The sequence below is a fragment of the Triticum urartu genome, chromosome 1, assembly GCF_003073215.2.
Source record: "Triticum urartu cultivar G1812 chromosome 1, Tu2.1, whole genome shotgun sequence".
Classification (NCBI taxonomy): Eukaryota; Viridiplantae; Streptophyta; class Magnoliopsida; order Poales; family Poaceae; genus Triticum; species Triticum urartu.
This window is the reverse complement of record NC_053022.1, coordinates 479,411,040-479,483,128: the sequence shown is the minus strand read 5'-3', so window position 1 is coordinate 479,483,128 and position 72,089 is coordinate 479,411,040. Positions and strand designations below refer to the sequence as shown.

Below are 72,089 nucleotides of genomic sequence, written 5' to 3'. Positions count from 1 at the left end.
GATCCAATCGCCCTGGATCCAGCCCGGTGGCAGGCCAAACCTTGACGAGGATCCACCCCGGCTGGTCCTCTTTCCTTTCGCCTTCGCGGTCGCCTTCTTCGCGCGCTCCAACGCCACCGTCTTCCCTTTCCCATGGCGGCGGACCGAGTTCGAGCGAGGCTACGACGCCGAGAGCGGAAGCGGGCACAGCGGAGAAATCTGAGGAAGAAGAAAGAGAATGAGGGTGCACTGTTCAAAAGCCCGGTCCGGTGCCTTTTATAATGTCGTTTCCGAGTGACTGACTTGTAGGCCCGGACAATCTTATCAAATCCCGCAACAGTCACACGCGCGATACGTGGCGAAAAAGGTGGCCTGGGAATCAAGACGACCTGCCTAATCCGTCCCGATTACCACGGCCTCGCCCGTTCGGCGCGCTTCCCAAAATTCAAATCCCGTGAAATCCGCGGACAGCAGAACAACTTGTCAGATGGAAGACATCCTCTGCATCATCATTCAGAACTCTTCCGTAAAAGTTCACTCGACAAAGACTAAGAATGGACCAAGGTGACTGAAAAAGAAGTTGGTGTCATCCCCTCAGTTCATTGATCCAGAGCAAGATATACTCATAGCATGAAAAATGAGTCGGAAATGTTCTCAACTCCTTCACTCAAACCCTGATCCATTCGGGGGCTAATGATGAAGCTATGTACCTAGGGTAGGATCATGGATCTGTTCAAGATACCCTCCCCAAGGACATTCCTAAAGGTACCAGGAGCATTCGAAGAAATATCATCATCCACTCGACCATGAAGTTCTGCTCCACTCGACAATCCTGAAGACACTCGACCGTATAGATAATCACTCGACTATCAGAAGATCTAGAGCCTCTCCACTCTGCAACGGTTGGGAATTAAGTCATAGCTTTAATGGTCATTATGTATCTTTATTGCAGGCGCTACCAGTAACGTCTCCATCTTTATGTACCTTAAACCCTTTGTAACTGAGGGCGGGAGGGGTCTGGCGAACTCTATATAAGCCACCCCCCCTCTTCAGGGATAGGGGTTCGCACTTTCTGTAACACACGCATATAATCTAGTCGACCGCCTCCGGACTCCGAGACGTACGGCTGTTACTTCCTCCGAGAAGGGCCTGAACTCGTAAAACTCCCGAGTACAACTCCTCCATAGCTAAGATCTTGCCTCCACATTCCTACCCCCCATTCTACTGTCAGACTTAGAACCATGACACATATGGTAAACAAAGAGGCGACAGACATTCCAGTTGCTGAACAAGGTGAAGCGGAATGGCCCTATTGTGCTCTCCTGGATGCAGAAGGCATGCAGGACTCTAGTCCAACCCCTTGTGATGGTCGGTCGCCAACCATGTAGTTTGAGAGGTAATCTTGAGTAAACTGGTTCAGGACCCACTACAAAAGAAAAAAGATTCAGATATTGTCACCTAACACAACTCATTACGGGTAGTAAAAAGAAGGCTGCGGGGTTCTTATTGCAATTCACTGTTGTCTTGTATAAAGTGTAAACAAATAGTTCGATTGACATCTTTTGACCCATTTTAGTAACAGGCAGAGGTTGAGGATGGAGGCGCCGGCGATGGCACGACCTACCAATGGTTTCGAGGGTTGTGTGTGTCTGTGTGAGCGGAGGTTGTGTTTGAGGAAATACTGCGACAACTGAAAATTTTACTAGGCGGGAGTAACAAGGCGGGGCTACTGAAAATTTGGATCAAGGGAGAGCAGATATTTTTGAGATTGCGAGGGATGCAGAGGTAGGAGTAAAATGCCGGGGCTACTGAAAATTTGAATCAAGGGACTGAAGCAGAGAGGGATGCAGAGGCGGGAGCTTTGGGGGAGCGAGCTAGTGTGATTGACAGACCGGCTGTGGACTGTAGCCGACGCACCTTCTCGCGTAAGCCATAGGCGTACTATACACTGACGGTGCTCCAAGATATTTTTTACTACATCTCACACGGTTGGTGAGAATAAACTGTGTGGGATCTACTTGATTTGAATTACAAAATGGGGTCACAGTGGCAATGGACAGTGTTTGAATTGCTAGACCTTTTATCTGCAGTGAACATGCAACTATATGTGTGTCGTAAAAGAATTGGAATTATTCAGGGTTCCTTTGGACATTTCATACATTAAACTGGTTTCTAGCCATTTCAGGTGCACAATTCAAAATTAAACTACATGCACATGCTCCGGTGCATACAAATTGGTTCAAAATCAAATCTGTGTCCTTCAGTGCATGCTTAGGTCCCATGAAAGAAATGAGAATGAATTTTTCGGGGTTCGTTTGGCCTTTTTTATACATTAACTGGGTTTTCTAGGCATTTTATGTGCATAATTCAAATTTGAACTACAAGCATATGCTCCAATGCACTAAAGTTGGTTGAAAAATCACATGTGTGTCCTTGGGTGAATTTCTAGGTCCCATGCAAGAGATGGGAATGAATTTCAAATACCAGGGCACTGTTGATTTCCTGCAAAACGTTGAGATACCTGGTTTTTAAATTCTAGTAGATCCAAAACTCTTTTGAAATTCATGAAACTTGGCATGCTATCATGGAGTGGCATCAACATGTCGTGGTGAAAATTTTGTCCCATTTGGTGCAGGCTTGGGTATAACCTTCTCACAAACCAGAGCTTCTCACAACAAGATGATGGTTTCGATAGGGAACGCACCACCTTTGGGGACGAGACGATATCCGTTGCCTCTTATTGTTTTCAAAAAATTTCTAGTGTCAACATAGAACAATAGGAGTGTTGTGTTCAATCTTGGATTTTTTTTCGGGGTTTGTTTGGCCTTTTTTATACATTAACTGGGTTTTCTAGGTATTTTATGTGCATAATTCAAATTTGAACTACAAGCACATGCTCCAATGCACCAAAGTTGGTTGAAAAATCACATATGTGTCCTTGGGTGAATTTCTAGGTCTCATGCAAGAGATGGCAATGAATTTCAAACACCAATGCACTGTTGATTGCCGGCAAAACGTTGAGATGCCTGGTTTTCAAATTTTAGTAAATCCAAAACTCGTCTGAAATTCATAAAACTTGGCATGCTATCATGGAGCGGCATCAACATGCCGTGGTGAAAATTTTGTCCCATTTTGGGAAGGTTTGGGTATAAGCTTCTTACAAACCAGAGCTTCTCACAACAAGCATGATGGTTTTTATAGGGAACGTACCACCTTTGGGGACGAGACGATATCTGTTGCCTCTTATTGCTTTCAAAAAATTTCTAGTGTCAACATAGAACAATAGGAGTGTTGTGTTTAATCTTGGATTTTTCTGGGGTTCGTTTGGCCTTTTTTATACATCAACTGGGTTTTCTAGGCATTTTATGTGCATAATTCAAATTTGAACTACAAGAACATGATCCAATGCACCAAAGTTGATTGAAAATGACATGTGTGTCCTTGGGTGAATTTCTAGGTCCCATGCAAGAGATGGGAATGAAATTCAAACACCATGGCATTGTTGATTGCCGGCAAAACGTTGAGATGCCTAGTTTTTAAATTCCAGTAAATCCAAAACTCGTGTGAAATTCATGAAACTTGGCATGCTATCATGGAGCGGCATCAACATGTCGTGGTGAAAATTTTGTCCCATTTGGGACAGGTTCGGGTATAAGCTTCTCAAAAACCAGAGCTTCTCATAACAAGCATGATGGTTTCGATAGGGAACGTACCACCTTTGGTGACGGGACGATATTCGTTGCCTCTTATTGCTTTCAAATTTTTTCTAGTGTCAACATAGAACAACAGGAGTGTTGTGTTCAATCTTGGAATTTTTCGGGGTTTGTTTGGCCTTTTTATACATTAACTGGGTTTTCTAGACATTTTATGTCCATAATTCAAATTTGAACTACAAGCACATGCTCCAATGCACTAAAGTTGGTTGAAAAATCACATGTGTGTCCTCGGGTGAATTTCTTGGTCCCATGCAAGAGATGGGAATGAAATTCAAACACCAGCGCACTATTGATTGCCGGCGAAACATTGAGATTCCTGGTTTTTAAATACTAGTAAATCCAAAACTCGTCTGAAATTCATGAAACTTGGCATGCTATCATGAAACGGTATCAACATGCCATGGTAAAAAAATTGTCGCATTTGGGGCAGGTTCGGGTATAAGCTTCTCACAAACACTACAAGAAATATGTCAACTTGTGACCCTCACTATTGGCCGCTGAAAGGTCATAGTTTTTCATTTGCGACCTTTTTGTGACAAAAACAGAAGGTCAAAAGCTGGCGGTCGTAAACTGAAATTAGCGACCTTTAACAGAAGGTCGTTGAACCCATGACCTTTTGTTTTGGTCACTGGCGGTCTGCCCAGGCCACGTCGGATCCGACGTGGCAATCTGACGTGGCAAAATTACGACCAATTGAGAAGGTCGTTGGTAAGATTCAGCCCGGTCCAATTCAACGCTTTACATGGGCCGAGCCCAACAATTCAGCCCATTTAATACATTTATTTCTGTTATTTTTTGTCAGCTACATGGGCCAAGCCCAACTGGTCAGCCCATCAATTTTTATGCACGTTTGGCTTTCAAGAATATAGGTCAATTTTGTGCAGCCCATTTCTGGTTTACATTCGGCCTTTTTATACATTCAAATAATAATTCAATCCTGATGTTGGTCCAGTACTCTTTTCAGCCCATTCACATATTCGTACAAATGATCCTCCTTTTCGACAAATTTTGCAAATCATTTCATATTTCAGCACTAAATATGTTTACATCACGGGCCATAAAGCCGTACAAAATAGAATCACTTGTTCCTATACAAAACTATCAAATGATACGTACAACAAAACAGAATACAGAAAATTTAGTTCAACAAAAATAAGTTTTCTTCCTCTTCCATCTTCCAGAACACAAAACACCTGTGAAAGTAAAGATGCCACAACAAAAATGGAAGGATCAGCCAATAGAAGCATATTGAGTACAAGGGAAACACGCACTGTGAAAATTTTGAAAGCACGAATATTTTTTATATTACCATAACAAACAGAAATGTAATCTGATTGCATAAGGCATATGGCATTATCAACAAGACAAAGCAAAATTTATAGTGCCAGCTCGGGAATAAGATAAATCAAAATTTATAAATCTATAGCATCACACACAAGGTCTAAATTTATACTATGTTCCTTTAGAAGCAAGAGTTGGTTCATGTCTAGCTTTTATTGCAGATAACTAGTACATTTTCACACAAAAAATAGGAGCGACATATGTTTTAATGATCAACTCTGGTGTTTGCAGTATATATTCACAGCATGTAAGAATACTTTGATTAACAGACTAACCAACCATCAACTAACACTTCACAGTACCAACTAACACTTCATAGTACCAAAAAATGGGGTGGCGCTCACCACTTCAGATGTGCAGCAGCCATGAGGGCTTCTTCCTGTTCCACCTACAGCAGCGGCAGCTTCTACAAATCTGAGACACAAAACAAACGCAGGCAGAAGGAATCAGAGGGAGGGGAGATGAAGAACATGGCAGGCATTTATATGATGGCAGTACATATGAAACAAACAGCAGCCCACACTTACATCATCATGTGTATAACAAAATCACGGTCGCCTCTACAGACAGCACTACTAGAGTAGAGAGCCAAGCATAATAACTCTACCAGGAGACAATGTAAACACAGAGTCACACCATTGACAGATTAAGCCTTACAACATGTTTGGTGGCTCAGTGGGCAGATGTATGCATGCACAAAAAGGGGGACAATTTTTCAATCAAACTGAAGAAAAACACACATCATTTAGTAACCAGTACAAATCCCGGTAGTTGTAGGTGCATGCATTGTGTAACAATGAGTAATCAATAGCATTTCAGAGTTGTGCAGTTACTAGTGTGTCGTCCTCTGTTTACCACACCACACATGGGCATGAGAAAATTGCTAAAAACCACTGATCGTGTGCTAATCTACTTAGAAAATATGGCACATGATGGCAGGCAGTAGATATGAAACAAACAGGACTCCACACATGCATGTGCTATTATAATGTACAGAACAAAATCAGTCACCTCTACGACAGTAGTAGATACACAGCCATTATTTAGTCATTACAATTACAAGAAGCTCTTGACTCAAGGCTCCATACTTAAGAGTGCTAACACTAGATGTCCAAAGCAAGAAAGTTTCAGCTAGGTTTTGTCTTTTTTTTTCACTTTTTACACTACAGCCGTCAGGGTAAGAAAGTTCAACAACAGGCTGTACGTATAGTATGAGCAACACAGGACAGTAAAAACAGTGAGCAAAAGCCAAATGAATTGATTTATCTCTAACTAGTTGGTAACGAAGCATGGCACAAGAGATACATGTCATAATGCCTATATAAGATGCAAAAAATATATGTGCATCTCATATCAGACTAAGAGCCAACTCTGCATAACAGTTCTGAACTTCTGCCAAAACTGAACACAACATGTACCAAGGAAAATCAACACTTGTAGATTCATATCACAGTAACAGCCAACACTGCATAACAGTTCTGAACTTCTGCCAGAACTGAACACAACATATACCAAGGAAAATCAACGCTTCTGAATTAATATCAGACTAACAGCCAGCCAACACCGTGTAACAATTCTAAACTTCTGTCAAACTGAACAAAACATACACTGAAGGAAACAATCAGCAAACAAGATGAAAAGTGTAACAACCTGAGGTTCTGTCAATAGGATTTCCTCCGACACAAGTGCTCACTCCTCTTCCATGCTTTGGAGCCATCGCTTGAACTGTATCGGTGCCCGATTCACCACCGGAAGCACCAACCCCATCACCACGACGATTCATAGCGGAATCACGCGGCTTGAAACACCTCGCCCATGGATCCTCAGGCAGGCCTCGTGGACCAACATCACGCGGGCGAGGCACGTTCTTCTTAGACCCGAGGTTATCAGAGGCTCCCTCTTGGAGCACCTTGAGCCCATGGCCACTACCCACATGGATCATGCTCCTGTCGGGAGTGGCGTGGTGGTGGTGCTGCTGCTGCCCACGGAGCTGCTGCATGAAGGACGCCTCCATGGAGCTGATGTACATGTTGTGGGTGTCGTTGGTCCATCCGGCCGACACCAGCCCCCCAACCTGATCACCCTGCTGAAGAAGGAGGTAGAAATCAGTTTAAGTTTTACAGGTGCAAAATCACATCAAACAGCTGTCCGACAGTAATACTGGACATCCAGATGTCCAAATGGTTATTATATACAGCATACACGATCTGTTTGCTTGGCTTTGTACTACTATATAGCACTATGTAGCACTAGGACATCTTGAGATCATCGCAGATCAATCAAGTGCAGCACATGATCCTAGTTTCGGCATCACATCAAGTCCTAACTAACAATCGAATCAACAGATTAAAGCGCACAACACCTAGTGGACAAACCTGAAACACTGAATGAGTTTACAGTTAAGACTGAACTTTCGTACTCGACATAACCTGGTGCTGGTGGTGCCCTGGTCGATCGACGCCACGTACACCTCCTCCGCCTTCCCCTTCCCCGCCATACTCCTTCCCCTTCCCCTTCCACCACACGCCCCAGAGCAACCTCGCCGAAAAAACAAGCGCCGAACCCTCCGCCGGCGAGCGGACAGAGGGGGGCGGCCGGAGCAGCGGACTGAGCCGGTGGAACAAGCGAGGATGCGGTCGGCGTTGAAGTGGGAGGCAGTGGGACGCAGATCCTGGTTGTCCTCCTCCTCATTGTCGATGTCGTCCATGGAGGTCACCTGCCAGTTCAAATCCAACCCAAAAAAGGGGATCAGACAAGGAAGTAGAGAGAGGATCGGGGCTGGGGAAGGGGAAGTAGAGACAAGGAAGTCGGCGTCAAGCTCGGCGTACTTGCCGGCCTTGAGGTAGCGCACGATGCGGCCGACGGGGAACTGGAGCCCGGCCTTGGACGGCCGCGACACCGACTTGGTCGCCTTCGCCTTGCCGCGGCCAGCGACGCCTCCGGTGGAACTCATCGCCGATTCGCCTTTGGGGGAGGTCCGGACGCGGTTGGTGACGACGAAGGAGAAGACGATGAAGACGCGGCAGGAGCAGTGCCTCCAGTGCGATGACCGGCCGCTCTAGGAACCGCTCGCAGTCGGCGGCGGCGGCCCGGTGGCTCACCCAGATGCCGCCGCCGAGGACGACGAGAGGGACGAGGGGGATCTGGATCGGGGGAGAGGAGGGAGGGAGAGAAAGAAAGAAAGAAAGGAGGCGGGGGTGGATGGAAAACGGAGGACAACAGAGTTAGGGCTTCTTTGATTCAAAGGATTCTCAAAAGAATTTTGAAGGATTCTAATCCTTAGGATTTTTTCCTATGTGAGTTGTTTAATTTGTACTCCCTCCGTTCCTAAATATTTGTCTTTCTAGATATTTCAAATGACTACTGTATACGAATGTATGTAGACATATTTTAAAGTGTAGATTCACTCAGTTTGCTCCGTATATAGTCACTTGTTGAAATGCCTAGAAAGACAAGTATTTAGGAACGGAGGGAGTAGGATTGTAAACCGTAAATTTTTTTCCATAGGATTCATTTGCACTAGATTTCATAGGAAATTTTCCATCCACTTAAACCTCTTTGAAAAAATCCTACGTTTTTCTTGTGCACAATCAAACACTCATACAATCATGTAGGATTCAAGATGACATGCCAATCCAATCCCACGTTTTTTTATTCCTGCATTTGGGAAATCCTACGAATCAAAAAGTTCCTTAGGGTTTCGCCTCACGTGGGGTTGGTGGGGGAGGCGAGGGGTGAGGGCTGCCCTTGGATCCAACGACGTTTCGTGCATGATCCGTGTGTCTGGTCCATGGTCCAATCAGAACGCAATACAACATTATGATCAACTAAATTGGTCGTGATAGATTTAAAAATAAGATGTTAAAATCATATAAGCTATTTTATGATCATAGAAATTCAAAAAAATAAAAAATCTTCTCATTGTGTGACCAATTGTGAACTAGCCTTCAGGAAAATAACAAACATGGAATGTCAAACAATGTTGCCAAAAGGAGTTTTATTTTCTTTGGACGAAAAAAATATTTTTCATTTTTCAAGTGCCCAAAATGAGTTTTTTGTGAAGAACCTATCAAATAATTGTTGCAAAATTAGACCAAATCAAATTTCAAAATACTTGGCCATATTTAATGCATGATTGACCAAATGATTGGGTGTCAAAAGTTTTGATCCACCTTTCGTGAAAAAAATAAATTTCTGTCGATTCAGCTGAAAAGCAGGTCAAATTTGAACTGCAGCTGCCTCATAGTTTGCTCTTTATTTCTTCTAAAAAGCATTTCTAAGTACATAAGTATCTATTTAATCAGAGAAATACCAAAAAATTCTAAGATTCAACCACTAGCTAGGAACGGTCATGCCCGCCGTTTTGACCGCATTTTGAAACGGGCATGAAAAATAAAAAAATAAAAAATTAGAAAACCTTCGCATTGTATCATTATATGTGGCCAAGTTATCAGGAAAAATAATAAACTTGTAATATGACAATTGTTTTAAAAAAATGCTCTCAGAAATGAGCTATCATGTGTGAAGATTCATGAGTTTCAAGCGAGATGATCAATCTTATGGCCACATTCATGGCATAGTTTGTTCAAATGATCTGATATTATGCACAAGGATGCATATTGGAATGACAAACAATGTTGCCTAAGAAAGTTTTCATTTTCTTTGGACGAAAAAATCATTTTCCATTTTTCGAGTGCCTAAAAGGAGGTTTTTTGTGAAGGACCATCCAAATAATTGTTGCAAAATTGGACCAAATCATTTTTATAAAATACTAGGCCATATTTAATGCACAATTGACCAAATGGTTGGGTGTAAAAAGTTTTGATCCACCTCTGGTGAAAAAGACAAATTTCCGCCGATTCAGCTCGAAGCGGGTCAAATTTAAACTGCGGCTGCCTCACGGCGATGGACGCGCCGCACTGAGCCGGCACGCCCGCGGCTTGGGTGCCGAGTTTGGAGTAGAAGAACTCCCCCCAGAGCTCAATGGTGGGGAGAACGCCGAGGAAGCCTTCGCACAAGGTGACGAAGGCGGATAGCAGCACCACCGTGTTGGGGGTGAGGTGGTGCGGCTGGAGTCCGTAGAACTCAAGAAAAGAGCGGAAGAAGCTCCTTGTCGGCAAGCCCAGGGCGCGTAGGCAGTGCGAGCGGAAGACGACCCGCTCGCCGTCCTGCGGCGCCGGCGAGATTTCCCCCCTCCGCGCGAGGCGGACCCACACGAGGTCCTCGCCGGGCAGCCGACGCGTCTTGCGGAGGAAATCGACGTGATCGTCGTGGACCTTCGAACCGTCCCAGGTGCCGGAGTGCGCCGTAGGGGGCATGACGGCGGAGGAAGAGCTCATTGTGAGCGGACCACCGCAGCGCTCGACGTAGCTTGAGGTGCAGCGGCGAGAGAAAAGAAGAAGAAGAAGCAATGAGGAGGAGGGACGCGCGTGCTCCGCCGCTTCCCCTCCTCCACCTACTTATAGCCTCATGGTTGCGAAGCCGAGGGGGCGGTTGTGGGATCTACTGCGCCCACTACCCCACGCCCCCACGTTTATCACGCAAAATTACTGCGCGCAGTAACTCCGCGGGAACCTCAAACGTCCACTCCGGCCGCAACGGATCCGCTCGCGCGCCGAGGCGCGGTAGTGGGGGGGCCCACCCGTAGGCATGTCCCGTCGCACATGTGGATGGTAAGACTGGCACGGCCGCTTGTTGCCATGTGACGAGCCCGAAACGGGCGGCGGCCTGGAAGCTTAGCAAGCACGCCACTGGGATCCCGCCAGGGCATTCGAATTTTTTTTGGACAAGTCAAATTGGGTGAGTCCGACGCTTGCCAGTCGGCCCGGCAGAAATCGAACGAGGTTTTCACCTCAAATACTCGGAGAAAGAAACTGCTGAGGCTCCTCGGCTGGTTGTCCGCGGCGCCTCATCGGCTTCGGGGACTACTGTCGGAGTAATGGGCCACGGGTAGGCTAACCCGAGGCCAAAACCTTTCAAGACATCGGGGCTGACTGCGCCCCTCGAGACGACAAATGAAGAGCCGCCTTCTGGAGGACGGCTGAAGGAACAGTCGGCTGCCCGCATGCGTCCGAGTCCTAGAGGCGAGGTCAAGACCGACCGACTCCCACCTGGCGGCTTTCAGAGAAGCCGACCACGGGGAGTCGGCCCACGGCACCAACAAAGCCCATGCCCTCATCAGGGGGGATGGGATAGGGAGTGGCAACAGTGAAGCCCACTTCCTCCCCTTTTTCAGGAGATGGCTAGGCCACAATGCACTGTACCAACGGAGATCTCCGTCTGGCGCGGCACTGTTGCCATGCCATCCCTGACATCAGCAACAATGGGCGGAGTCCTGTGCCCATGACGGCCTGTCAGTACGGTCCACGGATGACGGGCCCTACCAGTCAGCGAGAGTCCAGAAGACGGCAAGAGCGCCACTAGTTGGACCCGTGGGGAGCCGACCCCAGAAAGTCGGCCTGCCCCTCCCGCGGGTTCCCCGCGCCATTAACCAGACAAGACGGGGAGTGGCTACAGTGATCACCCGCCAGACGACGGGGCTGTAGCCACGACCCCATGACCGAGTCTGCATCATTAGAGGCACGGCTACAGTAATCAGCAGCCGGCAAGACCCGCAAGCGGCGGGTACAGCCTGTCGGCTCCGTACCAGACCGGTCGGCGGGGCCCACCAGTCGGTGGGCCCCAGTAGTCAGCGGAAGGGCCGGCAGGCGAAGAGACTGACGGCTGGGCCCTGCGCCCAGACAGTTTACCATTGTACCCCTGGGGGTAGGCCTATATAAACCCCCCAGGGCACCCATGCAAAGGGTTCCGATCCATTAGAACTAGACCAGATCATAGAGGGGGGAGAGAACTGGCTCTGCCTTCTCCTACCTTCAGCATACAGCTCGAGGAGCGCCCTTGTATTCACTTTGCCTTAGTGATCATGCGGAGACCCCGCAGAGCAGGACTAGGGGTGTTATCTCCTAGAAGAGCCCCGAACTTGGGTAAAGTACGCCGGCGTTCGTGTCTACGCCTCATCCCGTTTCCAGGCACCGGCGACGTTCTACTCACCCCCACTATGATAAACCATCCATTGGCATATGTCACACCCAACCCCCGACAACGACGCGATCGTGCTGCAGTCTGACGACCCTGAGAAACGGGTCTGGCCTTCGTACCTTGGCGGAGGAAAACCGGGCGACAATGGCGTCGGCGAGGGGCACTGCGAAGGCCGGGCAACCGACGAGCCTGTGCTCGTCGGGCCGACGAGCGCTGTCGAGAAGCTCGCCGGACGGCACATCCCATGCATGAGGAAGGCATGCAGTTTGTTGACGATGGCCTCCTTCTCGTCGACGTCGGTCTTGTGCCGCGCGAGCCAGGGGAGGACAAGCGCGCACGTCCTACCCGTGTGTTGTCTGTTTCACCTTAAAAGTGGCCCAAATTAGGACCGGGGATGAGTCGAAAGCGGACAAAAAACAGACAAAAGTCCGTTTGCGCCAGCGCACTGGGCCATTTGGTATTTTCGTTTTGCTCCAAACGGATACATCCGGACAAGATTGAGTCGCGCGGTGGAGTTGACCTTGGTGCGCGGCTCGCCCGCCCAGTTTCTGTCCCAATCCGCTCGCGATCCAGCCTCCCATCCGTGACCACCTCGATTGAGTGGAAGCCGCTCGTGCGTGACGCCGTCTTCTGGGTCGTCGCATCCAGCCATCCCGTCCATCTACTGTTTGGTCCTAACACGGCAGCCCACATGCATGTCATTGCAACACAAGGAGTCCGCTTCTGCCCCTGTTGTGCTCCACCCTACCTGCAGTTCGGCGCTACCTGCTGGATCCTGGCGTGAAGGTCGCTCGATCATGCCTCGCTCGCTGCTTTGACCGCTTGGTGCTGGCTCCGCTGACTGCTTCTTATCTTCAAGTACAAAAAAATAAGTACAATGTTTTCGTCCGGTACACTTCTCCCTTGGCGGTGTCCCTTACATCGGCCCCGTCTCGCATACACCTTTCTGCAGTTCTTGGTGCTCGTCTTCTGCTGACCGTGATGGTCGCTCTTTAACGACTCCTCTCGTGAGTTGACCTCCGCACATGATGATTGTCACCTTACATCAACTACTCTCACGACTTGCATCGTTGATTACATGTCAAATCCTCACTCACATCCTTCAACTCAATCTACTGCATGCCACTCAGTAACCAGCTACAGGAAAATAAAACTACAACCTTTGTACCAAAATGTAAGACGTTCCCCTTTTTTGGAACGTCTTACATTTTGTTATGGAGGGAGTGCAAAGTAGTGTAACACCAATGATTACTTGGGAATGCCAAGACTCGACACATCTCTGAACTTTCTTCCAACTGCATAATTTGCAGGTGTCTTGAGATCCAATAATTTTAGCTGTTCAACAGTATGTGCCGAGCTTGAACATTGTCGTCCATCAGCAACAAGTCAAGATTAGGGTACTAAAAACATTACAAGTTCACGTTTCTTCTCACCAATCCTGAATTTTGGTTCTGATTCATGGCTTGGTCCATAACTGTAGTATAATAAGTTACAAATTGACCTCATAACATAATTGCATCCACCACACAAATAAGGTTCCCCTGCCTCACCTTTACAATTCTTGGACCATCAGCACCTAAACAAGCAACTCCCATCAGCACCAACCATAGGTGCCAGCTTAACATGATTGTTGACGTTAAGTTGCCAATGAAACTCGAGGATAAGAGCTTGCATATATACAAAGGAAACAACATTTAACAATAACCGAAACTACTACATATGTGGAATAGAAGAATTATAGTATTTGTTTTTTTACCTGGAGTACAACCATTATCACCAGAATGGCCACGAAGAAGTGATTCCCGCTAGAAACCTTGAATATGTTCAGCTCATCTGTTTCATTGCATTGAACTCATCAAACACCTTAGAAAAGAAAGATGAAATGATATGTATACCCAACTATGTTAACAACATATACTTCTGGTTCACATTCGATGAAATTATTAAATTACACCGGTACATCAGGAGGTAGCTACTCCTGAACTATAAAATTCAGAATTTAAGCTTTTAATCCTGAATAAATGAATACAGTAAACATGTACAGAAATTGCCAAGTTATGTTCTCTATTGCCCAAACACTCGCCAAGACTACCTTATCAAAGGATCAAGGAGATACTAGTAACTAGCCAAGTTAGGAGGAATGACAGCCATATCTTGCTTTGTTTCTTCAGATCCAAACGCACGCTAAAGGCCTTTCTTCCGGATAAAAACTGGTCTGTCAAGCCCTGAAATAGTTACGCTGTACGTCAGATGTAGAAATACACATGTCACAATTGCAAGGACAAACATAACTGCTCCCCTCCTCAGTTTATCGCAAAAGATAAATTCCCTCTCTAATACATAATTAATTAATGGAGGCGGTATCCCTGAATAATCTCATAAATAATGGAGATGCACGTGTGATGATTATAAAATGGATTATGTTAACCTTTGAGTCCTTCATTTTCCATGCATGTGGGATTTCCCACAATCTATGCAGGGGCTAAAATATCATACTGTTGAGCACCAGAATCAGCTCTTTCAGTCCTCAGTTTCACAGGACCAATTTCATCTTATGACTGCCGTAAAATTCAGCACATACTACTAACGCAAATTTCACTCTCCAACTAAGATTTTCAATGAGGCACTCTTCGCTACTAATATTATCAAGCATAATTAAATATCTCACAATATCAGCAGGCAATCAACAAGGTGGACCATCAACATGCATTTTTGGAACTAGAATGTGGCACAGAGAAATATGATCAACAACTAGGGAGTGGAAATTATGCTCTTCTATTACAAAGGGATAACAGTTAGTACTTAGTACTCCCTCCGTAAAGAAATATAAGTGTTTAGATCACTATTTTAGTGATCTAAACACTCTTATATTTCTTTACAGAGCGAGTAGCATCTAAGGTCTAATATAAATAAAGGATTGTGTGACTGACAAGCAAACAACAACCAATTAAAACAATATTTTTCTGCAGAACCTAAATATTGTACAAGGAACATCTTTACCTCTCGTGTGAAAGAAACCCTATGCACACAAGGTTAGACAATTAAAAATACATAGTTTATATTACCGGAAGTAAAAGGAATGCACCTTTATTTTGAAATGGAATATCTGAAAAGCCTACCATACAGGGAGATTCAAAAGAATTATCATGGAACCTTGATTTAAATCTTTTCAACTTGCTGATTGCATATCAAGGAGATCAAGGAGAAGAGGGTTAAGTCCTCTTGGTTTGTGGGTTGAGTCTACCAAAAATTCAGCAAATATTGACAGTCGTTCTCATTGCAATGGAAATAAATCCATCTGGAAACTGCTAGGAGCCAAGCATTGCTCCAGACAACATGAAACACAGAACAGAAGTTAAATTACTCATGTCATCAGATGGATAATCACATAATTTTACTTGTGACATTGGGGTAGAGGTGGGATGCAAATCCCCACAATGGCAAAGTGTTGGTATGGCGCTAGCTAAGCTTGTAATTACTGTTGCTCATAATTACTGTTGCTCCCCAAAAGCTCGAGACATTGCCGTTCAAATAAATCCAACTTGAATTCTGTGAAGTTGGCTAATGGCAACTAAACAAGAAAATTACGTGATGCACTGTATCTGGACTTCTGGAGTGAGCGGAGATTTGGGAGCATTACTGAAGAATATACGCGATTCTAAAGAATACACACGCAATGAAAAAGTGCTGAGAAACTCTGTCCTTGCCAGAATCCGCACCAGCCTCGAGGGGACGCAGGCTTTCCACCAGCAGGAAGATGCGATGCCCCAGGCCCGAATCCTCTGCAGTCGATTTCGCACGCTGATGCCCACCCCCGAATCAACCGAGAGCAGAAGCACAACAGTAAGGATGCTGTAATGTGTCGTCGCGAAGCCGAGGCCCCGATTCCTCTGCGGCTGGAGCCAAGCGACGACGAGGACACCCAACGCAAAACCGCCCGCTCGCGGCCGAAACCGATCGACCCTCGCCTCCGACCTCGATGCTGCTGGAAGTGGAGCCCGCGTTTCCCAGAAACTGCAGGGAGGCTAGCTCGCAAGACCCACGACCAAATTTTCTTTTCCTCGCTAACATAAAAAAAATCATTGTCTGCCAACCGTGGTGGGAATTGTTTTTTTCTTTTGGTGGGTCAACCGAGCAGATACGAAGGGAGTCCGGCTCGGTAGGTCGTTTGATCGGGATGAAGAATAAGTTATTCTTCACCCAGGGATATATATATATATATATATAGAGAGAGAGAGAGAGAGAGAACTGGAACGGGCTCCAAGAGGAGGAAGCAAGCGAGGGGAGGAGGCGGCTGCGCCATTTGCTCTGCTTGCTTCTCTGCACTTACGCGGCTCCCGGGGTTCTGGTCCAAGCCAGAGGGGAGCAGCCGCCGTTTGAGGCGCCCTGACTTCCCTTCGTCTTCTTTAGCAGCATGTGGTAGACAAGGGGAGATAAAGCCCCACAGTTCCGCACCTGCTGCTCCTTGCGCCCCACGCTGACCTCTCCTCCACCCGTGATGCATGCGCCGCCTAGAGCTCGGGCCTCGATGCTCCCTCCGCCGCTAGCCTAATGACCGTCCCTACAACCCTGAGCGTCTCCGCCGACCCTGACTATGCTAACGACATGATCATCAATGGCGACGACCCTCGGTATATTGCCTTTGTGAAGGGACGTCTTAGTGAGCAGCTTCTTATGTCTGATTTTGGCCTACTTTCTTGGGATAGAGGTCTCTTCTACCTCTAATGGCTTTTTTGTTTTCCAAGAAAAATATATCCAGAATCTTCTTGCTCATGCTGCTCTTACTGATGAGTGCACTGTTGAGACTCCCATGGAGCTCAATGTTCACCTTCGTGCTAGCGATGGTGACCCTTGTCTAATCCGACGTGTTATCGTCATCTTGTTGGGGGTCTTGTTTATCTAGATGTTACTTGTCCAGATATCTCCTATCCCGTCCATATTGAGTCAGTTTGTCTTTGCACCCACATTGGTTCACTATAGTCACCTCCTTCTCCTTCGTGTTCTCTGATATCTTCGTGGCACGATCTCTCACCGTATGTTCTTTCCCTACTCTAGTTCATTACAGCTTCAGGCCTATTCAAATGCTACATGGACTATCCCTGGGATCGTCGTTCACTTTTTTCTTACTGTGTTTTTCTTGGTGGTTCTCTCACTGCCTCGAAGACAAAGAAATAGACTACAGTTTCATGTTTGAGTGCAGAGGCTGAGCCTCGAGCTATGGCTCTTTTGACGACAGAGGTGACCTTGTTACGGTGGTTACTTCAGAAGTTTGGTATTTCTGTCACTACACCTACTTTGCTCCTATTTGACAATACATGTGCTCATAGTGTTGCGCGCGACCCAGCGGAGAATGAGCTCACCAAGCATATTGGTGTTGATGCTTTTTTGTGTGTGCAGGTCTGCGAAATTCGGGTTATTGCTCCTCAGTATGTGCCTTCGGAGTTACAGTTGGCAGATTTCTTTAGGAAGGCCCAAACTAGAGCACAACATGACTTCTATATTTATCTCTCCAAGCTCGGTGTTGTTGACCCACCATGAGTTTGAGGGAGGGGGAGTTAAGAGTTATATATTTAGTCGTGTACCCCTTTGTATTTTCCACGCTCTATAATGTTTTTTTGCATATTGTAAAACACTTGTACCTTACAATGGCATATGGCCACATGGAAACACAGTTGCATATTTCCTAACAGGTACCTCCCTCCTTGTTAATGGCCAAAGACTTCTTAGCACATTGTCCTTTCATGTTCCTCAACATACCATGCAGCTCATTTCTGGTGGTCAGATTGTTGACTCTGGTTGTCGGGTAATTCTCGACTTTGACTCATGCTCTGCTTCGGGCCGTCACACTGGTGCTCTCCTTGGTGCTGGCCCCCGATGTCATAACTCCCAGGGCCTTTGGGAGCTTGACTGGCTTCACTTTCCCTCCGTTGCCACCGCCGCCAGTCTCTCCACCTCTGTTGCCTTGTCTACCAGCTCTTTTCACCAATGGGATCATCGCCTTGGTTACTTGTGTTACTCTCGTCTCTCATCCTTAGTTCGGCGTGGCCTTCTTGAAACGTGTGAGGCCTTAAAGCACTGACTCGAACCTTTGCCCTCTATGTTCGCCTTAGGCACCCCCTTGGTGATTGTCAACCGTATGTGGTCCTTTAGCTGATGAAAATCGCTTTGCTTTCCTCCAAAAGCTGAGTTGTGCTCCTCGCAACATGGTCCTCGGGTCGTTACCGATGACTTCAACTTGATCTAGCAGGCGGGGGCGGGTAAGAATAACGCTAACCTAGAAAGAAGATAGATGGGCAGATTTCACCGTTTCCTTGATGACCTTGGCTTCGCGAGATCAACCTCATTAGGTGGGGCTACTGTTCGAGCAACGAGTGACGGTCACCAACGTTGGCGCAGCTAGACCGCTTGTTCTGTTCAACGAATTGGAGGTAATGACATCCTAGTTGCTTTTCAGTGCGGATACTCCATGGCATTAGATTTAGCCTGTACACCATGATTTTCACACCTAGGGCTCACCAGTCCCACTTCAAGGATATCTGGCCGAATTTTGATGGCTTCCGCCAGGTGGTTGCTGATGCCTAGCATGTGTCGTCGCACCTTCGCCAACTCTAGCTTTTGGCTGTCCTGCTGAAGCATATGGACAACACATTGTAGCTGTGGAGCGACCGGCATATTGGCAGCATCAAGCTACAACAGCTCATGGCTAAGGAAATCATTTTTCAGCTCAACGTGGTGCAGGAGTCCCGACAGCTGTCCCAAAAGGAGTTTAATCTGCACAAAGAGTTGAAGCTTAAGTTGCTTGGTTTGGCCTCCCTCAAGTGCATCATCCCCCGCCAGCCCTCCACTTGCACTAGCTAGCCGAGGGAGACGCAAACACATGCTACTTCTACATCCATGCGTGCCACTGCCACTGCCACTGCAAAAAATCACATGGTTGCCATCGCCCGTGACAGTATTGTGGCCTTGACCCATAAGGATAAGGAGTAGACGCTGGTAGACTACTCGTCCATCATGGGTTGCGCCATCCCTCGTAGAGTTTTTTTACCAACTCACTTTGGAGATCATCAAAGATGAGCTTGCCGTAGTCGTCCACCAACTCTATTTGCTTATACCGGGTTGCCTCGTCGAGCCTAATGATGCCCCCATCATCTTGGTGCCAGAGAAGAAAAACTCAAACAAGGTCGCGCACTTCCACCTGATATGTTTGCCGCATACCTTTGGTAGGCTTTTCTCCAAGTTGCTTGCTCCACATCATGCCTCGGCTCCCAGAACTAATCAAGGAAAACCAGAGCTCCTTCATGCTCACCACTAAGGACTTCCACATTAGAATCATCGCAACCCTCGTGCTCAAGGTTGACACTGCGAAGGCATTCGATTCAGTCTCATGGCCCTTCCTCCTATGGTCTCACGGCACGCCGGCACTGGCAGCAGGTTCAACGAGTTGGTGTGGATGATTCTACCATAGACACCCTCAACAGGGTGCCCGAGAGGCATATTCTTCACCGTCATGGCCTGTGGCAAGGTGACCCCCTTTTGTCTTTGTTGTTTCTTCTTTGTGCTGCAAGTGCTCAACGCCTTGCCGATCCATGCGAAGAGCATTGTCATGTTAGAGCCATCGTGCTGGCGTGGCGTCAAGCACCTCATGTCAATGACAATGCCGACATGGTCCTCATCCTGTCTTCGACGTGCGGCAACCTGGTCTTGGTGGCACGTCGAGCTTATGCACCAACTTCGACAAGTGTTCCTTTGCACCAATCTATTGCAGCATCGCCGAGATTTAAGTGATTAAGCTAAGCTTCGCGTGTGCTTTCCCAGCGCTCCCGTGCACCTACCTTAGTCTCCCCTTGTGCAAGATTCGCATGGTCCACATGTAGCCTCTTCTAGACAAAGTTCTCAACTGCATCCCCACTTGGATTGAGAATCTACTAAACATGGGAGGCTGGCTCATGCTTGTCAAATTAGTACTTCTCTCCATCCCAGTTTATCAAGCCATCGCCATGCAACTACCTCTGTGTTTACTTGCGGCAGTTGAGAAGTACATCCGTTGCCTGGTTGTGGGTTACTATGTGTGCTGCCTCGATCCCACATCTTGTCTTCCCTTGTTGGGCGGCCGCATCACCGCAGACTCAGGCACCACCATCGGCGAGCAGGAGCACGAGCAAGCGTCCTTTCGACCTTGTTCCGTCTGATGTCTGGGGTCCATCTTTATAGATGATTTCTCCTAACACACATGGATATACTTTATTTCTTCCAGGCATGGAGTTCGTGCGACGGAACATGGCTAATTTTCAGGGGCCATGAAATTCCTAGCACAAGGCAGTCCATAGCAAGCAGCAGCCAGCAGGCCCGCTACTTGATATCCAGCATGGGCCCGTAAGCCGCCCCGCTAGCGCTAGCGCATCTAGCTGTCCAGGCTGCATAGTCTCCCATGGAGCCCAGGCGTTGAGCAATCAAGGCATCGAGCCATCGAGGACACCAGGTCGAGTGGACGAGTCGTCTCCAACGCCGCCTCCTGCCCTCATCTCTTGTCTGTTCGTCTTCTCTCCTTTTTCTCCAATACGACGCTTGAAGCTCGGCGATCCTCCATCGGTCCATCCCCATCCAATTCAGCATGTGATGCTTCTATCAGCTGTCGGCCATCGATCCATGAGTTCCGCAGATTGCATTCCATCTATTTTACATCTTTTCTATACATGTTTCAAGATCCAAGTCATGTCTTCTCAGGATAGACAACATGAATCCGGTTACCAAAAGCATTTCAAAAAAAACAAAGAAGTTAGGTCGATTACAGAAAGGAGCCATGGATAAGTTTGTTGCAAAAGAACCACATGTGTCCTCTAATAATCAATCACAGGATCAAGGCCTCACGGTTGATAATAATGTTGACCCTGATGTTGACAATGATCATAGAGATGAACAAGCAGAGAGAGAAAATAATGATGAGGTTGATGATGATCTTATTGGTAACACAAACATTGATATGGATAATAATGGTGATGACATCGGGACAACTAGTATTGATGTTAACTCAAATACTTCACCTGTTGCGGATGTCGGTGGTGCTTTTCATGTTAATATATTTGATCCAAGAAATTGGGGTTCTCTTGATCCTAAGCATATTGACATTTTAGCACAAAAGGGCCCTAAAAGAGACTCACAATTTCAGAAAGGTCTTAAGGACAGATATTCTAGCAGGTTTTCTACACTATTCTATACTAGAATTATGTCAAATGGGGAGCATTGCGATAGAGATTGGCTTGTCTATTCTAAGGACCTCAATAGACTATTTTGCTTTGGTTGTAAATTATTTACAAAAAGGGCTTAGAAAAGGTCTGTTGGCAAACGAGGGGTGTGATGATTCAATACATCTTGGCAATACACTTAAAGAGCATGAGACAAGTGTAGATCATGTTTTGAATATGACCACTTGGTATGAGCTCCGTACTACTAGATTGCAAAAGCATCAAACTATTGATAAAGATGCTCAATGACAACTTGAGAATGAAGAGCATTGGAGAAATCTAGCCTTCCGTGGTAGTACCAGCAAACTGTATGAAGACAACAATGGGAAGCAATGGGAATTTCTTGGGTCTGGTAGAGATGTTGGCTGAATTTAACACAGTTATTCAAGAGCATGTTTGTAGTATTACAAATGAAGAAACTCATGCTCATCATCTTGATCATAAGATTTAGAATGAGTTCATACACTTGTTTGCTTCGGCTATTAAGTTTGAGATTTTTAAGAAAATAAAGAGTGCAAAATATTTCTCGGTCGCACTTGATTGTACCCTGATGCAAGCCACCAAGAACAGATATGTTCAATTATTAGGTATGTGGATTCATCTTCAAGTCATGTTTGTGTAGAAGAATCATTTCTAGGATTTTTAGATGTAAATGGTACAACTCGGCAAGGACTTTTAGAAGTGCTAGAGAATGAACTTAAGCTTCTTGATCTTGATATAGATAATGTGAGAGGACAAGGGTATGATAATGGGTCAGATATGAAAGGAAAAACATCATGGGGTACAACGGAGAGTTTTGAATGTAAATCCTAGAGCTATCTATTCTGCTTGTGGTTGCCATAGCCTTAATTTAACACTTTGTGGTATCATCCAACACATTTATGTAACTTTCCCAATTTTTACGAAGAAATGCAATTCTGAAAGATAACATAGATAGGAGTGACGCTCAAGTTAGTATCAGCTACACGTTGGAAGAGTTGTGTCAACAGTGTTAAAGCTATCAGATTTAAATGTGCAGCCATTTGGGAGGCTCTACTTTAGGTACCAAATATTTTTACATTTATTATTATGTAATTCCTTTGGCTATCTCCAACTATAATATATATTTCCTTTCTTTTCATTTTAGGTATCCGAAACTGATAATGATATAAACAAGCAGCGGGGCAAAAGGTTTGGCATATAATGAACCTGGGGAATATGAATTTAAGTGGCAATAGTAATTTGGTCTGAGGTATTAGATGTTGTTAATTTAGTAAGTAAACACTTGCAAGCAAAGGATATGCTTATAGATGTTGCTATTGAGAAAGTGAAAGGGTTGATTATTTTTTCGAAGGGTATAGAGAAAGTGGCTTTTTAGAAGCATTGGAGATAGCCAAAAAATTGCAGTTGATATGGTTATTAGTACAACATTTCATGAAAGACGAGAAATTAAAAGAAAGAGACATTTTGATGAGAACCTAGATGACACAAAGGTGCCACACAGTCTGCAGAGGAATCGTTTAGAAACGGTTATTTTCCAACTATTGTTGATCAAGCAATTATGTCACTTACAAGCAGATTTGAACAATATGAGGTTAGCAGAAATATTTTCGTTTCTCATTTACTTCGAAATCATTGCAGTCATTGGATAATGAGAGCTTGAAATCATTTCATAATCTTGAGGCAGCCCTTAAAAAAGATGGCAAATCTGGCATTGATGCCAATGAACTGTAGTGGAGTTGAGGTTACTTAAAGATTCCTTTCCAAAGGATGATATGGGGCCAGTTGAAATTCTAAAGTTTTTAAAGTGACATGATTGTTTTCCCAATGCAAGTATTCCATACATAGTTCTATTGACCATTCCTGTGACTATTGCATCAGCAGAAAGAAGCTTTTCATAATTGAAGCTATTGAAGTCCTATATGTGTACTACAATGACACAACAAAGGCTTGCTGATTTGGCCACAATTGCACTTAAGAGTGAAGTATTGGAGAACATTGATTGCGAGGATATAATTGAAGATTTCATTTCAAAGAACACTAAAAGAATGTTGTTATTCAAGTAAAGACTATGCAACCAAGTTTTGAATAGGTATGATTCTTGAATATATTCCTTGTTATGTAAGACATTATGATATATACACTACACCTGTTTTAATTTTCTATTGTCGTGATGAGGGACTAATTTTGCCGACCCGGCCCTGATTTCTCCCATAGTGAGGTCTTATCGTCACCTTCTTGAGACGACTCGTCCGTTGATAGTCACTACCTCTCTTCCACCGCACTTTTGGGCCAAGTCTGTCTCCACTTCCATCGATCTTCAATCTTCAGCAATCCACTGCTTTGCAAGGTGGCACTCCTTTCAAGCATCTATTTGATTACTAGTGGACCCGTTGCGCCAAATGGCGCAGAGGCACCCTAAATCCATGTGTGCGATGAAAAAATATCCATAGTTGAATCCCCTTTAATAGAAAATATGGGTGTCTAGAATGAGATGTGTATACATATTTTACTTTGATAGCGCAGCGTATATGTTTTAGTTAGCCTAGCTATGGGCAAGTACATATCATAATAAGCATAATCTCCTTTAGTCGAAAAAAATGGTGTCTTGTTGTGTACAATGAGATATATATACACATCCTAATTTGGTGGTATAAAGCCCCATTCAAAACCTCTGGCATATTTACACACCGTTACAGTAATGTGACTTAATAGCTGTGTTGACTGAAAATCTATGTTGTTTTAGGTTTCCACCACGGCTGAGCATGAGGGGAGCTCGCATGAATGATCCTGTGAACATTAGCTTTGTTGAAGCCGTGGACACCAGCTTTGATGAAGGCGTAGAGACCAGCTCCGATGAAGGTATTTTCAGCAATGCTAGACATCAGTTACGCGCAGGAAGATAAATATATCTGCAGCCACAAATAATGGACATGCAGAAGAAAAGGAGAGCAAACCTTGAGGAGCAGAAACGAGCTGCAGGTCTAGGAACAGAGCAGTTCGTCTAACGTGCAAAATAAACAGACAAAAACGTAAGAACACAGGCACAACAATGCAGACATAAAGCCTGTCAATCTATCAACGCATTAAAACATGTCTGAAAGGCCATCCACTACATACAAAACAACACGACGGCATCACAATAATACCTTTAATCTAAGAGAATAATACTGAAGAAATGAATGGAAGGAGAACAGAGCTATAAAGCTTTTATTAATCGATGAGTAGCCCGGTTCTCTTTCCAATAATAAATATGCAGAAACTGGGAGAGATGGCCACCGATCAATTTGACATGCTGTGCTTTCAGCCAAACTAAGATACACAACCAGCCAATGTATTTTTATCTCCACTGCACCAATCTTATTGTAAGCTAATCTAGCAGAAAAATAAGACAATAAACCATGCCAAAATCATCATCAGTACACAAGCGCACGGCCCATGGTATATGCAGATAACTCAACCGTAGACAAAAGTAGGCCTAGCGCCAGAAAACACACCCACCAAATTATACCAAGCAAAAGAAAGCATATACTATAAATTGCAGAGGCAGCAGCATACGCAAAACGTAGGACTCATAAGAAATACAAAGAAAGAAGCTAAGGAGCAGTGCATTACCAGAAGGAAGAAGCACAGCCAGGACAGCAATGTTGATAGCTCACTGCCCATCTCCATGGTACGCAAGCACAGAGGAACTAATTCAGTTTGCAGGAGAACGCCGATAACCTCACAATCATCAACCTGCACGCATAATAAGGTCAAAAGGCTTGTTTTCTTGTAGAGAAGTAAGTCAGTCTCAGATGCTACATCAACAAAACAATCAAGAAATCAAGTTTTGCTCATATAGTCATCCGGACACCGAAAGCTGAAGCAAGCACATGACAACATATATGCTGAAATTACAGAGCAGAACTGGGTAGAGGAGTCAGTGAGTCTCAGATGCTACATCGACAAAACAATCAAGAACTCAAGTTTTGCTCGAGTTGAGCCTTGAATCGGCAGCCTTCACACCTACCTTGCTCTAAATTAGTCAAAAGAAATTAAAATATGTGCAGCACATAATACTTTTGAGAAATCAGTGTACACAGACATGAAGAATTTGTAATCCAATCTCCGGATGCAAAACAGCTGCATCATACGTATATATGCAGTCCATATTTCATTCTCATAATTTTCTTACAGCACTTTCTATAATTCAAGCAGGTTTTTTCTTTCTTGCCACTTATCAGTAGAACAAAACACACCAAAAAAACAAGAAACAATCTAAGAAATGTCTTCACACTTTCAAGAAAAAAAGATATGGATTATCAAGCGATGGGCGCCTTCCCTGTGTACTACCGCCAGCCTCAACACCAACTCCACATATCAAGCACATTGCCTTTCCACTGACCCCTCGTTGCCTGAGAAGAATAAAAGAGGGAACGACGTGTGAAGCTCACCTTGATGTGTTGGAATCAGATGCACTCGCTGTAGCTCGACCGAGCTGTGCCCATGATCTGGACCGGCGCTCCCGCTGGCTGGCTGTACAGTCCGCTGCAGGTTTTAGAAGACGTGCCCCAACCTCCTCGTAGGTCCCGATCCAGGAGCAGATCGAGCCGCCACCAACAACAAGGTCGAGCCCGAACCTCGCCGGCGCAGTCCGACGCCGGCCGGTGACCCACTCCCGTCCGACGCGACGCCTCCGCGGCTGCTCTCCTCTTCCCCCCTCTTTGTTCCTCTCATCTTCTCTCTCTCCTACAGAACAAATCGAGCGCCGCCACCGTCGCCCTTTGCCTGCACGCCTCCGCGGCTGCCGAGGAAGCTCGCCTCCAAGCCCGCCGAGGAGGTTTGCACGAGATGCGGGAGGTGGGCGCCATTGACACCAGAGGATGCGCGACCGTGGAGTGCGCGAGGAGGCGCTTCGCTTTTTCCCTTGCCCTCTTTTTCTGTGGAAACTGGGCCACACGCAGCGCTGGGCCCGCCCTGCATGCGACCGCAACCAACGACGCGACGACCCCGACGAATGCATCCAGGGCAGCCGACGAGCGGGACCAGGACCAGCGACAGCCCAGCCGTCATCGCGGTAGGCCAAAGGTGGGTGCAGAAGCCGGGTGCACACGCACCGGCCGACCCCTCCGCAACTGCTCCCCCAACGCAAGGCGCGAGCAGCGCGCCAGAGCGTCCCACCAAGAACTGTTGACCCAAGAAAACACTACCCTACCCCTTACACCGTGGGACATGCAGACAGTGGCACCGGAGAGCGGGACCAAGGGCAGCACCAGCCCACCCGTCATCTGTACATCACAGGTGCGGCAGCAGAAAACGGGTGCATCAGCGCCGGCCAATTCCTCTGTGGCTCGCCCATTCTGCATGACGCGGACTCTGCGTGACGAGACACGGGACGCAGCAGGACTGGCTCACCCGAGCAAAATTAACCCAGCCAATGAAAGGTATCGCCGAGCCCACCAGTCATCGTGCATCAACGAAAAAAGTCTGGGTCAAAACAGCCTGTAAAAATCAAACGATCGTGCACACGCGTTGACCTGACCAGGCGTGATCGAACGGCAAGAAGCGAAGTGAAATCGGGGGACGCTTGGGACAGCGGGTCGCCCCGGAACCTTATATGTTAAAATTTCCTGATTAGTCGGCACTTCAATTGTCTTCGTCATTGTCTATATGGCCCTAAGCAAACCCCTCGTGCCTGGTTTGAGCGCTTCATCTTAGTGGTGATTGCGGCTAGTTTTTGTCGAGTGCTACACTTTTGGTCCACCATTCAACACGTGGTCGAACACTTCTACATATCGATCATCACTCGAAACGACTCTAAGTACATTGCCTTGGTGAAGCCTCGTCATAGTGAATTTCTTATCCGATCTTGGTCCCTTCGGTACTTCCTTGCGACTGAGGTTTCTTCTACCTCTAATGACTTCTTTATTTTCTAAGAGAAGTATGTCCAGGATCTTCTCACTCGTGCTACTCTTACTGATGAGCGCACGGTTGAGACTCCTATGGAGTCAACGTCCACCCACCTCCGCTCCCTACCAGTCTGGATGGGCATCCTTTGCCTTGCTGCGGGTTGCTACGAGCACTGTCTCAATCCCACATCCCGTGTTCCCTTTATGTGTGACACCATAACCGCATGCTCGAGCACCACCAATGGTGAGCAGGAGCTCGAACAGTCGACGCATACCTGGATTATGCACGGGACGAGCCGAGGACAGGCGCTACCTAAAGTACATGCCAAGGGCGCACAGTAGGAGAACCTGGGGTGCTTATTCAAGCACGTGGCACACAACCCGCAAACAGGAAAAGAACACAAAGCTAGATCGGTGGGGTACGAAGAAAAAAGTGGGATGCCGGATCAAGTCCCTCTACTGCTAGTGCCTCCAGTCTCTGCCTCTGTTGCCATGTCTACCAGATATTTTCAAGAGTGGCATCATCGCCTTGGGTCACTTGTGATCTCTCATCCTTAGTTTGACGTGATCTTCTTGGATCCGTCTCCGATGATGTCTCTAATACGTGGTCCAGTTACCTTATACTCATGGGGAGACAGTGTCTCAACATCCTTTAGACCTTGTTCACTCTGATCTCGAGGGATCATCTCCCTTTACCTCCGCTAGTGACTTCTCTCAACACACCTAGATATATACTTTATTTCTTCTCGAAGTAAGGTCTTATCTACAAACCTTTTGCTGCCATGGTTCACAGTCAATTCTCTACGCCTATTCATGTGTTCTATGGTGACTCTGGTGGAGTATAGCTCCAAGCTGTTGCGTGGAATCCTTGCTGAACAGACTTTGGTTCTCTTATCCTGGTGCTCATGCTCAAAATGGTGTGGCTGAGCGCAAGCATCGTCACCTTCTTGAGACAGCTCCTCCATTGATGGTCACCGCCTCTCTTTCACCGCACTTTTGGGCCGAGTCTGTCACCACTTCCATCTATCTCATCAACCTTCAACAATCCACTGCTCTGCAGGGTGGCGCCCCTTTCGAGCATCTATTTGATTCTTTCCTAATTATTCGGCGCTTCAATTGTTTGGTTGTGTTTGCTATGTCCTTGCCCACGTGAATGCACCAAACTGACTACTCAGTCCGTTGAGTGTGTCTTCTTAGGATACAACGATGAGCATAAGGGATATCATTATTGGGATCATGTTGGGCGTCGGATGCCTATTTCTCGGGATATGACTTTTGATGAGTCTCATCCCTTCTACCCGCGTCCATCTTCCTCAACCTTTCCAAGGGAGGAAATCTCTTTTTTTTAATCCAACACTCCTATCACTCCCTTATCCATTCGTTGTACTGCTCGTGCTTCTCCGATAATTGCAAATCCAATGCCATCATCTCCTATGATTTCCTCACCTCGCTTATCACAGGATTCTACACCTTTATCGGTTGTGGCTTCCTTGTCTCCATCACCTGAGTTTATATCCCGATGATTTCTACTCATATTCTTCAATCTTTTCCTCACTTTTATATACATTGTCCGCGTGTTGTGAATGTGCCTACTGATGTGCCACTTCCCCTCTTGGCCTACTTGTGGCTTGCTTCCTATTCCCAGCGTTGGCGCTAGTGTTCTTGAGCCAACTTCTTATCGTGATGTTATTCATACCAAATGGCACCTTGCGATGGCAAAGGAGATTGTTGCTCTTGAGCGCATCGCCACGTGGGATATTGTTTCTCTCCCTCGTGTTTGTCCCATCACTTGGTGGGAATGTTACGACTCACTTTATATGTTCCTTCTTTTGCTCATGTTCCTCGATTTTACTGCACTCGTGGTCCGCATGTTGTGGATTCTTCTGATAAGCCATCTCCCTCAACTATTATATCTTCTTCCGTTGGCAACGCACCGCCTCAAGCTTAGCCTACTTATGGCTTTCGAGCTCGCCCGCTTCTGCCTATTGACCGCTATGGTTACTGCGCAGCTCTTCCCAAGATGACTTCTTGCCGAGAGGTTGTTCATCCCAAATGGCTGCATGTGATGGCATCGAATTTTGATGCTCTTGCCCGCATTGGCACGTGAAATCTCGTCTCCCTTCCTCCTCGTGCTCCTGTCATCACTTGTAAGTGGGTCTACAAGGTTACTTAAGACTGATGATACTCTTGAGCGTTACAAAGCTTGTTTAGTGGTGAGAACATGGTCACGACTACAAAGAGACATTTACTCCTATATATATGGCCCACATGACCACTCTTCGTGCACTTCCTCAATGTGGCTTCTATTCGCCGCTAGTCTGTCTCTCAGCTTGATGTCAAGAATGCCTACAAGTAGCCACCACCTAGGTTCTCTTCCTAATGGCATGGTTTGTCGTCTTCGTCGCCGTCTATATGGCCCTAAGCAAACCCCACGTGCATGGTTTGAACGCTTCGTCTCAATGGTGATTGCGACTAGTTTTTGGCGAGTGCTCATTATCCTACACTTTCGGTCCACCATTCAAGTCGTGGTCAAACACTTCTTCTACATGTCGATCATCACAAGCAACGACTCTTACGTACATTGCCTTGGTGAAGACTCATCATAGTGAATTTCTTATGTCCGATCTTGGTCCTATTCGGTACTTCCTTGAGATTGAGGTTTCTTCTACCTCTAATGATTTCTTTATTTTTTAAGAGAAGGTATGTCCAGGATCTTCTTACTCATGGTACTCTTACTGATGAGCGCACTGTTGAGACTCCTATGGCGTCAACGTCCACCTTTGTGACCACCTTTGCTGCCTACCATTCTGGATGTGCATCATTTCCTTGCTGCGGGTTGCTACAAGCATTGTCTCAATCCCACATCACATGTTCCCTATGTGTGACACCATAACCGCTCGCTCGAGCACCACTGATGGTGAGCAGTAGTTCGGACAATCGACGTGTACCTGGATTATGCGCGGGACGAGCTGAGCACAGGCGCTACCTAAAGTCGAGGCCAAGAGCGCATAGTAGGAGAACCTGGGGTGCTTAATCAGGCATGTGGCACACAACCCGCAAACAAGAAAGGAACACCCAGCCAGATCGACGGGGTACGAACAGTGCACACGCAAGTGGGATGCCAAATCAAGTCCCTCTACTGCCAGTGCCGCCAGTCTCTGCCTCTATTGCCTTGTCTACCAGATATTTTCAAGAGTGGCATCATCGCCTTGGGTCACTTGTGATCTCTCATCCTTAGTTCAAGGTGATCTTGGATCCGTCTCCGATGATGTCTCTAATACGTGGTCCAGTTCCTGTATACTCATAGCGAGACAGTGTCTCAGCATCCTTTAGAACTCGTTCACTCAGATCTCGAGGGAACATCTCCCTTTGCCTCCGCTAGTGACTTCTCTCAACACACCTGGATATATACTTTATTTCTTCTCGTAGTGAGGTCTTTATCTATAAGCCTTTTGCTGCCATGGTTCCCACTTAATTCTCTACGCCTATTCATGTGTTCTATGGTGATTCTGGTGGAGTATCTGTTGCGTGGAATCCTTGCTGAGCAGACTTTTGTTCTCTTATCCTAGTGCTCATGCTCAAAATGGCATGGCTAAGCGCAAGCATCGTCACCTTCTTGAGACGGCTCGTCCATTGATGGTCGCCGCCTCTCTTTCACCGCATTTTTGGCCTGAGTCTGTCTCCACTTCCATCTATCTCATCAACCTTCGGCAATCCACTGCTCTACAAGGTGACGCTCCTTTCGAGCGTCTATTAGATTCTTTCCTGATTATTCGGCGCTTCAATTGTTTGGTTCTATTTGCTATGTCCTTGCCCACGTGAACACACCAAACTAACTGCTCAGTCTGTTGAGTGTGTGTTCTTAGGTTACAACGATGAGCATAAGGGATATCATTATTGGGATCATGTTGGGCGTCAGATGGCTATTTTTCGGGATATGACTTTTGATGAGTCTCATCCCTTCTACCCGCATCCATCTTCCTCGACCTTTTTAATGGAGGAAATCTCTCTTCTTTTTTTGAAGTCCAACACTCCTATCACTCCCTTATCCAGTCGTCGTACTGTTGATGCTTCTCTGATTATTGTAGATCGAATGACATCATCTCCTATGATTTCCTCACCTCGCTTATCACATGATTCTACACCTTCATCAGTTGTGGCTTCCTTGTCTCGATCACCTGAGTTTATCCCGATGATTTCTGCTCGTATTCTTACATCTTTTCCTCGCTTTTATATACAATCGTCCGCGTGTGGTGAATGTGGTCTACTGATGTGCCACTTCCCCTCTCGGCCTACTTATGGCTTGCTTCCTCGTCCGCTTCCGCCTGTTGACCGCCTTGGTCTTCCAAGCGTTGGCGCTAGTGTTCTTGAGCAGACTTCTTATCGTGATGTTATCCATACCAAATGGCACCTTGCGATGGCAGAGGAGATTGTTGCTCTTGAGCGCATCGCCACGTGGGATATTGTTTCTCTCCCTCGTGTTTGTCCCATCACTTGGTGGGAATGTTACGACTCACTTTATATGTTCCTTCTTTTGCTCATGTTCCTCGATTTTACTGCACTCGTGGTCCGCATGTTGTGGATTCTTCTGATAAGCCATCTCCCTCGACTATTATATCTTCTTTCGTTGGCAACGCACCGCCTCCAACTTAGCCTACTTATGGCTTTCGAGCTCGCCCGCTTCTGCCTATTGACCTCTATGGTTACAGCGCAGCTCTTCCCGAGACGACTTCTTGCCGTGAGGTTGTTCATCCCAAATGGTTGCATGTGATGGCATCTAAGATTGATGCTCTTGCCCTCATCGGCACGTGAAATCTCATTTCCCTTCCTCCTCGCGCTCCTCTCATCACTTGTAAGTGGGTCTACAAGGTTAAGACTGATGATACTCTTGAGCGTTACAAAGCTCGTTTAGTGGTGAGAACATGGTCATGACTACGAAGAGACATTCACTCATATATATATGGCCCATTTGACCAATCTTCCCACACTTCCTCAATGTGGCTTCTATTCACCGCTAGTCTGTCTCTCAGCTTGATGTCAAGAATGACTACAAGTAGCCACCGCCTAGGTTCTCTTCCTAATGGCATGGTTTGTCGTCTTCGTCAATGTCTACATGGCCCTAAGCAAACCCCTCGTGCCTGGTTTGAGCGCTTCGTCTCAATGGTGATTGTGGCTAGTTTTTGGCGAGTGCTCATTATCCTACACTTTCGATCCACCATTCAACTCGTGGTCGAACACTTCTTCTACATGTAGATCATCACTGGCAACGACTCTTAAGTACATTGCCTTGGTGAAGGCTCGTCATAGTGAATTTGTTATGTCCGATCTAAGTCCTCTTTGGTACTTCCTTGAGATTGAGGTTTCTTCTACCTCTAATGACTCTTTATTTTCGAAGAGAAGTATGTCCAGGATCTTCTTACTCGTGCTACTCTTACTGATGAGTGCACTGTTGAGGCTCGAGTCAACGTCCACCTTTGTGACCACCTCCGCTCCCTACCAGTCTGGATGGGCATCCTTTGCCTTGTTGCAGGTTGCTACAAGCACTGTCTCAATCCCACATCCCGTGTTCCCTTTATGTGTGACGCCATAACCGCACGCTCGAGCACCACCAATGGTGAGCAGGAGCTCGGACAGTCGACGCGTACCTGGATTATGCAGGAGACGAGCCGAGGACAGGCGCTACCTAAAGTCGAGGCCAAGGGCGCGCAGTAGGAGAACTTGGGGTGCTTAATCAAGCACGTGGCACACAACCCGCAAACAGGAAAGGAACACCTAGCCAGATCAGCGGGGCACGAAGAGTGCACACGCAAGTGGGATGCCGGATCAAGTCCCTCTACTGCCAGTGCCGCTAGTCTCTGCCTCTATTGCCTTGTCTACCAGATATTTTCAAGAGTGGCATCATCGCCTTGGGTCACTTGTGATCTTTCATCCTTAGTTCGGTGTGATCTTCTTGGATCCGTCTCCGATAATGTCTCTAATACGTGGTCCAGTGTCTCAGCATCCTTTAGACCTTGTTCACTCTGATCTCGATGGATCATCTCCCTTTGCCTCCGCTAGTGACTTCTCCCAACACACCTGAATATATACTTTATTTCTTCTCGTAGTGAGGTCTTATCTATGAGCCTTTTGCTGCCATGGTTCACACTCAATTGTCTACGCCTATTCATGTGTTTTATGGTGACTCTGGTGGAGTATATCTCCAAGCTGTTGTGCGGACTCCTTGCTGAGCAGATTTTGGTTCTGTTATCCTTGTGCTCATGCTCAATATGACGTGGCTAAGCGCAAGCATCGTCGCCTTCTTGAGACGGCTCGTCGATTGATGGTTATCGCATCTCTTTCACTGCACTTTTGGGCCGAGTATGTCTCCACTTACATCTATCTCATCAACCTTCAGCAATCCACTGCTTTGCAGGGTGACGCTCCTTTCGAGCGTCTATTTGATCGTTTATTCGACGCTTCAATTTTTTGGATGTGTTTGCTATGTCCTTACCCCTCGTGAATGCACCAAACTGACTTCTCAGTCTGTTGACTGTGTCTTCTTAGGATACAACGATGAGAATAAGGGATATCGTTGTTGGGATCATGTTGGTCGTCGGTTGCCTATTTCTTAGGATATGAATTTTGTAGAGTCTCCTCCCTTCTAGCCGCATCCATCTTCCTCGACCTTTTTGAACGAAGGAAATCTCTCTTTTTTGAAATCCAACACTCGTATCACTCCCTTATCCTGTCTTTCTTTGATTATTGTAGATCCAATGCCATCATCTCCTATGATTTCCTCACCTCGCTTATCACATGATTCTACACCTTCTATCACATTGTGGCTTCCTTGTCTCCATCACCTGAGTTTATATCCCGATGATTTCTGCTCATATTCTTCAATCTTTTCCTCACTTTTATATACATTGTCCGCGTGTTGTGAATGTGCCTACTGATGTGCCACTTCCCCTCTTGGCCTACTTATGGCTTGCTTCCTCATCCGCTTCCGCATGTTGATCGCGTTGGTCTTCCAAGCGTTGGCGCTAGTGTTCTTGAGCCAACTTCTTATCGTGATGTTATTCATACCAAATGGAACCTTGCGATGGCAGAGGAGATTGTTGCTCTTGAGCACATCGGCACATGGGATATTGTTTCTCTTCCTCAGGTTCGTCCCATCACTTGGTGGGAATGTTACGACTCACTTTGACTTTTTATATGTTCCTCGATTTTACTACACTCGTGGTCTGCATGTTGTGGATTCTTCTAATAAGCCATCTCCCTCGACTAATATATCTTCTTCCGTTGGCAACGCACCGCCTCAAGCTTAGCCTACTTATAGCTTTCAAGCTCGCCCACTTCTGCCTATTGACCGCTATGGTTACTGCGCAGCTCTTCCCGAGATGACTTCTTGCCGAGAGGTTGTTCATCCCAAATGGCTGCATGTGATGGCATCGAATTTTGATGCTCTTGCCTGCATCGGCACGTGAAATCTCATTTCCCTTCCTCCTCGCGCTCCTCTCATCACTTGTAAGTGGGTCTGCAAGGTTAAGACTGATGATACTCTTGAGCGTTACAAAGCTTGATTAGTGGTGAGAACGTGGTCCTGACTACAAAGAGACATTTACTCCTATATATATGGCCCACATGACCACTCTTTGCACACTTCCTCAATGTGACTTCTATTCGCCGCTAGTCTGTCTCTCAGCTTGATGTCAAGAATGCCTAGAAGTAGTCACCACCTAGGTTCTCTTCCTAATGGCATGGTTTGTCGTCTTCGTCGCTGTCTATATGGCCCTAAGCAAACCCCGCGTGCATGGTTTGAGCGCTTCGTCTCAATGGTGATTGCGGCTAGTTTTTGGCCAGTGCTCATTATCCTACACTTTCGGTCCACCATTCAACTCGTGCTCGAACACTTCTTCTACATGTCGATCATCACTAGCAACGACTCTTACGTACATTGCCTTGGTGAAGGCTCATCATAGTGAATTTCTTATGTTCGATCTGGGTCCTCTTTGGTACTTCCTTGAGATTGAGGTTTCTTCTACCTTCAATGATTTCTTAATTTTTTAAGAGAAGATATGTCCAAGATCTTTTTACTCATGCTACTCTTACTGATGAGCTCACTGTTGAGACTCCTATGGAGTCAACGTCCACCTTTGTGACCACCTTTGCTGCCTACCAGTCTGGATGTGCATCATTTGCCTTGCTGCAGGTTGCTAAAAGCACTGTCTCAATCCCACATCCCATGTTCCCTTTATGTGTGACACCATAACCGCACGATCGAGCACCACCGATGGTGAGCAGGAGCTCGGACAGTCGACACGTACCTGGATTATGCACGGGACAAGCTGAGGACAGGCGCTACCTAAAGTCGAGGCCAAGGGCGCATGGTAGGAGAACTTGGGGTGCTTAATCAAGCACGTGGCACACAACCCGCAAACAAGAAAGGAACACCCAGCTAGATCGATGGGGTACGAAGAGTGCACACGCAAGTGGGATGCCGGATCAAGTCCCTCTACTGCCAGTGCCGCCAGTCTCTGCCTCTGTTGCCTTGTCTACCAGATATTTTCAATAGTGGCATCATCGCCTTGGGTCACTTGTGATCTCTCATCCTTAGTTCAAGGTGATCTTGGATCCGTCTCCGATGATGTCTCTAATACGTGGTCCAGTTACCTTATACTCATAGCGAGACAGTGTCTCAACATCCTTTAGAACTTGTTCACTCTGATCTCGATGGATCATCTCCCTTTGCCTCCGCTAGTGACTTCTCTCAACACACCTGGATACATACTTTATTTCTTCTCGTAGTGAGGTCTTATCTATAAGCCTTTTGCTGCCATGGTTCCCACTCAATTCTCTACGCCTATTCATGTGTTCTATGGTGATTCTGGTGGAGTATATCTCCAAGCTGTTGCATGGAATCCTTGCTGAGCAGACTTTGGTTCTCTTATCCTAGTGCTCATTCTCAAAATGGCGTGGCTAAGCGCAAGCATCGTCACCTTCTTGAGACGGCTCGTCCATTGATGGTCGTCGCCTCTTTCACCGCACTTTTGGGCCGAGTCTGTCTCCATTTCCATCTATCTCATCAACGTTCAGCAATCCACTGCTCTACAGGGTGACGCTCCTTTCGAGCGTCTATTAGATTCTTTCCTGATTATTCGGCGCTTCAATTGTTTAGTTCTGTTTGCTATGTCCTTGCCCACGTGAACGCACAAAACTGACTGCTCAGTCCGTTGAGTGTGTGTTCTTAGGATACAACGATGAGCATAAGGGATATCATTATTAGGATCATGTTGGGCGTCAGATGGCTATTTTTCGGGATATGACTTTTGATGAGTCTCATCCCTTCTACCCGCATCCATCTTCCTCGACCTTTTTAATGGAGGAAATCTCTCTTCTTTTTTTGAAGTCCAACACTCCTATCACTCCCTTATCCAGTCGTCGTACTGTTGATGCTTCTCTGATTATTGTAGATCCAATGGCATCATCTCCTATGATTTCCTCACCTCGCTTATCACATGATTCTACACCTTCATCAGTTGTGGCTTCCTTGTCTCGATCACCTGAGTTTATCCCGATGATTTCTGCTCGTATTCTTACATCTTTTCCTCGCTTTTATATACAATCGTCCGCGTGTGGTGAATGTGGTCTACTGATGTGCCACTTCCCCTCTCGGCCTACTTATGGCTTGCTTCCTCGTCCGCTTCCGCCTGTTGACCGCCTTGGTCTTCCAAGCGTTGGCGCTAGTGTTCTTGAGCAGACTTCTTATCGTGATGTTATCCATACCAAATGGCACCTTGCGATGGCAGAGGAGATTGTTGCTCTTGAGCGCATCGGCACGTGGGATATTCTTTCTCTTCCTCCTCGTGTTCGTCCCATCACTTGGTGGGAATGTTATGACTCACTTTGACTTTTTATATGTTCTTCTTTTGCTCATGTTCCTCGACTTTACTACACTCGTGGTCCACATGTTGTGGATTCTTTTGATAAGCCATCTCCCTCGACTATTATATCTTCTTTCGTTGGCAACGCACCGCCTCCAGCTTAGCCTACTTATGGCTTTCGAGCTCGCCCGCTTCTGCCTATTGACCTCTATGGTTACAGCGCAGCTCTTCCCGAGACGACTTCTTGCCGTGAGGTTGTTCATCCCAAATGGCTGCATGTGATGGCATCTAAGATTGATGCTCTTGCCCTCATCGGCACGTGAAATCTCATTTCCCTTCCTCCTCGTGCTCGTCTCATCACTTGTAAGTGGGTCTACAAGGTTAAGACTGATGATACTCTTGAGCGTTACAAAGCTCGTTTAGTGGTGAGAACATGGTCATGACTACGAAGAGACATTCACTCATATATATATGGCCCATTTGACCAATCTTCCCACACTTCCTCAATGTGGCTTCTATTCACCGCTAGCCTGTCTCTCAGCTTGATGTCAAGAATGCCTACAAGTAGCCACCGCCTAGGTTCTCTTCCTAATGGCATGGTTTGTCGTCTTCGTCGATGTCTACATGGCCCTAAGCAAACCCCTCGTGCCTGGTTTGAGCGCTTTGTCTCAATGGTGATTGTGGCTAGTTTTTGGCGAGTGCTCATTATCCTACACTTTCGATCCACCATTCAACTCGTGGTCGAACACTTCTTCTGCATGTCGATCATCACTTGGCAACGACTCTTAAGTACATTGCCTTGGTGAAGGCTCGTCATAGTGAATTTGTTATGTCCGATCTAAGTCCTCTTTGGTACTTCCTTGAGATTGAGGTTTCTTCTACCTCTAATGACTACTTTATTTTCGAAGAGAAGTATGTCCAGGATCTTCTTACTCGTGCTACTCTTACTGATGAGTGCACTGTTGAGGCTCGAGTCAACGTCCACCTTTGTGACCACCTCCGCTCCCTACCAGTCTGGATGGGCATCCTTTGCCTTGTTGCAGGTTGCTACAAGCACTGTCTCAATCCCACATCCCGTGTTCCCTTTATGTGTGACGCCATAACCGCACGCTCGAGCACCACCAATGGTGAGCAGGAGCTCGGACAGTCGACGCGTACCTGGATTATGCACGAGACGAGCCGAGGACAGGCGCTACCTAAAGTCGAGGCCAAGGGCGCGCAGTAGGAGAACTTGGGGTGCTTAATCAAGCACGTGGCACACAACCCGCAAACAGGAAAGGAACACCTAGCCAGATCGGCAGGGTACAAAGAGTGCACATGCAAGTGGGATACCGGATCAAGTCCCTCTACTGCCAGTGCCGCCAGTCTCTGCCTCTATTGCCTTGTCTACCAGATATTTTCAAGAGTGGCATCATCGCCTTGGGTCACTTGTTATCTTTCGTCCTTAGTTCGACGTGATCTTCTTGGATCCGTCTCCGATAATGTCTCTAATATGTGGTCCAGTGTCTCAGCATCCTTTAGACCTTGTTCACTCTGATCTCGATGGATCATCTCCCTTTGCCTCCGCTAGTGACTTCTCCCAACACACCTGAATATATACTTTATTTCTTCTCGTAGTGAGGTCTTATCTATAAGCCTTTTGCTGCCATGGTTCACACTCAATTCTCTACGCCTATTCATGTGTTTTATGGTGACCCTGGTGGAGTATATCTCCAAGCTGTTGCGTGGAACCCTTGCTAAGCAGATTTTGCTTCTCTTATCCTTGTGCTCATGCTCAACATGACGTGGCTAAGCGCAAGCATCGTCGCCTTCTTGAGACGGCTCGTCGATTGATGGTCATCGCCACTCTTTCACCGCACTTTTGGGCTGAGTATGTCTCCACTTCCATCTATCTCATCAACCTTCAGCAATCCACTGCTTTGTAGGGTGACGCTCCTTTCGAGCGTCTATTTGATCGTTTATTCGGCGCTTGAATTTTTTGGTTGTGTTTGCTATGTCCTTACCCCTCGTGAACGCACCAAACTGACTTCTCAGTCGGTTGACTGTGTCTTCTTAGGATACAGCGATGAGCATAAGGGATATCGTTGTTGGGATCATGTTGGTCGTCGGATGCCTATTTCCTAGGATAAGACTTTTGTAGAGTCTCCTCCCTTCTGCCGCATCCATCTTCCTCGACCTTTTCAACGGAGGAAATCTCTCTTTTTTTTTAAATCCAACACTCCTATCACTCCCTTATCTCTGATTATTGTAGATCCAATGCCATCATCTCCTATGATTTCCTCACCTCGTTTATTACATGATTCTACACCTTCTATCACATTGTGGCTTCCTAGTCTCAATCACCTAAGTTTATCCCGATGATTTCTGCTCGAATTCTTACATCTTTTCCTCACTTTTATATACAATCGTTCGCGTGTTGTGAATGTGTCTATTGATGTGCCACTTCCCCTCTCGGCCAACTTGTGGCTTGCTTCCTCGTCCGCTTCCGCCTGTTGACTGCCTTAGTCTTCCAAACGTTGGCGCTAGTGTTCTTGAGCCGACTGCTTATCGTGATGTTATTCATGCCAAATGGCACCTTGCGATGGCAGAGGAGATTGTTGCTCTTGAGCGCATCGGCACGTGGGATATTGTTTCTCTTCCTCCTCGTGTTCGTCCCATCACTTGGTGGGAATGTTCTGACTCACTTTGTTGCCAACGCACCGCCTCTAGCTTAGCCTAGTTATGGCTTTCGAGCTCGCCCACTTCTGCCTATTGACCGCTATGGTTACTACGTAGCTCTTCCCGAGGCGACTTCTTGCCGTGATGTTGTTCATCCCAAATGGCTGCATGTGATGGCATCGAAGATTGATGCTCTTGCCCGCATCGGCACGTGGAATCTCATTTCCCTTCCTCCTCGTGCTCGTCTCATCACTTGTAAGTGGGTCTACAAGGTTAAGCCCGATGATACTCTTGAGCGTTACAAAGCTCGTTTAGTGGTGAGAACTTGGTCATGACTACAAAGAGACATTTACTCCTATATATATGGCCCATGTGACCACTCTTTGCACACTTCCTCAATGTGGCTTCTATTCGCCGCTAGTCTGTCTCTCAGCTTGATGTCAAGAATGCCTACAAGTAGCCACCACCTAGGTTCTCTTCCTAATGGCATGGTTTGTCGTCTTCGCCGATGTCTATATGGCCCTAAGCAAACCCCTCGTGCCTGGTTTGAGCGCTTCGTCTCGGTGGTGATTGCGGCTTGTTTTTGACGAGTGCTCATTATCCTACACTTTCGGTCCACCATTCAACTCATGGTGGAACACTTCTACATGTCGATCATCACCGGCAACGACTCTTAAGTACATTGCCTTGGTGAAGGCTCGTCATAGTGAATTTTTTATGTCCGATCTTAGTCCTCTTTGGTACTTCCTTGAGATTGAGGTTTCTTCTACCTCTAATGACTACTTTATTTTCGAAGAGAAGTATGTCCAGGATCTTCTTACTCGTGCTACTCTTACTGATGAGTGCACTGTTGAGGCTCGAGTCAACGTCCACCTTTGTGACCACCTCCGCTCCCTACCAGTCTGGATGGGCATCCTTTGCCTTGTTGCAGGTTGCTACAAGCACTGTCTCAATCCCACATCCCGTGTTCCCTTTATGTGTGACGCCATAACCGCACGCTCGAGCACCACCAATGGTGAGCAGGAGCTCGGACAGTCGACGCGTACCTGGATTATGCACGAGACGAGCCGAGGACAGGCGCTACCTAAAGTCGAGGCCAAGGGCGCGCAGTAGGAGAACCTGGGGTGCTTAATCAAGCACGTGGCACACAACCCGCAAACAGGAAAGGAACACCCAGCCAGATCGGCGGGGTACGAAGAGTGCACACGCAAGTGGGATGCCGGATCAAGTCCCTCTACTGCCAGTGCCGCCAGTCTCTGCCTCTGTTGCCTTGTCTATCAGATATTTTCAAGAGTGGCATCATCGCCTTGGGTCACTTGTGATCTCTCCTCCTTAGTTCGATGTGATCTTCTCGGATATGTCTCCGATGATGTCTCTAATACGTGGTCAAGTGTCTCAGCATCCTTTAGACCTTGTTCACTCTGATCTCGAGGGATCATCTCCCTTTGCCTCCGCTAGTGACTTCTCCCAACACACCTGGTTATATACTTTATTTCTTCTCGTAGTGAGGTCTTATCTATAAGCCTTTTGCTGCCATGGTTCACACTCAATTCTCTATGCCTATTCATTTGTTCTATGGTGACTCTGGTGGAGAGTATATCTCCAAGCTGTTGCGTGGAAACCTTGCTGAGCAAGCTTTGGTTCTCTTATCCTGGTGTTTGTGCTCAAAATGGCGTGGCTAAGCGCAAGTACCGTCACCTTCTTGAGATGGCTCGTCCATTGATGCTCACCGCCTCTCTTAGACGGCTCGTCCATTGATAGTCACTGCCTCTCTTTCACCGCACTTTTGGGCCGAGTATGACTGCACTTCCATCTATCTCATCAACCTTCAGCAATCCACTGCTTTGTAGGGTGACGCTCGTTTCAAGCATCTATTTGATCGTTTATTCAACACTTCAATTTTTTGGTTGTGTTTGTTGTGTCCTTACCCCTCGTGAACGCACCAAACTGACTTCTCAGTCTGTTGAGTGTGTCTTCTTAGGATACAACGATGAGCATAAGGGATATCGTTGTTGGGATCATGTTGGTCGTCGGATGCCTATTTCTTAGGATATGACTTTTGTAGAGTCTCCTCCCTTCTACACGTGTCCATCTTCTTTGGCCTTTTAAGTGGAGTACATCTCTTCCCACAATTTTCCCGACACTCCTACCACTCCTGTTGAGCCCTTATCCAGTCGTCGTACTGCTCATGCTTCTCTGATTATTGTAGAACCAACGTGTCATCTCCTATGATTTCCTCACCTCGCTTATCACATGATTCTACACCTTCATCACCGGTGGCTTCCTTGTCTCCATCACCTGAGTTTATCTCGCGATGATTCCAGCTTTTATTCTTTCATTTTTTTTCCTAACTTCTATATAGGTCGTCTGTGTGTTGTCGATGCATCTAATGATGTGCCAACTTCCCCGTCTCAGCCTACTTATGGCTTCCGTCCTCGTCCGCTTCGTCCAGTTGACCGCCTTGGTCTTCCAAGCATTGGCGCTGCTGTTCTTGAGCCGACTTCTTATTGTGATGTTCATACCAAATGGCACCTTGTTATGACACATGAGATTGCTGCTCTTGAGTGCATCAGCACGTGGGATATTGTTTATGTCCCTCCTCGTCTTCGTCCCATCACTTGGTGGGTCTACAAGGTTAGGACTCACTCTGATGGTTTTTTTGAGCATTAGAAAAACTTGTCTTGTGGGTCATGGCTTTCAGCAGGAGCATGGTCCTGATTACCATGAGACTTTTGCTCCTGCAAAACCGTATGCTTGTGGCCTCTGTTCGCCACTGGTTCGTGTCTAGGCTTGATGTTAAGAATGTCTTTCTTAATAGTGAGCTATGTGAGGAGGTTTACACACAACCACCACCTGGGTATTCTACTCCTTACGACATGCTTAGTCGTCTTCATCGCTCTCTCTATAGCTTTAAGCAAGCCTCCCGTGCCTGGTTTGAGCGTTTTGCCTCTATGGTGGATGTTGCTGGTTTTCAGCGAGTGCTCAAGATCCGACGTTGTTTGCCCTTCTTTCTGCTCTTGGTAGGACTCTTCTTCATGTTGATGACATGATCATCACCGAAGCAGACCGTGAGTATATTGCCTTTGTGAAGGCATGCTATGCAGTTTCTTATGTCTTATCTTGGCCCTCTGTGCTACTTTTTTGGGATTGAGGTCCCTTCTTGGTCCAAAATAATAATTCAGGATCTTCTTACTCATGCTGCTCTTAAAGATGAGCGCAATGTTGAGACTCCAATGGAGCTCAATGTTCACATCTTGCTGCTGATGTTCATCCATTGTCTAATCTGACGCTTTATCGACATTTTATTGGGAGTCTTGTCTATCTGCCTGACACTCGCCCGGAAGAAGAATTCTCACAGCGTCGTCGCTCCACTTTCCTACTCTACCTTCCACTATATGCTCTGTGGCATTGTCGTCGTGGCCAGGATGGTGGCAAAATCACTAGTGACGATGTCGCTCGCATGGTGTTGCTAGAGCCTTCATCCTCTCAAGTGGCATGAACAGCCGAATGGGACAATGCCACCATGGATGTTGGCATTCCCTCTGTTGCATCGTGAAGTGTTTGGGAGTGAGACTAAGAGTTATACAGGGAAGGAGATGATGCCTACCGTATTAGCGGAATGAGGCCTAAACAAAATCGTTGAGATGAGTTATAGGCCCGCTACCAAAATGGTTGGTGTATTCTTCTCCAAAGGGGGACACGCGTTTGATGCAAACACGACCGAGTGGGATATAATCATACTCTATCAAGCTCAAATGATAATCTTCTTTTTTTACCCTGCTTCCAAATAATAATGACCCAAACACTAAACATAGCATTGATCATAATTCTTTATACATCACAACATATCCTTAGAATCTGCTAACATCTAAGGCAAATTTGAAAAAAAGAGTTTGCGAATTAAATAAATGCTCATAAATTCAAAAAATATGTTTGTGAATTTGAAAAATGTTGCCAATTCCAGTAATGTTCACGTATTCAAAGAAAATTCCCGGATTAAAAAAAATGTGAATTCCAAAAATGTTCACGTATTCATAAAATGATCACATTAAAAAATGTTCACGTATTCAAAACAAGTTGATGAATTCAAATAATGTACATGAATACAAAAATTGTTAAATGTTCGCGTCAAATTCAAAAAATGTGCGTGGATTCTAAAACAATGTTCACAAATTCCAAAAATGTTATCGTGTTCTAATATTCAAGACAAGTATGAATTCCAAAAATGTTCCTGAATTCAAAAAATGTTAAGGAATTCAAAAAATGTTCACGACAAATTCAAAATTGTTCACGGATTCTAAAAACTATTCACAAATTCCAAAATCGCTCACGTATTCGAAAAATGTTCACATATTCAAAAACTATTCAACCATTGGAAAAGGTTCGAAATTTTCAAAAAATATTCACGAATTTGGAAAATATTCGATAATTCAACATTTTAGCAAATTCAAAAATGTGAATTGAAAATTGTTCACAAATTTGAAAAACGTTCAAAAAATTAAGAAGGAAAAAAGAAAAGGCGAACACGAAGAAAAACATAGCGTTGACCATAATTTTTTATACATCACACCATATTTTTTAAAATCTACTAACATGAAAGCAGTATACAAAAAGAATAAATCTACGCATGTACCTTACATGTACCACTATAATTATATTGTTTTAGAAATCCTAGGTAGGTTTGTCTAGATGTCTAGACCCATGTCTATACTCTACAGCACCTTCTATACTCTACAACAATGTACGTTTGGTGTGGGCTAATTTATCACCATCGTCTCGACGGTAATCTCTATTCCCAACCTAGGGGTGTGCATTACACGATGGGGGGGAAAATCTCTGAACTTCACCAATAAGTAACTCAAATAAACAGTTACGTATGTGATTTCAAAAGAAAGATATAAATGGCAAGGTGTTTAACAAATCTGCATGCATGTTGTATACAAATATCAGGATAGAAACTAAGAAACGGAATGCATACCACCAGGAACACAGCCACCACTAGCTCTGTCACAGAATATTGCGTGATAAAAGCCCGCCATGCTAACTCAGCAGCTTCCTCAACTGACATGTTGAATTTGTAACTGAAATGTAAAGCACAAACATAAGGGATGCAACTTCAAGATAATATAAACTGTGAGCAAAGCCACATATAGAGGTATAAAAAAACTTACCCCTCATCCAAGATACCATACGCATACAAAGAACTACAGAACCGGCTGCTTCCCTTGAGCCTTGCACCCTCGCTATCAACATAGTACCAAGACCAGACCCTAGAAAAAGAGCGGAATTGTTAGGCATAGACCTAAGTACTGCTTAATGACACTAAAATATGTCAAAGGGCCACTCGCAGTTCCATCAAATCCAACAATCATTGTACCGATTGGAAGTACCATCCCATGGTATGAAAATAAAGGATATTAGCCAACGGTCTTTAAAGAACCAGCAATAGAAATCCTTCGCTTGCTCATGAACCTCTGAAGGAAGAAACTATTGTTATTCCTACTATCTTTAGTTCTTTACTATTAAAGGGGAGTGCGGTTGTGATGGTAGGCTGTGGTACGTCGATTCGCATGTTCGTGTGTCGCTTCCTCGCCTCCTCTCTCAAACAAATACTTGTCAACGAGTGGACCCGCCGGCTCTCTTCCCTGCCTCATCAACTCGCTAACCCCGATCTGATTTCTTCTTCCTCTCTCGTTAAGAGCGAGCGCGGCCACAGCTAGGGTTACTATCGCGTCCAGCCGTTGCCGCCTCACACCGCTGCCTGGGTTGCTATCTGACACACCAACCAAGAACTGCAGTGTCGAACACAAGCCTAGGTCGCCCTCGTTTGTAGATGCAAGATGTAGCTCGCCATCTTCTATGTCACGTACGACCTTCATCTCTACCTGCTTCCCAGTGTATCGAACAGAGGCACCATGGCAGGACTCAAGGTGTAGCAGCTACTCTAGTTGTACATGAGCCATGGGTTCAAGAGAGGTTCTTGAAGAGAGTCGATTTGTTAAGCCTTCCCTGGTGTTTGTCTTCAATACCAATGTATTATTTTCTCATCACTAAGCTTTTGTCTTGCTCACTACTTGTTTCTTGCACTATATGGCCAGATCTAGCTTCTTCATTTATCCATGATTTTTCTTTAAAGTCCACCGACTAAACATACAAGAGCTTGGCAATTCTTTTTGGCTGCAGCTAAAACTTTATATTAAAGTGAACTTTAGTTTTGTTGGTTTCTTGTTCATAGAAACCGGCAGCAAGAAATAAGGCTAGATTAGCCACGGCAACATCAGCCAAGTTTATGAGCATGTACCTGGACCCTCTGTATGGCAGTTGATCCATCTTACATTAAGATTAAAGTCATCTACATCAATATATTAATTTTGCTCCTGGTATGCATCTCTTGGAGAAATCTTAGGGCAAATATTTTCTTATTTTTGCTTTCTTTAGAAATCTTGGAGAAATTTAGTGTAGACACCTTCAGTTCTGTAACATAGTTGAATGTAAAAATTACTACAATAAGCATTGTATCACAACAGTGGGCTAATTCTGTAAAGAAATGCAATGATGTAATGTTCTTGGTTAAACTTCAGTTATATATTATACTTAGTAATGCAAATTCAAGAATTAAGTTTGCAGGCATGTCGTCATTGGCCCTGTTTGGATCCTAGAGTTAGTGTTAGTTTGAGTTATTTTGGGCTCAAATAGCTCAAAAGGATCCAAACAGGTGGGTTAGATTTGGTTAGTTGCCTCTAACCCATGTAAAAAAAGTATCCCGATGGAGAGGTGCTAGTTGGGCTAGTTTTCCCAGGGCCCACACAAAAAATAACTAAAAAATCGCCCCCCACACCAGATCCCTCCCTCCCGCACCCCCTCGCGCGACTTTCCATTCGTTCCCCACCGCGCCGCCCGCCCGGGCGCCGCGCTGCCCGCCCAAGCCGCGACCTCCTCCGGCCGCCGCTCGTCCTCCTCCGGTCGCTGCTCACCGCTCGCCCCGCTCCCGGTCGTTTCTCTCTCTCGTGCGCGGAGGCAGCGCATCTACCAGGGATCCAGCGAGAGGTGAGTCCGTCCGTTCCTTCTGTACTCGTGCTCTCCCTCCTCGTACGCGTCCGTCAGTGCAGCAAGTCAGCAAGAGTAGTCCATAGCTAGATTTATTGGCGGAACTTCTTGTTGGTTAGCTAGTGAGCAGCGGCGTGGCTGGATCTTTCTGATTAGTTAGCTAGTGAGCAACAAGTCAGCAAGAGTAGTCCATAGCTAGATTTGTTGGCGGAACTTCTGATTAGTTCATAGCTAGATTTTGTACTATTTTATGTTAACAACACTGGCGGTGATGGTTAAAAGAAAACCAATGATGCATTTTACATAAGAAAGAGACGCGAATGTGAAGAACATTAACTGAATCAGAGTGTGAAGCTAATGAACTGACATTTTCAGAGTCGAATGTGAAGCTAATGAACCAACAGTAACTGGATCAGAACACCCTGTTCAGCCTCCTCTCTTGTTGCAGATGTTCTTGTGCAAATTAGAGCATTAAGAAATGAAGAGCTGATCTATATAGTGTGATCAACTCAATACTTCATCATTAAATAATATTTTGGTACAATTTCATGTTTGTTATGCACTAGCTGTTATAAATAATCAAAGTTAGAAATGTATCTCATAAATTAACATGGACAAGATTACTTATTCCGGAGAAGAGCACGACTGCGTGTGCACTGTTGAGTTTGGCTTGTAGTACTTCCTGGATGCGCTACTGATTCTTCTCTTCTGGTGCAGGTGGTATAGCTTGGAGCAGAGCACCCGCGATGGACGGAGACGGCTTCGACGTGTGGGGTTCGCAGCCGTCGGCAAGCGGCCCCGCTACCCATGCCGGTCTTGGCCTCAACACGCAAGCGCCGGCGTCGGAGGGGTTCCCGTGGCTTGGGCTCTACGGAGCCTTCCTCCAGAGCGACGATGATGAGCTCCTCCCTGGGCGCGTCAGAGGCTCCGGGCTCCCTCCCTATCGCCCACCCTATGCCCGGCGACTGAACTTCGGCGGCACCTCGTCGGCAGCAGCCGGTCGCGGAGGAGGAAACGGTGGTGTGTTCCTCGACGGGTCATCGTCGGGGGCAGGCGGCGGTGTTCGGCAGCGCGCCAACTCGGCCGCCGCGGCCCCCAGCCGTCGTAACCAGCGCAGTAGGACGGTGTTTAGTGGCGGTGACGTTTGGCAGCGTGCCAACTCGGCCGCCGCGGCACCCAGCCGCCGGGCACCGAGGAGTGTCGTCCGTGGGCAAGCATCCGGCTCCGGCGGTCCCTTCGCCAGTGGTGATGAAGAATTGGAGGATGATGTGGAGGAGTTAGCGAGCTCCGGAGGTCCCCTGGTGAGCCAAACAAATCGAGCCCAATGGAATGATGCTAATAGTGCCTGCTTGTTAGAATTGTGCCTTGAGCAACGTGCAGCAGGAACGTATAATGGTGTACAAATGACTGCTGAAGGGTACCAAGCTGTTATCGACGGCTTGCTTGCTAGAAGGGGGTTGGTGTATTCCCGTGTGCAGGTGAAGAACCAGATAGTCGTACTCGAAAACACCCACTCTTTTTGGCGATACATGCAAGTGCACACAGGGTTGGGGAGGAAACCAGATGAAACCATTGATGCCGACTCTGAGTTCTGGATAACACACACAGAGGTACACTTTTACTGTCTATATCAATGTAGTATATCTTTAAATATGTTCCACCGCATGTAGAATGTCTTGGGTATGTTAGAGTTTGAGGGGAGTAATATATAGACGCAACTACTGTATTTCTAGCCTGGGAGTAACTAATCCTGGGTATACTCCCTTCATCCATCCAAACTCTATCGTGGGAGTAATATATGTTTAATTGTAACTAATCCTGGGAGTAATATATAGACGTAACTACTCTATTTCTAGCCTGTTATGGATGGATGGGTCACTGTGATTATTTTTCATTGCCCACAGGCAAGAAAGAGTTAGAGTTTGAGGGGAGTAGTTAAGTCTATATATGCTTTTATGTAAATAAAAAATGGACTGTATACTATCGTAGTTTGATTGACTGCTTGCAACGGAAAGCAATCTGCTACTCTTCCTTTTTACCTTTTCTTGGGTGCACGTACAGGATGACCGACTCATATACTTACTAGCCATATATATGTCAGTTCATTAGCTTCACATTCGACTCTGAAAATGTCAGTTCATTAGCTTCCACTCTATTCAGTTAAATAATTTAAGTCTCGAGCAGTACATTTTGATCGTTCATTTTCTATCTGAGCCAGTCTCATATCTTAACTAGTTTTACTTTTTCACTATCCTGCAGAAGAAATCATATCCATGCTGAGAATTTAATCTTCAAGTTGGTTCCTATCTTGGGTATGTACTCTGATAACTACTTTGTGAAACTACCTAGGAGGGTTAGTGGATATTCTGGTTTGGATTGGGTGCAGGAGACACTAGCCCGAGATACCCAATGCTATAACATGTTTAGGGTTGAGAGACCTTTGTTTAACCGCTACATAATACTTTGGTGCAATCATATGGCTTGAAGTCCACTTCAAAAATGACATCTGTAGAGGCTCTAGCAATGTTTTTATGGATTGTTGGATCACCACAGTCAGTTAGACAGGCTGAGAACCGTTTTAGGAGGTCTATGGAGACAGTAAGTAGGACATTTAATAGAGTTTTGACATGCCTCCTCAAGTTAGCACATGACATAATTGTACCCAAGGACCCAACATTTTCAGAGGTGCACCCAAACTTAGAAAATCCAGCATTCTGGGCCACACTTCAATGACTGCATAGGAGCTATAGATGGGACACATGTGAATGTTGTGGTGGATAAGAGTAAGAGGATTCCATACTTGAACAGACACAATGAAACCAGTCAGAATGTGCTTGCTGTTTGTGATTTCGACATGAGATTTACATTTGTGATGTCGGGATGGCCTGGGTCAGCACATGACATGAGAGTTTTCAAAGATGCCATAACTACTCATCATCAGAAATTTCCACATCCACCACCAGGTTTGCTACTTGAACTGTCTTCCAACATTTTTTATCCAATTACACGTGTGCATCTAAGTCTCATTGTGTGCCTTCCACAATATGTAGGGAAGTATTATGTGGTTGATGCGGGCTACCGAAACCGGCCGGGCTACCTTTCACCATACAGATGCACAAGGTACCATGTGGAACAATGGCAAAACGGCCCGCCGCCACAAGGTATGAAAGAAACCTTCAACCATGCACATGCCAAAGTTAGGAATGTCGTTGAGCGATCCTTTGGAGTGTTGAAGATGAAATTTAGGATTTTATTGAACATGCCAAAATTTCCAGAGGACAAGCAAAATAGAATTATTGTTGCTTGTATGGCTCTTCATAATTTCATTCGAGAGAGCAGAATTGCGGATGGGGAATTTGATGCATGTGATGCTGATGAAAATTATAACCCAATGCCTAGTTCTTCTGCATCTGCATGGCCAGAAGACGAACCTCATGTTGAAGATATCAACATGAATGACTTCCATGATGAGTCAGCTCATGCTTTGTTTCATGGAGTGTAATTTTTTTTTGTGAAGCTTGATTGACGATTTGTATGTTTAAGTGGGACATCTCATTTGTATGGACAAAATAAAATTTATCATGTTTTGGACCCTTGATTTATAAAGATCATTTGTTTGTGTCAACTGTGAGCGGGAGGAGGCCACATAAGAGCCAGCCACACCAAATCCGGCAGGAAAAAGGGTCTAAAGGAGCCAAATGATTGAGAAAGTACATTTATTGTCAATCTAACCCTGTCATCCAAACACCTTATTGGTTAGAGTTAGTTCAGAGTTAGAATCTAACTCTAACATCTAACTGAGTTAGAGTATCCAAACAGGGCGATTGTAGTCCTGATAGATATTTTGCTTTTCTGTATTTACGTGCATTAATAGAGTTACTAATATTGTTTCGATATTTTGTTAGTAGAAGACTGGATTGTGTCTACAACCAATGCGCATCAATGCGATCCAAAAATAGGCAATTCGAGGTGGATTTCACTTGTGGTAGAGAGAAGCCGCACAGTTCAGATAGCAACACGGGACTTTATGGTCACAGATAGATTGTCGTGGAATAACTCAATTGATGGGATGTAGGATTCACGTCGGTGCAGATTGCCGAGTACCATGCAAATGAAATGTTGGTTGCAAAATTAATGATCTGCCTCTTTGTCGAGTAAAATTGATAAGAGTTATAAAGTCGAGAAATATTTTTTCCATCGATCTTTTAGTCTAGCAAGTAACATTTTTCCCGCCATTCTTTTAGTAAACAATATAATTGTTTGTGCAGCCACAAGTATGCTACCTTCCGTTTCATAAACAGATGTCCTACTACGAAACATGCAGTAAAAAAGATAGCTCGATGTAAACAATATAATTGTTTGTGCAGCCACAAGTATGCTACCTTCCGTTTCGTAATAGATGTCCTACTACGAAGCATGCAGTAAAAATTATGTAAGTTTGACTACTACAATATAAAAGATGGTTCACATTTGTAAGATAAATGTTATTTTTGATTTATCATGTTCTGAGTTTATCATGACTGTAAATTACAGAACTATTTCTGACCAAGAGAGAGAGAGATATGTGAAACTCATGATTTAGCTCATTTAAATATCACAAAATTATTTTAGGAGAGACCATCTAGCGTACTCAATTGTGGCGTTGGTCGTGCTATTATTTTATGAGTTTATTTTGATGTCTACTTATTTATTTTAAAATTAAAATCAATATTATGGGTAGCAGCACATTCACTGGTGATGCAAGAACATTCCAGCTTGCCTGAAGAACAAAAAGTTCCATTATTTTGTGAGTCTATACAATTGTTTGCTTGCATTGTATATTAAACTTCATGTGAATTTGCATCACTTGCACTTTAATCCTTACTGGATATATACCTATACTAACTGCCAACCCCAAGAAAATTCACACGCTAATTATTAAATAAAAAGATCTGAATCATGATTATTTTTTGTCCATACAAGATAGTTAGAGTGTAATCAACTATACAAAGACCCTACATTATCAATATATGCAGATGAAGAATACAAGACTTGCACTCAGTCCTGCTTGGTTCCTTTCGTTTGTGCCACATCCATTGGAAGTGAGCTTTTAGCTGTCTTTCTTTGTGATAAAATGTGAAAGATTCAAATCCAATGTTGATATCTTCTTTCCAGAATGATGCTTTGTTGGTCTTTTTCACCTATTGTCTCACATGTTGAATATCTAGAGCATACTTAGATTTGCTATTTCTGTATTTTGTTTTTGTAGACTTAGTATAAGGAGTAAGGACACAGAGAAATAATATTTGAAAGGTGCAGGTTGAAATATAATTGACAAAAAACATATAAGGAAAAAGGTATTACTAGAGATAGTCATTTATGATGTCAAATTCTCTCCCCTCACGATTCTTGGCTTGTTGCCTTAGGCTGATGACCCACCTAATAAAAATAACTAATAATTTGAATTACAACGCATAATGTGAGTTTTATCTCTCCGTCAAGACATGTATCCTTCAATAGTGTACTAGACCTTATGTAGAGAAAGAAAGATAGAGAGGACTAGTTCTTGTTAATTTTGTCAGAGAGATGGAGAGACAAACATGGAAAGATGGGAGACACACAAATGGGAGAGATGGAACATCAGGGGGACTTCGCTGCTGCTTCTTGATCTGCTTCGGTGAGCGAGGAGGTAAGAAACGGGGACATAGAGGAACATTGGGCTTAAAATTTATAGAAACTCGAAGATTGACAGCTGGAAGCTATGCTGCTTTCTGTTCCCATCGAATTTTGTGTGCGCAATTCGGTTGGGCATTACGTCAAACATGTGGAAGGCATAACTCACATGTATTATGGTTCACCACCAATAGACAGCAACTCCAACGGCATGCAGTAATCAAGAAATTTAGAGCAATGGCATGCAGTAATCAGAATATTTAGGTCAAAAGAGGGAATCAAGTCATGACCAAGAAAACAGATCAATGATGATGAAACTTACATCTCGTCGTGGCTTCGTGCTTGGAGATGAGGCGTGCAAAGAAACATGGAGAGGAGATACGCTGGACGTCGCTGAGCTGATGCAATTGTTTCCCACAGGGCTCAGTTTGCCGTCCATCGCTCTTGTATGAGGAGCCGGCAGATAGCGGCGTAGCGCCCCTCAGCCTGCGCTAGGGGAGAACACGGCAGAGTACAGAGCCGTGGACGTCGAGGGGAGACGGCAGATTGGAAGCACGACTCGATTGCTGATCTGCGGAAGAGCGGCGCCACGGCCCACGCCGTCGAAGCCGGCAGGCAGCGAGAGCGCACCGCGAACGCAGCTTGTCCCGTGAGGAGGACAGCAGGCCGGCAACCTGTCGTGGCGCCGCCGCGACCCGGTCTGATCTGGGATTTGGATCGAGGGACTCGAGTCCTTTTGCGGCTTGCGGAACGGGCAAAGAGTCCATGCCGATGACGGGAACCATGGGGGCGGGCTTGAGCAGAGTTCGTGCCGGAGCAGGAGTTCGTGGCGGCGGTGGGGACTGGTGAGGAAGGAGGGGATCAAAGCTGCCGCCTGTGTTGTGGGCTTCGACGGTTTCTTTTACAGAAAAACGACCTAGCGGAAAACCGGGCCGACAGCAGCTAGACACGGGAGAAGGCCCAAATGGATCGCAGGCCCAGCCAAGCGACAACCGCAGCGGACGACCAATTGTAAGGAATTTCCTATATGACGCTCGTTCGTATTTTTTAAATTTGATCACTTTTTACAAATAGTAATTTCAAAAAATATTCAATTTTTAATATGAATGTTCAATATTTTTAAATTTAGTTTAGAATTGTAAAGATTGTTTTAAATTTAAAAAATATAATAAAAAACACAATTAAAAAACGATCACATTTTTAAAAAATTGTTCATCATTTTCAAAATTTGTTCGCATGGTTCAATTTTTTTTGAACATTTCCTGGAAACCATGAACAATTTTTCAAAAGACAAATAATGTTTGAAAAACAGAACATTTTTTGAACAGCATAAGCAAAATTTTGAAATTTCAAACTTTGGCTAGCAACAGTCCTTAACCAGTGAGAGGTCAGTAGTTCGATTCCTTGTGCGTGCACTGCTTTTTGTGAATTGTTGTTGCACTACACTACCAACAGGGCGAACGGGCATGCACGCCAATGGGTCGGCCCAATCGAGGGGTCAAATAGGAGCTTACCGGTTGTAATGCAAGCTCAGTCGAACAACATCAAAAAACATAGTCGTTGGTATCGCATTTTCCCTCTCTCCAGGTTTTGTCGCTTCTCTCGTTGCTCCGCCGACGTTTTAGTTTATCGTTTCTCCTCCCATATAGGGTCTTGTTCGGGCTGACCAGGGGTTGCGCTATAGTACCAGCAGGGCGAACGGGCGTGCACGCCAATGGGTCAGTCCAGTCAAGGTGTCAATTATGAGCTCCCCGGTTATCACACAAGCTCAGTCGAATGATGACAAAATAAGCAGACAATGGTATCGCCTTTTCACTCTTGCTAGGGTTTGTCTCTTCTCTCATCGCTCTATCGGTGTTTGTGTTTATCTCTTCTCCTCTCATTTGCGGTCTTGTCCGGGCTAACCAAAGGGTGGTCTCGTACTCTCGTACGACTTCCCAGCCTTTGTGAGCTATGGTTTGGATTATGAGGAGGGAATTCAGCGGGTTTATTCAATCTTGGGTAAGATTGGATCGCGGTAGCTACTCTCATGGTGTTGGGTGATTGGGCTTCATTGTTTGAATTGTGAGAGAAAGAAAAAACGTCAAGCCATGACGCGGGATTTGTATCTTTTTGGAAAATAGGCTTTTGCCCCACTTTATAGATAAAGTCAATGTCAAACAACCAAGTTCAAACACAATACAGGTACAAGTACACCAACATCAAGTCTGCTGGGGCACCAGCTCAATAATAGGCCCACACACACACAAGTTAAGAATAGAGGGTACACTAATCCGGATTCGACGGAGGTTGTGGCGTCAGGCGCTGAGCAAGAGAGTGAGTCTAACTGATAAGAAGTCAATGGTGTCGGGCTCCTGTTTCTTTCTGTGGACCTTCCATTTGATTAGTCCCTTTAGTGATCCGGTAAAGGAGCATAAAGGATTCTCGGCTTTTTCACCAGAGGTGACCCTGAGTTATCGAACCCACGAGAGGACGAAGCCCTTTAAGCAGGGGTTTCTAACAAGCTTTTGCAAGAGAAATAAATTCTAGCTTTTGACCAGATCGTAAATCAAGCTGACACTAAAAACACTTATAATAAAAATAGGCATGGGTATGAGGACTTATGCTTACAACCATATATCTGTATTGGGATTATTATGATATTAATCTATGCCCTAGAAGTCATCCATCGAGATGTGCTTGCTACTTTTGAAGTGGGGGTGATACATCTCCGTCGTATCTACTTTTCCAAACACTTTTGCCCTTGTTTTGGACTCTAACTTGTATGATTTGAATGTAACTAACCCGAACTGACGCTGTTTTCAGTAGAATTGCCATGATGTTGTTTTATGTGCAGAAAACAAATATTCTCGGAATGACCTGAAACTCCACGGAACATCTTAAAAAAAAATCCTCGCCAAAGATGAAGACCAGGGGGCCCACACCCTTCTCACGAGGGTGGGGGGAGCCCCCCTAGGGCGCGCCCCCTACCTCGTGGGCCCCCCGGATGCCCTCCGACGCCAACTCCAACTCTATATATTTGCTTTCGGAGAGAAAAAATCAGAGAGAAGAAATCATAGCGTTTCATGATACGGAGCCGCCGCCAAGCACTAAAACCTCTCAGGAGGGCTGATCTGGAGTCCGTTCAGGGCTCCGGAGAGGGGGATTCGTCACCGTCGTCATCAACCATCCTCCATCACCAATTTCATGATGCTCACCGCCGTGCGTGAGTAATTCCATCGTAGGCTTGCTAGACGGTGATGGGTTGGATGAGATTTATCATGTGATCGAGTTAGTTTTGTTAGGGTTTGATCCCTAGTATCCATTATGTTCTGAGATTGATGTTGCTATGACTTTGCTATGCTTAATGCTTGTCACTAGGGCCCGAGTGCCATGATTTCAGATCTGAACCTATTATGTTTTCATGAATATATGTGAGTTCTTGATCCTATCTTGCAAGTCTATAGTCACCTACTATGTGTTATGATCCGGCAACCCCGAAGTGACAATAATCGGGACCACTCCCGGTGATGACCATAGTTTGAGGAGTTCATGTATTCACTATGTGTTAATGCTTTGTTCCGGTTCTCTATTAAAAGGAGGCCTTAATATCCCTTAGTTTCCAATAGGACCCCGCTGCCACGGGAGGGTAGGACAAAAGATGTCATGCAAGTTCTTTTCCATAAGCACGTATGACTATATACGCAATACATGCCTACATTACATTGATGAATTGGAGCTAGTTCTGTGTCACCCTATGTTATGACTGTTACATGATGAACCGCATCCGGCATAATTATCCATCACTGATCCGGTGCCTACGAGTTTTCCATATACTGGTTTACGCTTATTTACTTTCCCGCTGCTACTGTTACAATCAGTACAAAATATCAAAAACATTACTTTTGTTGTCTCTACTTTTGTTGCCGCTACCACCACTATCATATTACTTTGCTACTAAACACTTTGCTGCAGATACTAAGTTTCCAGGTGTGGTTGAATTGACAACTCAACTGCTAATACTTGAGAATATTCTTTGGCTCCCCTTGTGTCGAATCAATAAATTTGGGTTGAATACTCTACCCTCGAAAGCTGTTGCGATCCCCTATACTTGTGGGTTATCAAGACAAATTTCTGGCGCCGTTGCCGGGGAGCATAGCTCTATTCTTTGAGTCACTTGGGATTTATATCTGCTGGACACTATGAAGAACTTGAGAGATCCAAAAACCAAGATCTATCCCTCAGCTACGAGGGGAGGTAAGGAACTGCCATCTAGCTCTGCACTTGATTCACCTTCTGTTATGAGTAAGTTTGCGACACCTACACCTGCTTCTGCTATTCGTTCTGATATGTCGCATGTTATTGATGATGCCACTTCTGCTATGCATGATACTTATGGTGAAACTACTTCTATGCCTGATACTACTGTGCCCCTTGGTGAATTTCTTGATGAATAAATTGCTAGGGCTAGAGAAAAATAAATTATTGAATCTGAATACGATGATGATAGTGATGATGAAAATATGCATGTTATTCCTGAGGGCTATCTTTTTGATATGGAATCTTCTGCTGCTATTTTAGCTTGCAAAGATAGATATGAGCTTAAGAGGTTATTAGTTAAATGGAACAAAGAATCACTTAGAGATAAAATGAAACCCGACCCTGCTACTTCACCTATATGTGTTCCTGATAAGGATTATGAATTCTCTGTTGATCCTGATATAATTACTTTGGTTGAATCTGATCCGTTTTATGACTATGAATCTGAAACTATTGTGGCACATCTTACTAAGTTAAATGATACAGCTGCCCTGTTTACTAATGATGAGAGATCGCGTTACTTTTATATACTCAAAATATTTCCGTTCTCATTAAAGGGTGATGCTAAGATATGGTTTAATTCTCTTGATCCTGGTTGTGTGTGTAGTCCCCAGGATATGATTTATTACTTCTCTGCTAAATATTTCCCTGCTCATAAGAAACAAGCTGCTTTGAGGGAAATATACAACTTCGTGCAAATTAAAGAAGAGAGTCTCCCACAAGCTTGGGGGAGGCTTCTCAAGTTACTTAATGCTTTGCCTGATCATCCTCTTAAGAAACCTGAAATACTTGATATTTTTTATAATGGACTAACCCATGCTTCCATAGATTACCTGGATAGTTGTGCTGGTTCTCTTTTCAAGGAAAGAACACCATATGAAGCTGAAATCCTATTGAATAATATGTTGACAAATGAAAATAATTGGGCACCTCCTGAGCCAGCTCCTGAGCCAACTCCTGCTCCAATTACTGAACCTATTCCTAAACCAACTCCGAAGAAGAGAGGTGTTATATTTCTCAGTCCCGAAGATATGCAAGAGGCAAAGAAATCTATGAAAAAAAGGTATTAAAGCTGAAGACGTTAAGAATTTACCTCCTATTGAAGAAATACATGGTCTTAATTCACCGCCTGTTGAAGAAACATATGATCTTAATTCTTTATTTATTGAAGAACCTCCTGATCCCGATATCCCGACACAGGTAGTAAAGGTAAATTCTCTCTATAGATATGATAAAGCTGAAGTCCCTCCTACTAAAATTGCTAGTCAGTGTTTGGATGAGTTTGATAACTTTATGTTTAAGCAAGACGACTTCAATGCTTATTTTGGTAGACAATTAAAATAAAATGCTTATATGATTAGACGCTTGGGTGATTATATGGCTAATATTAAAGGTGAACTTAAACTTGTTAGCAAACATGCTTCTATGGTTACCACTCAAGTAGAACAAGTACTTAAGGCTCAAAAAGAAGTGCTTGATGAAATGAATAGTAAGAAAAATGATTATGCTGTTAGAGTGGCTACTAGAACTGGTAGAATGACTCGGGAACCTTTGTATCCTGAAGGCCACCCTAAGAGAATCGAGCAAGATTCTCAAAGAAATAATATTGATGTTCCTAGTTCTTCTAAAAAGAAGAAGAAGAAAAATGATATAACTGTGCAAACTTCTAGTGAACCTATTGCTGAACCACCTGATAATCCAAATGATATTTCTATGTCTGATGCTGAAACACAATCTGGTAATGAACATGAACCTAATGAAAATATTAATGATGATGTTCATGATGATGCTCAACCTAGTAATGATAATGATGTAGAAATTGAACCTGCTGTTGATCTTGATAACCCACAATCAAAGAATCAACGTTATGATAAAAGAGACTTTGTTGCTAGGAAACATGGTAAAGAAAGGGAACCTTGGGTTCAGAAACCCATGCCGTTTCCTCCGAAACCATCCAAGAAAAAGGATGATGAGGATTTTGAGCGCTTTGCTGAAATGATTAGGCCTATCTTTTTGCGTATGAGATTAACTGATGTGCTCAAAACAAATCCTTATGCTAAATATATGAAGGATATCATTACTAATAAAAGAAAGATACCGGAAGCTGAAATTTCCACCATGCTTGCTAATTATACTTTTAAGGGTGGAATACCAAAGAAACTTGGAGACCCCGGAATACCTACTATACCTTGCTCCATTAAAAGAAATTATATTAAAACTGCTTTATGTGATCTTGGAGCCGGTGTTAGTGTTATGCCTCTCTCTTTATATCGTAGACTTGAATAAGCTGACACCTACCGAAATATCTTTGCAAATGGCTGATAAATCAACTGCTATACCTGTCGGTATTTGTGAGGATGTGCCTGTTGTAGTTGCAAACGTTACTATTTTAACAGACTTTGTTATTCTTGATATTCCCAAGGATGATAGTATGTCTATTATTCTTGGAAGACCTTTTCTTAATACTGCAGGGGCTGTTATTGATTGCAACAAAGGCAATGCCACGTTTCATGTTAATGGTAATGAGCATATGGTACACTTTTCGAGGAAACAACCTCAAGTTCATAGTATCAACTCCATTGGAAAAATTCCATCGATTATAATTAGAGGTTTTGAATTTCTTCTTCCTACTGTCAAGAAGAAATATGATATACTTATTATTGGGGATGTGCATATCCCTGTTGAGGTAACTTAGTGTTATTCAAAATTTCTCCGGTTTCATGATTATCGGAACGAGTTTGTTAACAAGACTTGATCAACCTTATTAGTGGATTGTTTTTTATGAGCATGAGATGGATGAAACTAGAAGCACAACCTTCTGTACCCTCTCTATACTTTCTGTTATTTATATTAAATAAAGTAAAAATAGTATTTTTCTGTCTGTTTCCTGACTTACCCGTGCAACATAAAAATATCCCGAAAATAAAAGTCCTCAGAATGACTTTTTCGGGAATATTTGAGGATTCACTGTGCAAAAATTACCGCGGAAGGAGCTGCCACCTGGCCACGAGGGTGGTGGGTACGCCCCCCCTCTAGGGCGTGCCCCCTGCCTCGTGGGCCCACAATGGCCCTCCTCCACTTATCCCAGCACCCATCTTCTTCCTCTGTCTCACACAAACCCGAAAAACCAACTCAAGCACGAGTTCCAGCCACTTTTGCTGTGATTTTCGATCTCCTTGCTCAAAGCACCTCTCGCAAAACTGCTTGGGGAGATTGTTCCTTGGTATGTGACTCCTCCATTGGTCCAATTAGTTTTTGTTCTAGTGCTTTATTCTTTACAAATTTGTGCTGCATAGGTGACCATGTTCTTGTGCTTGCATGTCAAATTTATATGGTTCCAAGTAGTTCTAATGCTTGATATAGGCTCTAGGCACTTGTAGGAGTAGTTGCTATCGGTTTTATTGAGTTTGGTTTACTTTTATTTTGAAGTTACTAAAAATTTCAGAATTTTTCAGAGAAAAACATTATGCTTAGGAAGATGTTCCAAGGTGGTTCCTCTAAGAAGCAAGGACCCAGGATTGCTATGCGCGATGCTGACGAGGATCCACCAAGAGACGCCCCAGTACGGCCTTGCGAATGGCCGTCGGAAAATTTTATGGACTATGCGGGAATTAAAGAAGAATTCAAAGCATATTTGCGCAATGCCGGTCTTGAGGATTTTGAGGCTAACAAATGCCCCCAGTATCATGATCTCACAAGTTCATTTGTGAGGAGGTTTGAGCATTCATCTTCGCGTAATTCTCCTTCAGTCATGTTTGATCTTTATGACAAATCTTATACCATGGACCTAGAGGATTTCACTCTTGCATGCAAACTTCCATCATGGGGAAGTATTAGGGACCCCCCTAAATCTGAATTTAGAAACTTTCTTGCTAGTATAACTGTAGGGAAATCTTGAGATATAACGCAGGCTACCATAGGGAGCATTCACTTTCCTGCTATACATTATTTTTGCTCTCTTCATCGATAGATGCATAAATGCTAAGGATGAAGCATGTCACATGTGTGTCCCTGATCTTAGAATTCTTAGGAGTTATGTGTTAGGAGACCAATCTTATCATATGGGAGCCATTGTAGCTCGTAGGTTGCATCATAATAGACATAATGGAGATTTCTTTGGAGGAATTTATGCAACCTGCTTAGCTCATTTTCTTGAGATAGACATTCGTGAGGGTGATACGGAGTTGCCTCCTGCATATTTAGATTATAACTCTATGGCTTCGCATCAATTTGTCGAGAGGCCTGAATCACCTCTCTTATATCGTTTGATTTTTGATAAACAACATGTTTTCCGTATTACTCTCCCTGCTCCTGCCTTCTTTGATTCACAGACAAGAAGAAGATATGTTATTACCAAAGAGGAGGCAGAAGAGTACAAGAGGAGAGCGGAGGCAGCTTGACTCCACGCTAAAGCTCAACGGGCGATAACCGATGCACATCAATATGATCCCGACTATTCTTCCTCATCACAGTACGACCCCAACAACTATTATTATGGATATCCGCCAGGCCAGCCGTGGCCATAGACCAACTTAGGCCAAAATCCTAAGCTTAGGGGAGTACGTATTTCTCACCGACATTACATTTATGTTCACACACACTCATTACTAGATGTCAGTGCTCATACTTTTTCACTGTAATATCCATGCTAGTTTATTTTCTTTTTCCTGCTTTCTTCTTGTGTGTTTGTTAAACCTTAAGAAAAACCAAAAAATTTAGTAGTAGTTTATTTTTCTGCTGTAGTAGTAATAATTAAAAAGAAAACCCAAAAATATTCCCGTTCTTCTTTTGCTTGTTGGGAGCTTTCCCGTGTAAATAGTTTTATTTCTTTTCTTTTCTTTGGGGGTCAGTAGGAGAAGACCATAATTAAATTGTTGAAGTGGCTCTTATATGCATTATTGTTGATTTAACCAAGAGCCCATATTGCTTTGTCTTCTCCTGTTTATTGAATGCTCGCAAATTCCAACTTAGTCCAATGCACGTACACTCTTATTATTATTCACACCGTTCGGTCGTGCAAGTGAAAGGCAATTATGATGATATATGATGGACTGACTGAGATGAGAAAAGCTGGTATGAACTCGACCTCTTTTGTTTTTGTAAATATGATGAGTCCCTCGTTCTTGATTCAGCTTATTATGAATAAACATGTTTGCAATGACAATTAGAGATCATAGTTGCTTGTGCCATGCTTGATTAGCTATGAGTTATAATGATTTACCTTGTGTGCCAACATGCTATTGAGATGATTATGATGTGGTATGATGGGGTGGTATCTGATACGTCTCCGTCGTATCTATAATTTTTGATTGTTCCATGCCAATATTATTAGACTTTCATATACTTTTTGGCAACTTTTTATACTATTTTTGGGACTAACATATTGATCCAGTGCCCAGTGCCAGTTCCTCTCTGTTGCATGTTTTTGGTTTCGCAGAATATCCATATCAAATGGAGTCCAAACAGGATAAAAACAGACGGAGCTTATTTTTGGAAAATTTGGAAGGAAAATCAACGCGAACTAGTGCCCGAGGTGGTCACGAGGCAGGGGGGCGCCCCCCTAGGGCACGCCCCCTACCCTCGTGAGCCCACCATAAGGCGGTTGACGCTCTTCTTTTGCCGCAAGAAAGCTAATATTTGGAAGAAAAAAAACACGGCGGAGGTTTCAGGCCAATCGGAGTTACGGATCTCCAATATATACGAAACGGTGAAACAGAGCAAGACAGAACGCAGAAACAGAGAGAGACAGAGAGACAGATCCAATCTCGGAGGGGCTCTCGCCCCTCCCGTGCCATGGAGGCCATGGACCAGAGGGGAAACCCTTCTCCCATCTAGGGAGAAGGTCAAGGAAGAAGAAGAAGGAGGGGGCTCTCTCCCCCTTGCTTCTGGTGGCACCAGAGTGCCACCGGGGGCCATCATCATCACCGCGATCTACACCAACACCTCCGCCATCTTCACCAACATCTCCATCACCTTCCCCCCTCTATCTACAACGGTCCACTCTCCCGCAACCCGTTGTACCCTCTACTTGAACATGGTGCTTTAGGCTTCATATTATTATCCAATGATGTGTTGCCATCCTATGATGTCTGAGTAGATTTTCGTTGTCCTATCGGTGGTTGATGAATTGCTATGATTGATTTAATTTGCTTGTGGTTATGTTGCTGTCCTTTGGTGCCCATCATATGATTGCGCGCGTGGATCACACCCTGGGGTTAGTTGTATGTTGATAGGACTATGTATTGGAGGGCAAGAGTGACAGAAGCTTCAACCTAGCATAGAAATTGATGCATACGGGATTGAAGGGGGACCAATATATCTTAATGCTATGGTTGGGTTTTACCTTAATGAACATTAGTAGTTGCGGATGCTTGCTAATAGTTCCAATCATAAGTGCATAGAATTCCAAGTCAGGGATGGCATGCTAGCAGTGGCCTCTCACACATAATACTTGCTATCGGTCTAGTAAAGTAGTCAATTGCTTAAGGGACAATTTTGCAACTCCTACCACCACTTTTCCACACTCGCTATATTTACTTTAGTTGCTTCTTTACCTTAACAGCCCCTAGTTTTATTTTTGTGCTCTTTACTTTCTTGCAAGCCTTTCCGAAAACACCTACAAAGTACTTCTAGTTTCATACTTGTTCTAGATAAAGCGAACGTCAAGCATGCGTAGAGTTGTATCGGTGGTAGATAGAACTTGAGGGAATATTTGTTCTACCTTTAGCTCCTCGTTGGGTTCGACACTCTTACTTATCGAAAACTGTTGCGATCCCCTATACTTGTGGGTTATCAAGACCTTTTTTCTGGCGCCGTTGCTGGGGAGCAATAGCGTGGGGTGAATATTCTCGTGTGTGCTTGTTTGCTTTATCACTAAATAATTTTTATTTTCTGTTCTTAGTTGTTCTTTATCTTTAGTTATGGATATGGAACACGAAATACCAAAAAAAAATAGGTGTACTTGCTACTCATGGAGATGGGGAACCTCCTAAAGCCCTCGATGCTGGTTATGTGAAAGATATTATGTACTACTTTAATAATCCTGAGAAAACCCCATTCAATTATGTAATGGGAGTAATGTTGGATCAACGTGAATACTTTAGGGATTACCGCTTGACACAAAAGGGAAACTATTATGGGATCAAATTCATATATTGAAGTGGTATGCTAGACAACTATGCGTGGAATATGATTATACTTGTTGCACTAAGTTGAAGGCTCCACACCTTCCCTTTTCATGCAAATTTAATGATAATAAACCCTTAGCCTCTTACGCTAATGGTATATATGATTACTATGATGTGGAACAAATAGAAGAATTTGTTGCTTTTATGGGTGCTTATGAAATTGAATCTATGTTTAAAGAGTTTGATGATATTGATGAAGCTTGTTATAGATATGAAAAATTTAGCTATCCTCAAATATTGCTATGAGAATTATGAATACAATTATGAAATTAATGCACTTATTCAGAAAGTCTCCGCTGTCCAAGAAGAGACTAATATTTTGCAGGAATCGATGGAAGAAGAAATTGATGAAACTGTGAGCTCATTGGATGAAAAAGATGATGAGGAGAGCGAAGAACAAAAGGAGGAAGAGCGGATTGATCACCCGTGCCCACCTTCTAATGAGAGTAACTCTTCAACTCATACATTGTTTAATTCTCCTTCGTGCTTACCGAAGGATGATTGCTATGATGACTGTTATGATCCCTATGATTCTTTTGAAATATCCCTTTTTGATGATGCTTTCTATACTTGTGGCCAAGATGCTAATATGAATTATGCTTATGGAGATGAACTTGCTATAGTTCCTTATGTTAAACATGAAATTGTTGCTATTGCACCCACGCATGATAGTCCTATTATCTTTTTGAATTCTCCAAACTACACTATATCGGAGAAGTTTGCACTTATTAAGGATTACATTGATGGGTTGCCTTTTACCGATGCACATGATGATTTTGATGAGTATAATATGCATGTGCTTGCTGCTCCTACTTGCAATTATTATGAGAGAGGAACTATATCTCCACCTCTATATGTTTCCAATATGATGAAATTGCAAGAAACTGTTTATACTATGCATTGGCCTTTACTAGGTGTGCATGAATTGTTCTTTTATGACATGCCGATGCATAGGAAGAGAGTTAGACTTCATCATTGCTTGATATATGTTGCTTTGTTCTCACTACTAAATTACAAATCATTGTTAATTAAAATTGGCTTTGATATACCTTGGGATCCGGGTGGATCCACTACTTGAGCACTACATGCCTAGCTTAATGGCTTTAAAGAAAGCACTGCCAAGGAGACAACCCAGAAGTTTTAGAGAGTCATTTATTTCTGTTGAGTGCTTTTATATAGTTTTAAAACAACAAAAATAAAGAGGGGAACCCAAAACTTTTTCAAAAAGGAAAGCGAAAGTGAGAAAGACAAGCATTGTTGAAGTGGGAGCTAGCCTTGAACTTTGTTCATGCTCACGGAAACTTTGTGAATCTTGATTACAGAAAATTTTCAATAAAAATAATTATCCCCTTGTACAATTCCATTGTATTATAAAAATAATCTTCCAAGGTTTGCCTTTAGGATGTTTACATTTGCTTGATGGTTTGTACGGTGCAGGACAGAAACTTTGGCTGTAGTGCACGATTTTACATTTTTATCTGGAACTTCAAATGGTTCTGATTCTTTTTGCAATGTCTTAATATACAAATTTTTAATTTTTACTAATTTTGGTAGAATTTTCAGGTATCAGAAGTATGGTGAATGTTCAGATTATTACAGACTGTTCTGTTTTAGACAGATTCTGTTTTTGATGCATAGTTTGCTTGTTTTGATGAAACTATCAATTTATATCAGTGGATTAAGCCATGAAAAAGTTATATTACAGTAGACACAATGCAAAAACAAAATATGAATTGGTTTGCAACAGTACTTAGAGTAGTGATTTGCTTTATTATACTAACGGATCTTACCGAGTTTTCTGTTGAAGTTTTGTGTGGATGAAGTGTTCGATGATCGAGAAGGTTTCGATGTGAGAAGAAGGAAGAGAGGAAAGAGCTCAATCTTGGGGATGCCCGAGGAACCCCAAGTAAATATTCAAGGAGACTCAAGCGTCTAAGCTTGGGGATGCTGGGAAGGCATCCCCTCTTTTTTCAACAAATATCGGTATGTTTTCAAATTCGTTTCGTTCATGCGATATGTGCAATCTTGGAGCATCTTTTGCATTTAGGTTTTCATTTTTATTTTATGCACCATGATGGTATGAGATGGTCCTTGGTTGATTTATAGAATGCTCATTGCAATTCACTTATATCTTTTGAGTATGGCTTTATAGAATGCTTCATGTGCTTCACTTATATCATTTGAAGTTTGGATTGCCTGTTTCTCTTTACATAGACAACCGCCATTTGTAGAATGCTCTTTTGCTTCACTTATATTTGTTAGAGCACGGGCATATCTTTTGTAGAAAGAATTAAACTCTCTTGCTTCACTTATATCTATTTAGAGAGATGACATTCACATGGTTAGTCATAAAATCCTACATAAAACTTGTAGATCACTGAATATGATATGTTTGATTCCTTGCAATAGTTTTGCGATATAAAGATGGTGATATTAGAGTCATGCTAGTGGGTAGTTGTGGATTGTAGAAATACTTGTGTTGGGGTTTGTGATTCCCGTAGCATGCACGTATGGTGAACCGCTATGTAACGAAGTCGGAGCATGATTTATTTATTGATTGTCTTCCTTATGAGTGGCGGTCAGGGATGAGAGATGGTCTTTTCCTACCAATCTATCCCCCTAGGAGCATGCGCGTAGTAATTTGTTTCGATGACTAATAGATTTTTGCAATAAGTATGTGAGTGCTTTATGACTAATGTTGAGTCCATGGATTATACGCACTCTCACCCTTCCACCATTGCTAGCCTCTCTAGTACCGTGCAACTTTCGCCGGTACCTTAAACCCACCATATACCTTCCTCAAAACAGCCACCATACCTACCTATCATGGCATTTCCATAGCCATTCCGAGATATATTGCCATGCAACTTTCATCATCATCATCATATACATGACTTGAGCATTCATTGTCATATTGCTTTGCATGATCGTAAGATAGCTAGCATGATGTTTTCATGGCTTGTCCGTTTTTTTGATGTCATTGCTACGCTAGATCATTTCACATCCCGGTACACTGCCGGAGGCATTCATATAGAGTCATATCTTTGTTCTAGATATCGAGTTGTAATATCGAGTTGTAAGTAAATAAAAGTGTGATGATCATCATTATTAGAGCATTGCCCCAGTGAGGAAAGGATGATGGAGACTATGATTCCCCCATAAGTTGGGATGAGACCCCGAACGAAAAAAAATAAAAAAAATAAAAAAAGAGAAAGGCAAAAAAAGAGAAGACCCAAAAAAGAGAAAAAAACAAAACAAAAAAAATGAGAGAAAAAGAGAGAAGGGGCAGTGCTACTATCCTTTTCCACACTTGTGCTTCAAAGTAGCACCATCTTCTTCATATAGAGAGTCTCTTGAGTTATCACTTTCATATACTAGTGGGAATATTCATTATAGAACTTGGCTTGTATATTCCGATGATGGGCTTCCTCAAAATGCCCGAGGTCTTCATGAGCAAGCAAGTTGGATGCACACCCACTTAGTTTCAGTTGGAGCTTTCATACACTTATAGCTCTAGTGCATCCATTGCATGGCAATCCCTACTCACTCACATTGATATCTATTGATGGGCATCTCCATAGCCCGTTGATACGCCGAGTTGATGTGAGACTATCTTCTCCTTTTTGTCTTCTCCACCATCATATTCTATTCCACCTATAGTGCTATGTACATGGCTCACGCTCACGTATTGCGTGAAAGTTGAAAAGGTTTGAGAACGTCAAAAGTATGAAACAATTGCTTGGCTTGTCATCGGGGTTGTGCATGATGTGAATATTTTGTGTGGTGAAGATGGAGCATAGCCAGACTATATGATTTTGTAGGGATAACTTTCTTTGGCCTTGTTATTTTGAAAAGACATGAATGCTTTATTAGTAGGCTTGAAGTATTATTGTTTTTATGTCAAATGATAGACTATTGCTTTGAATCACTCGTGTCTTAATATTCATGCCATGATTAGACATATGATCAAGATTATGCTAGGTAGCATTCCACATCAAAAGTTATCTTTTTAATCATTTACCTACTCGAGGACGAGCAAGAATTAAGCTTGGGGATGCTGATACGTCTCCGCCGTATCTATAATTTCTGATTGTTCCATGCCAATATTATTCAACTTTCATATACTTTTTGGCAACTTTTTATACTATTTTTGGGACTAACATATTGATCCACTGCCCAGTGCCAGTTCATGTATGTTGCATGTTTTTGGTTTCGCAGAATATCCATATCAAACGGAGTCCAAACGGGATAAAAACGGACGAAGCTTATTTTTGGAAAATATGGAAAATTCGGAAGGAAAATCAACGCGAACAAGTGCACGAGGTGGTCACGAGGCAGGGGGGCGCCCCCCCTAGGGCACGCCCCCTACCCTCGTGAGCCCACCGTAAGGCAGTTGGCGCTCTTCTTTTGCCGCAAGAAAGCTAATATTCGGAAAAAAATCACGGCAAAGGTTTCAGGCCAATCGGAGTTATGGATCTCCATATATATACGAAACAGTGAAACAGAGCCAGACAGAACGCAGAAACAGAGAGAGATAGAGAGACAGATCCAATCTCGGAGGGGCTCTCGCCGCTCCCATGCCATGGAGGCCATGGACCACAGGGGAAACCCTTCTCCCATCTAGGGAGAAGGTCAAGGAAGAAGAAGAAGGAGGGGGGCTCTCTCCCCCTCGCTTTCGGTGGCACCGGAGTGCCATCGGGGCCATCATCATCACCGCGATCTACACCAACACCTCTGCCATCTTCACCAACATCTCCATCACCTTCCCCCTCTATCTACAGCGGTCCACTCTCCCGCAACCCGCTGTACCCTCTACTTGAACATGGTGCTTTATGCTTCATATTATTATCCAATGATGTGTTGCCATCCTATGATGTCTGAGTAGATTTTCGTTGTCCTATCGGTGGTTGATGAATTGCTATGATTGATTTAATTTGCTTGCGGTTATGTTGCTGTCCTTTGGTGCCCATTATATGATTGCGCGCGTGGATCACACCCTGGGGTTAGTTGTATGTTGATAGGACTATGTATTGGAGGGCAAGAGTGACAGAAGCTTCAACCTAGCATAGAAATTGATGCATATGGGATTGAAGGGGGACCAATATATCTTAATGCTATGGTTGGGTTTTACCTTAATGAACATTAGTAGTTGCGGATGCTTGCTAATAGTTCCAATCATAAGTGCATAGAATTCCAAGTCAGGGATGGCATGCTAGCAGTGGCCTCTCACACATAATACTTGCTATCGGTCTAGTAAAGCAATCAATTGCTTAAGGGACAATTTTGCAACTCCTACCACCACTTTTCCACACTCGCTATATTTACTTTAGTTGCTTCTTTACCTTAACAGCCCCTAGTTTTATTTTCGTGCTCTTTACTTTCTTGCAAGCCTTTCCGAAAACACCTACAAAGTACTTCTAGTTTCATACTTGTTCTAGGTAAAGGGAACGTCAAGCGTGCGTAGAGTTGTATCGGTGGTCGATAGAACTTGAGGGAATATTTGTTCTAGGGACAATTACATTTCTGCCCCTAACTGGAACCCACTACTCAAATTTGCCCCTAATTTCAATGTGTGCTCAAATTTGCCCCTCTGCCGTTAGTTGCCCTTATAGAAATGCCCTTCTGCGCCATTACCGTCCGGTCAAACAACTTTGACCATCTCGAAAAAATAGTAAAAAAATCAAAAAAATCTGAAATTTTGTGGGATTGAAGCTACTCATGTGCGTGCAAATTTTCGTGCTATTTAGACATATCAGGAGCTCGTGGCAAAGGAAAACAATAAATCTGTACATCTTTGAGTAGTAAATTCAAAAAAAAGCAAGAAAATTCAAATACATATGAAATTTTTTGGCATCCAAGATGCTCGGGGGCACAAGGCGTGTGCAAAATTTTGTTATCAAATGACATGCGAGGAGCTCTCGCAAAAAAAACAAAATAGTGTATTTTTTACATGTTTTTTTCTGAGACAAATTTTGTTTTTTTCTCCACGAGCTCCTTCAATGTCCAAAAACAAAAAAAATTGCACACACCTTCCACACCTAAGCATCTTGGATGCCAAAAAAATTCATATTTTTTTGAATTTTTTGCTATTTTTTTGAATTTACGGTTCACACGCGTACATATTTACTATTTTCCTTCGCCACGAGCTCCTAGAATGTCCAAACAACATGAAAATTTGTACGCACCTTGCGAACCTGAGTACCTTCGATCCCACAAAATTTTAGATTTTTTTTGACTTTTTTTGCTATTTTTTCGAGATGGTCAAAGCTGTTTGACCAGACGGTAATGGCGCAGAAGGGCATTTCTATAAGGGCAACTAACGGCAGAGGGGCAAATTTGAGCACACATTGAAATTAGGGGCAAATTTGAGTAGTGGGTTCTAGTTAGGGGCAGAAATGGAATTGTCCCTTTGTTCTACCTTTAGCTCCTCGTTGGGTTCGACACTCTTACTTATCGAAAACTGTTGCGATCCTCTATACTTGTGGGTTATCAGTATCCTCCTTTGAATGATTTAAGTGACTTGACTTGGCACATGTTCACGCATGTAGTTGAAACAAAATCAACATAGCCTTCATGATATTTGTGTTCATGGTGGATTATATCCTACTCATGCTTGCATCCAATGTTTATTAATTTTAATGCATGTACATGGCTGTTGTCGCTCTCTAGTTGGTCGCTTCCCAGTCTCTTGCTAGCCTTCACTTGTACTAAGCGGGAATACTGCTTGTGTATCCAATCCCTTAAACCCCAAAGTTATTCCAGATGAGTCCACCATACCTTCCTATATGCGGTATCTACCTGCCGCTCCAAGTAAATTTGTATGTGCCAAACTCTAAACCTTCAAATAATCATTCTGTTTTGTATGCTCGAATAGCTCATGTATCAACCAAGGCTGCCCTTATCTTCCATGTTAGGCGGGTTATTCTCAAGAGGAGTGGACTCCGCTCCTCACTCGCGAGAAAATGGCTGGTCACCGGGATGCCCAGTCCCATGCTTTATGCACACTAAATCAAAATTAATTGCAAAAAAAACTCCCCCTGGGACCTGATGTATGTTGGAGGCACTCGTTGTTTCGAGCAAGCCATGGATTGATGCTTGTTGGTGGAGGGGGAGTATAAACTTTACCATTCTGTTTGGGAACCGCCTATAATGTGTTTAGCATGGAAGATATCGCCATCTCTTAGTTGTTACGTTGACAATAAAAGTACACCGCTCAAAATACAATTTATCTCTATTTCAAAACCGAGCTCTGGCACCTCTACAAATCCCTGCTTCCCTCTGCGAAGGGCCTATCCATTTACTTTTACGTTGAGTCATTACCCTCTTACTAAAAAGCACTAGCTGGAGAGCACAGCTGTCATTTGCATTCATCACTGTTAATTTATATTGGGTATGACTATGATTGGATCTCTTTTACCATGAATTACAATGTCTAGTCAGTCCTTGATCTTTAAAGGTGCTCTGCATTTATGTTTTGCGGTCTCAGAAAGGGCTAGCGAGATACCATCTTGTTATATCATATTATGATTGTTTTGAGAAAGTGTTGTCATCCGAGATTTATTATTATGGCTTGCTAGTTCATTATGCTATTGATATGAGTAATTATGAGACCTGAGAATTATTGCAAATGTGGTTAGTTATGATCTATGCTGAAAACTTGAATGCTGGCTTGACATAGTTACAATAACAAGAGCAAACAGAGTTTGTAAAAGTTTTTCTTTCTTTCTTTCTTTCTTTCTTTCAGTTTGTCAACTGAATTGCTTGAGGACAAGCAAGGGTTTAAGCTTGGGGGAGTTGATACGTCTCCGTCGTATCTACTTTTCCAAACACTTTTGCCCTTGTTTTGGACTCTAACTTGTATGATTTGAATGGAACTAACCCGGACTGACAGCAGAATTGCCATGATGTTGTTTTATGTGCAGAAAAAAAATATTCTCGGAATGACCTGAAACTCCACGGAACATCTTAGAAAAAATAATAAAAAATCCTCGCCAAAGATGAAGACCAGGGGGCCCACACCCTTCTCACGAGGGTGGGGGGCGCCCCCCTACCTCGTGGGTCCCCTGGATGCCCTCCGATGCCAACTCCAACTCTATATATTTGCTTTCGGAGAGAAAAAAATTAGAGAGAAGAAATCATCGCGTTTCATGATACGGAGCCGCCGCCAAGCCCTAAAACCTCTCGGGAGGGCTGATCCGGA

General features: G+C 44.2%; 2 protein-coding genes across 12 annotated transcripts; both read right to left on the bottom strand.

The window, feature by feature from the left end:
* Window positions 1-4,669: 4,669 nt before the first annotated feature.
* On the bottom strand, window positions 4,670-8,262 carry LOC125520613. Of its 4 annotated transcripts, XM_048685591.1 has the most exons (5): window positions 7,837-8,260; window positions 7,456-7,752; window positions 6,687-7,122; window positions 5,381-5,450; window positions 4,670-4,888 (listed from the first exon to the last, which is right to left on the bottom strand). In XM_048685591.1, exons 1-4 carry the CDS (start codon window positions 7,987-7,989, stop codon window positions 5,443-5,445), a joined length of 894 nt encoding a protein of 297 aa, XP_048541548.1. In that variant the 5' UTR covers window positions 7,990-8,260; the 3' UTR covers window positions 4,670-4,888; window positions 5,381-5,442. The 4 variants fall into 4 exon arrangements, with proteins under 4 accessions (XP_048541548.1, XP_048541534.1, XP_048541542.1 ...); XM_048685577.1 differs by lacking the exons at window positions 4,670-4,888; window positions 5,381-5,450 and having other exon boundaries at window positions 6,546-7,122; window positions 7,837-8,262; XM_048685585.1 differs by lacking the exons at window positions 4,670-4,888; window positions 5,381-5,450 and having other exon boundaries at window positions 6,546-7,119; window positions 7,837-8,262.
* A 5,187-nt stretch (window positions 8,263-13,449) lies between these two features.
* Window positions 13,450-53,274, bottom strand: LOC125520579 (proteasome subunit beta type-8-like). 8 transcript variants are annotated; one of them, XR_007288755.1, is made up of 8 exons: window positions 52,726-53,274; window positions 44,876-44,974; window positions 44,683-44,785; window positions 24,911-25,033; window positions 24,253-24,299; window positions 14,167-14,299; window positions 13,831-13,907; window positions 13,450-13,650 (listed from the first exon to the last, which is right to left on the bottom strand). XR_007288755.1 is itself a non-coding variant. In XM_048685563.1 (6 exons), the coding sequence occupies exons 1-6, from the start codon at window positions 52,770-52,772 to the stop codon at window positions 14,293-14,295; spliced, it is 426 nt and encodes a 141-aa protein (XP_048541520.1). In that variant the 5' UTR covers window positions 52,773-53,274; the 3' UTR covers window positions 14,069-14,292. The 8 variants fall into 8 exon arrangements, 5 of the variants coding, with proteins under 5 accessions (XP_048541520.1, XP_048541498.1, XP_048541492.1 ...); XR_007288747.1 differs by lacking the exon at window positions 24,253-24,299 and having other exon boundaries at window positions 13,450-13,741; XR_007288746.1 differs by lacking the exon at window positions 24,253-24,299.
* Between the last annotated feature and the right edge of the window lie 18,815 nt (window positions 53,275-72,089).

Coding starts and splice junctions, on each gene's coding strand:
- LOC125520579 (XM_048685535.1), bottom strand. CDS start 52,772: ATGTTTCTTTGCACGCCTCATCTCCAAGCACGAAGCCACGACGAGAT. Junction 44,975..52,725: donor GCACGAAGCCACGACGAGAT/GTAAGTTTCATC, acceptor CTCTTTTTCTAG/GGTCTGGTCTTGGTACTATG. Junction 24,173..24,252: donor GCTCGTTTCTGCTCCTCAAG/GTTTGCTCTCCT, acceptor ACTGATGTCTAG/CATTGCTGAAAATACCTTCA.
- LOC125520613 (XM_048685577.1), bottom strand. CDS start 7,989: ATGAGTTCCACCGGAGGCGTCGCTGGCCGCGGCAAGGCGAAGGCGACC. Junction 7,753..7,836: donor AGCTTGACGCCGACTTCCTT/GTCTCTACTTCC, acceptor TTGAACTGGCAG/GTGACCTCCATGGACGACAT. Junction 7,123..7,455: donor CCAGCACCAGGTTATGTCGA/GTACGAAAGTTC, acceptor CTCCTTCTTCAG/CAGGGTGATCAGGTTGGGGG.